We start from the raw sequence: 72,089 nt of genomic DNA, 5'->3' as shown, positions 1-72,089 counted from the left end.
GAAATAATATGTCTGTAAACAATTGTTGGAAAAATTACTTGTGTCATGCACAAAGTAGATGTCCTAACTAACTTCCCAATAGTATAGTTTGCACTACACCACTCAGGCCTTTATGGTAGAGTGACCAGACAGACACCACTCCTCCAGCCCACTTGGAGTTTGCCAAAAGGCATCAAAAGACTCTCAGACCATGATAAACAAGATAGTCTGGTCTGATGAAACCAATATTGAACTCTTTGGCCTGGCAGGATCCCTATGGTGAAGTATGGTGGTGGCAGTATCATGCTGTGGTGATGTTTTTCAGCAGACAGGGACTAGGAGACTAGTCAGGATCGAGCCAAAAATGAATGCCGCAAAGTACAGAGAGATCCTTGATGAAAACCTACTCCAGAGTGTTCAGGACCTCAGACTGGGGTGGAGGTTCATCTTCCAACAGTACAACGACCCTAACCGCATAGCAAAGACAATGCAGGAGTGTCTTCGGTACACGTCTCTGAATGATCTTGAGTGGCCTAGCCAGAGCCCGGACTTGAACTCGATCTAACATCTCTGGAGAGACCTGAAAATAGCTGTGCAGCAATGCTCCCCATCCAACTGACAGAGCTTGAGAGGATCTGCAGAGAAGAATGGGAGAAACTCTACAAATACAGGTATGCCAAGCTTGTAATGTCATACCCAAGAAGACTCAGTGCTGTAATGGCTGCTAAAGGTGCTTCAAGAAAGTATTGATTAAAGGGTCTGAATACTTATCTAAATTTGATATTTCAGTTTTATATTTTTAATAAGTTAGCAAAAATGTCTAAAAATCTGTCTTTGCTTCTTCATTATGGGTATTGCGTGTAGATTGATGATTTTTTTTTTACCATAAGGCTGTAACCTAACAAAATGTGGAAAAAGTCAAAGGGTCTGAATAGTTTTCGAAGGCAATAATGTAAGAACATGTACGCTACGGTCACAAGACGCAGGCCTCCTTAGTGTCTCTAGAATTTCTATGCGAACAGCTGGAGGCAAGGCTTTCTCCTACAGAACTCAATTTCTATTGAATGGTCTGCCTATCCAGTCTTTACTTAAGACTCATCTCTTCAGTAGGTGCTATGATTGAGTGTAGTCTGACCCAGGGGTGCGAAGGTGAACGGGAAGGCACTGGACAGATGAACCACCCTTGCCTACTCTGCCTGACCGGCTCCCCTCTCTCAACTCGAATTCTTTGCCTCTGACCCTATTACGGGGGCTGAGTCACTGGCTTACTAGTGCTCTTCCATGCAGTCACTAGGAGAGGTGTGTCATGTCTTGCCAGGTTTTTCTTGCTAGACTCAGGTTGAGTCACTGACGTGATCTTCCTGTCTGGTTTTGTGCAACACGGGCTTGTGCGGTGTTGGAGATCTGGAGAGCTATTCTCAGCCTTGTCTAAGGGTAGTACGTTGGTGGTTTGATGATATCGCACTAGTGGTGTGTGGGCTGTGCTTTGTCAAAGTGGGTATGGTTATATTCTGCCTGGTTGGCCGTGTCCGGGTGTATTGTCGGACAGGGCCACAGTGTCCCCCGAACCGCCCACTCCCATCTCAGCCTCTTAAGTTCCTATGCTGCACTAGTCTATGTGCCACAGGGCTAGGGTCAGTCTGTCTTATCTGGTGTAATTATCCTGTCTTATCTGGTGTCCTATGTGAACGTAAGTATGCTCCATCTAATTCTCCCATTTCTCTCTATCTTTCTCTCCCATCCCAGAGGACCTAAGCCCTAGGACCATGCCTCACAACTACCTGGCCCGATGACTCCTGGCTGTCCCCGTCCCCAGTCGTGCTACTGATCCAGTTTCAACTGTTCTGCCTAATGCTATAGAACCCTGAACTGCTCAACCCTGACCTGTACATGCTACCTTGTCCCGGACCTTCCGTTTTCGATTCTCTCCCTCTCTACCGCATCTGCTGCCTTGAACTCTGAATGCTCAGTTATGACTGACATTTACTCCTGAGGTGCTGACCTATTGCACTTTCTACAACAACTGTGATTATTATTTGACCCTGCTTGTCATCTATTAACGTTTGAACATCTTGAAGAATGATCTGGCCATGTACTCTTATAATCTCCACCTGGAACTGCCTGAAGATGACTGGCCACCCCTCAGCCTGGTTCCTCTCTAGGTTTCTTCATAGGTTCCCTGCCTTTCTAGGAAGTTGTTCCTAGCCACCGTGCTTCTACATCTGCATTGCTTGCTATTTGGGGTTTTAGGCTGGGTTTCTGTATCTGCTGATGTAAAAAGGGCTTTATAAATATATTTGATTTGATTAGTTCTACATAAGCCTGCATAGAATCAGTGCAATACGAAGACAGAAAATATTTTGGGGGAAAAACCCAATTGCATTTCCTTGATTCCTGGCATGCTTTCTCCTTCATTCCTTGAATCCTCCAATGGTCTTTGAGAAGAAGACGAAGAGACAGAACACAAGGAATCAAGGAAATGCAATTGAGATTCTCCCATTGACAAAGAACAGGTTATTACAAAGCAAAGAAATATCGTCCATCCTCCTCTGAATACCAAATTAACTTCTTGGTTGATTTCCTTGATTCATTGTATCCTCACTCCTCGCTCCCTCCCCTCTAACCTTCTCATCCAATGGGTTTTGAGAAAAAGACAAGGAGAGCCAAGGAACCGCAATTGAGATTCTCCCCTAGGCTCTCCCCCTAAAGTCACTCAAAAGTATAGATGTAGGCTTCATTTTCTTCAAACCAAATACTTCTAGATATACCTCAACATAACAGTTCTTACTAAATCCAACCCTTCAAAAAATCTATACAATTCCATCTTTAAGCCAAATATGTAAACAAGGACAAAGGGTGTTTTCTGTGTTTGTTACTTGGTCAATGTCTACACATGCATCAGCAAATCATTCTTCAGACCCTTCATCCTTGGCTTCAGTTTTCCATCTTCTTAAGCAAGCAGGATTTTCCGAATGAACTCGAAAGTGATCAAGAGTTCTTTGGAGAAACTGACATATAGAGTATAGATCAGACTGAACATTACCAGTTAAGCGTTCGCCAGTCTAGAGAGGTCGGCCACCATAACTTCATTCTCCAGGACAACAGAGACCTTAATTAACTGGATTGTAGTGGAATTTATTTACTGACGATTGTAAGTAGGGCGACCGGTGCATCACCAAGCTCTGGCTCATCAAAATCCTCCACCTGAAAGTGCACTTGAGATGAGAATACTACACAGACATGTTATATAGCAATATATCCACCATACTCACCCATCTAATCCTCTCAGATCACTACAGGTGTATAGGGGCTAGGGGTTGGTTAATTGGGAATGGACAAAATAATCAACAGTAACCAGAATGACAAGAAATCTACAGTAACTTGCATGTTATGAAAAATCCTAAGACTTCCTCACACAGAAACACAGAAATATCATGGGGAACTGTTGTACACCTTTTGTGGAAATCACAAGAAATACATTTTATGACATAGGCTTACGAGTCTAACCTGGTACATAAACAGTAATTCGTACATTGGTAAAAATTGACAAAATATCCAAAAGGGAAACATTTGTAAATTTAGCATAAAATCACTTTTGATAAGTGCTGGGCTTGGTTTAATTTAATTAGGGGCAAACTCTTAGCTGCTTTTCAAATACTATTATTGTACTTCAAAGGTTTAACAAGTAGTTGATCTTGGCATTAGACCCAGATCTGATTCCAGCGTTAAGTGCAGTGCCCTAAAGATGTGAGTCCTCTCTGTCATACGTTAACTGCCTAGCTCATGACACCTCAGAATATCAATCAAGTCGTCAGCAATCCTCCCAGTCTTCGATGCACTCTATCGGTACAAGGTCATCAAAAAAGGGATGTGACGGTCAAGCGCAGCTTAGGTGTTCGGCAAGTTCTGGTTTGTGATTCACCGGAACTTTGCATACACCTACATTTGGAAATGACAGACAGCATAGGACAATATTTAGCAGTATTATCACAAGTTTGGAAACACAGTATCACAATTGAATTCAGTATAACTAATAAGTTAAAGCACATCATATTTGTGTCAAAAACAGCTCCAAGCACTGACCATAATGTATAGTAAGTATCAGAGTTTGATGAGTCTGACACGGTGGCTAAGGCTGTAACTGTAGCTGTGGCTACTTTGACTTGTAAACAGTATATTTTCTGTAACACACCTGACAGTCACTATATATATATATATGTTTTTTGTTCTTCCATCCCTAAGCACATTGAGTCTCAGAACTGCCAGCACACAGCTGACATGAAGGAATCAATAAATTGTTGTGTGTACAGTACTTGTAATTTACCCCCTGAAAATCATGCCATTCCATTGTGTGGGTTGTTTTCTTACAGTTGATGTAGCTTGTGTCATTGGGCTAATCATATTTCACTTTCCACTGTTCTTTCCACTATCATCAAGATGTAATGATAGACATTTTAGAAAACTAAACATATACTCCCAGGCAACCACCCCAGCAGGAATGCTGCTTTCCCAAGGCAAAGATGGGAGGATAGGCTGTGAAGAAAGACCAAAGAAAAGGAGATAGGCTGTTTTTTTCCCAAGCATTAGAACAGGAGATGAGTGTTTCAAAATGTACAAATCAATGGAGTCCTGTAAGAGCGGCCAGGTGCCCATATTAGGCTTACGGCACAAATATATGTTTTATGTTAAATGATGCCTCACCATTATTTCTCACCTTTATTTCTCATGAGTGTTCGTGTTGATCAATATTTAGGCTATTCTGGCCTATTGTAAATGATCAAATAAATGTCTGATCAATACATTCAACTCTGAACATATTGTCATTTATAATGCTAATGCAGAGGCACCAGTAAATTGTCCAGTACCAGTGGAGGCTGCTGACGGGAGGACGGCTCATAATAATGGCTGGAACGGAGCTAATGGAATGTGTTTGATGTATGTTGGTCCCATTACTTTTCATACATACTTAATTTGACAAAATATAATTGATCATTTAAGCTTAACATTTCACACCCAAGCAAAACATCTTTATGTCCACTTCAGAAAATAAGCATATTTCATTAGACCTATATCCTTTCTGCCCTGCCTTTCTAAAATCTTCGAAAGCCAAGTTAATAAACGGATCACAGACCATTTCGAATCCCATCGTACCTTCTCCACTATGCAATCTGTTTTCCGAGCTGATCATGGGTTCACCTCAGCCACGCTCCCAAACAATATCATAACCGCCATAGATAAAAGACAGTAATGTGCAGCTGTCTTCATCGACCTAAACAAGACTTTAGACTCAATCACCGCATTCTTATCGGCAGACTCAATAGCTTTGGTTTCTCAAATGACTCCCTCGCCTGTTTCACCAACTACTTCTCAGATGGAGTTCAGTGTGTCAAATCGAAGGTCCTGTTGTCCGGACCTCTGGCAGTCTCTATGGGGGTGCCACAGGGTTCAATTCTTGGGCCGACTCTTTTCTTTGTATGTATCAATGATGTCACTCTTACTGCTGGTGAATCTCTGATCCGCCTCTGGTTAGACTGTAAACTCTACTTCCAGACTCACATAAAGCATCTCCAATCCAAAATTAAATCTAGAATTGGCTTCCTATTTTGCAACAAAGCCTCCATCACTCATGCCACCAAACATACCTCGTAAAACTGACTATCCTACTGATTCTCGACTTAAGCGATGTCATTTACAAAATAGCCCCCAACACTCTACTCAGCAAACTGGATGTAGTCTATCACAGTGCCATCCGTTTTATCACCAACGCCCCATATACTACCCACCACTGCGACATGTTTGCTCTCATTGGCTGGCCCTCACTACATATCCGTCGCCAAACCCACTGGCTCCATGACATCTATAAGTCTTAGGTAGCTAAAGCCACGCCTTATCTCAGCTCACTGGTCACCGTAGCAACACCCACACGTAGCACATACTCCAGAAGGTATATTGCACTGGTCATCCCCAAAGCCAACACTTCCTTTGCCGCCTTTTCTTCCAGTTTCTGCTGCCAATGACTGGAACAAATTGCAAAAATCTCTGAAACTGGAGTCTTATATCTCCCTCTCTAACTTTAAGCATCAGCTGTCAGATCACTGTACCTGTACACAACCAATCTGCAAATAGCAAACCAGACTACCTTATCCCCATATTATTACTTACCCTCTTGCTCTTTTGTACCCCAGTATCTCTACTTGCACATCATCATCTGCACATCTATCACTCCAGTATTAATGCTAAATTGTAATTATTTTCGCCTCTAGTGCCTATTTATTGCCTACCTCTCGGGCCTATTTATTGCCTACCTCCCTAAATTTGCACACACTGTACATCATTTTTTTTCTATTTTTGTTTTCTTTTGTGTTATTGACTGTACGTTTGTTTATGTGTAACTCTGTGTTGTTGTTTTTGTCGCACTGATTTGCTTTATCTTGGCCAGGTCACATTTGTAAATGAGAACTTGTTCTCAGCTGGCCTACCTGGTTAAATAAAGGTATGGAGCAATGAAGTAGTGACCAAGGGGACCATACTAAACCACAAATTACCTCTAAATCCCGCAGCATAATCACAACATTTTTGGTGGCGCAACCGCTGTATGTGTGCCTTAAATTCTAAATAAATCTCTGACAGTGTCACCTGCAAAGCACCCCCACACCATCACACTTCCTCCGCCATGTTTCACGGTGGGAACCACACATGCAGAGATCATCCATTCACCTACTCTGCGTCTCACAGAGACACGGCTGTTGGAACCAAAAACATAAAATTTGGACTCATCAGACCAAAGGACAGATTTCTTCTTGTCTAATGTCCATTGCTCATGTTTTTTGGCCAAAGCAAGTCTCTTATTATTTCTTGTAGCTGTCTACATACCACCACAGACTGATGCTGGCACTAAGACCACACTCAATGTCAATGAGCTGTATTCCACCATACGCATACAGGAAAACGCTCACCCAGAGACGGCACTCCTAGTGGCCGGGGACTTTAATACAGGGAAACTTAAATCAGTTTTACCAAATTTCTAAGGGCATGTTAAATGTGCAACCAGAGGGAAAAAACATACAAAGCTCTCCCTCACCCTCCATTTGGCAAATCTGGCCATAATTCTATCCTCCTGATTCCTGCGTACAAGCAAAACGTAAAGCAGGAAGAACCAGTGACTCAATCAATAAAAAAGTGGTCAGATGAAGCAGATGCTAAGCTAGAGGACTGTTTTGCTAGCACAGACTGGAATATGTTCCTGGGATTTCTCCGATTGCATTGAGGAGTACACCACATCAGTCATTGGCTTGGATCGATGACATCATCCCCACAATGACCATACGGACATGCCCCAACCAGAAGCCATGGATGACAGGCAACATCCGCAATGAGCTAAAGGCTAGAGCTGCCGCTTTCAAGAAGCGGGACTCTAACCCGGAAACTTATAAGAAATCCGGCACTGCCTTCAGATGAACCATCAAACAGGCAAAGTGTCAATACAAGATTAACAGTGAATCGTACTACACCGGCTCTAATGCTCTTCTAATGTGTCAGGGCATGCAAACCATTACAGACTACAAAGGGAAGCACAGTCGAGAGCTGCCCAGGGACACGAGCCTACCAGACGAGCTAAACTACTTCTATGCTCACTTTGAGGCAAATAACACTGAAACATGCATGGGAGCACCAGCTGTTCCGGAAGACTGTGTGAACATGCTCTCCGCAGCCGATGTGAGTAAGACCTTTACACAGGTCAACATTCACAAGGCCGCAGGGCCAGACGCATTACCAGGACGTGTACTGCGAGCATGCGCTGACTAACTGGCAATAATTTCCATTCTCAGAATGTTAATATATCCTCAGAGGAAAACTTTCAAGGAAACAGGGTAAAACTCAGAACCTTCCTGCAACCTAAGAATACATGTTCCCCTAACAGGCAACATTTTCACTTCTGTTCTCAGAACTTTTGGAAAACGTTTTGTTTTACCAGTCAGGAAATGTATGGCTTTATTCCCACAACCAAAGTGAAACCAAAAACTTCCAAGGAAGCAAATACAGTTTGTTTTGTCTGTGAAAAACAGGCCGCAGGCTACTGCATCCTTTCAAGTACAGTCAGCTTCACTTCACACGTACCTGCATTTAATTTCCAGCATTCATCAATTCAAAAAATGTATTTAACTAGATTTACTTCTTGACGCTACCTATCCGTTAGCGGGATAATTGTCATCAACAACCGCTGAATTGCAGAGCGCCACATTCAAATAATATTACTAAAAATATTTATATTCATGAAATCACAAGTGCAATATAGCAAAACACAGTTTAGCATTTTGTTAATCCACCTGTAGCGTCAGATTTAGAAAATATGCTTTACAGCGAAAGCAATCCAAGCGTTTGTGTAAGTTTATCGATCGCTCAACAAAACATTATGAACACCTAGCATCAAAGTAGTTTGGTCACGAAAATCAGAAAAGCAATCAAATTAATCGTTTACCTTTGATGATCTTTGGATGTTTTCACTCACGAAACTTCCAGTTACACAATAAATGCTCCTTTTGTTCCATAAAGACTATTTTTATATCCAAAATACCTCCATTTGTTTGGCACGTTATGTCCAGAAATCCACAGGAAAGAGCGGTCACGACAACGCAGACGAAAATTCCAAATAGTATCCGTAATGTCCACAGAAACATGTCAAAGTTTTTTATAATCAATCCTCAGGTTGTTTTTAACCTGTTGCGACGACCAAACCCGGATCCGGGATTCTATTTATAGACCTAAGCTCATTACCATAACGCAACGTTAACTATTCATGAAAATCGCAAATGAAATTAAATATGCTATCTCTCAAGCTTAGCCTTTTGTTAACAACACTGTCATCTCAGATTTTCAAAATATGCTTTTCAACCATAGGAAAACAATCATTTGTGTAACAGTAGCTAGCTAGCGTAGCATTTAGCGTTAGCATTAGCGTTAGCATTTAGCAGGCAACTATCACAAAAACAAGTAAAGCCTTCAAATAAAATAACTTACCTTTGAAGAACTTCTGATGTTTTCAATGAGGAGACTCTCAGTTAGATAGCAGATGCTCAGTTTTTCCAAAAAGATTCTTTGTGTATTAGAAATAGCTCCGTTTTGTACATCACATTTGGCTACCAAAAAAAAAAAAAAAAAAAAAAAAAAAAAGAAAATTCAGCCCTCAAAACGCGAACTTTTTTCCAAATGAACTCCATAATATCGACTGAAACATGGCAAACGTGGTTTAGAATCAATCCTCAAGGTGTTTTTCCACATATCTCTTCAATGATATATCCTTCGTGGAAGCCTGGTTTCTCCTTGCTCTCAAATGGAAAAATAATTGCACCTGGCTTTACGCTCCAATTTCGACGCAGGGACACCAGGCGGACACTTGGAAAATGTAGTCTCTTATGGTCAATCTTCCAATGATATGCCTACAAATACGTCACAATGCTGCTAACGCCTTGGGGGAACGACAGAAAGTGTAGGCTCATTCCTTGCGCAATCACAGCCATATAAGGAGACAATGGAAAACAGAGCTTCAGAAATTCAGCTAATTTCCTGGTTGACGCATCATCTTGGTTTCGCCTGTAGAATGAGTTCTGGGGCACTTACAGACAATATCTTTGCAGATTCTGAAACTTCAGAGTGTTTTCTTTCAAAAACTGTCAAGAATATGCATAGTCGAGCATCTTTTCGTGACAAAATATCGCGCTTAAAACGGGAACGTTTTTTATCCAAAAATGAAATAGCGCCCCTAGAGATCAAAGAGGTTAAAATATATAATCGATAATATGTCAACCGCAACTGTCTTTTTCAGTAGGAGAGGGAAAGGCCATGGCTGCCCAAGCTCTGTTGCGCATACAAAACACTGCTGGCACCCAGCCATACAATGACGCAATGTTAACTTTCTCACTCATTTTTCAAAAGAAAAGCCTGAAACTATGTCTGAAGGCTGTTGACACCTTGAGGAAGCGACAGGAAAAGGAATCTGGTTGATATCCCTTTAAATGGAGAAAAGACAGGCTATGGAACATGTCGTTTTCAAAATAGAAGCCACTTCCTGATTTGATTTTCCTCAGGGTTTCGCCTGCGATATCAGTTCTGTTATACTCACAGACAGTATTTTGACAATTTTGTAATCTTTAGAGTATTTTCTATCCTAACGTGTCAATTATATGCATATTCTAGCATATAGGCCTGAGAAATAGGCCATTTACATTGGGAACGTTATTTTTCCAAACATAAAAATAGTGCCCCCTAGCTGAAAGTGGTTAAAACTGTTGTCAGATAGGTAATTCCAATTTGAGGGATTGCAACATCCATGAAATCAGACATAATCAAGGTCAAACTTGAAAGAGCTTGCATCTAACTAATTTGTTCTTCCCATCACACTTAATCTAATTGAGTACAATATACAATAATTTATACTTGAGTAATAACTACTGAGTGAAAGTGAGTAAATGTAACTGAAATTGACTCTTTGCTAAGCCCTGCCCCAGAATCGCAGCTCCAAGTGATAGCAGCTGTTGTCAAGTCCGACACCTCAGATAAGCTCATGTTTAAATTGCATTAAAACCAGTGAAGGCTATGGCAAAAACTGAGTTTTCTTTAAAAAAATAAAAAATAAATATCAAAATAATTTAACAGTGTTGTACTTGCTACTGTGATTCCTGAAATGCAGAGCCTGTTTATGAAGTATTTTTAGAATCTGAAGTGGTACTTTTGTTACATTGTTTGCTAGCTCAGCTGGTTCGCCAGCTCTCAGTCTCATTGACCACCAAACATTGCTAATGTTAGCTAGCTAACCTCTTAACATACAGTCAAATCAAATCAAATCAAATGTATTTATATAGCCCTTCGTACATCAGCTGATATCTCAAAGTGCTGTACAGAAACCCAGCCTAAAACCCCAAACAGCAAGCAATGCAGGTGTAGAAGCACGGTGGCTAGGAAAAACTCCCTAGAAAGGCCAAAATCTAGGAAGAAACCTAGAGAGGAACCAGGCTATGTGGGGTGGCCAGTCCTCTTCTGGCTGTGCCGGGTGGAGATTATAACAGAACATGGCCAAGATATTCAAATGTTCATAAATGACCAGCATGGTCCAATAATAATAAGGCAGAACAGTTGAAACTGGAGCAGCAGCACGGCCAGGTGGACTGGGGACAGCAAAGAGTCATCATGTCAGGTAGTCCTGAGGCATGGTCTTAGGGCTCAGGTCCTCCGAGAGAGAGAAAGAAAGAGAGAATTAGAGAGAGCACACTTAAATTCACACAGGACACCGAATAGGACAGGAGAAGTACTCCAGATATAACAAACTGACCCTAGTCCCCCGACACATAAACTACTGCAGCATAAATACTGGAGGCTGAGACAGGAGGGGTCAGGAGACACAGTAACTTGTTTTCTCAAAATGTATGTTAGCTAGCTAAGTTAGTAAAGTTATGAATACATCTCCCATCTACTGTCGACATCACGATACGATTTGTGAGCACTTATTAACTCCAAAATAAGTTATTATAGCTTTGACTGCATGTTGACAGTAATTTCAGAGCCAATCAGTGCAGTGGTTAGCTAATCTACAAACATAAATTTAGCAGGTTCCCGTGAGGCAATTGTAATGACAGTCCTGATTAGCAAGGGATAGTCTGTGTTTAATTTCCTTGTGTATTAGAAACACCATTTCAGATCATTGTAAGTGGATTTTGCCAATGGTTGAATTGGGTTTTGGCCAGTGTTTGAAAATTGTTTGCAACAACAAGCAAGGGAGGCCGGGCTTAGCAAAGAGTCAATTGTACTTAATTTGTTTAGCAAGATATACAGTGAACACTAATTCATAGCCCATGGTCTTTGTTCTTTTCCCATGAAACCAGGGGATACTCTTCAGGCATTTGATATAGATTAAAATAGTTGCCCTGACAATCAAGACAGGTGACACTACATTGTTTGTCTGGACATACAGTTAGGTGTATGTAAATTGTGAAGACTCAACAATATACAAATATAAAACGCCATATTGTACTATGAAAGACAACGGACCATCCGCTTTCTTCTCTTCTCCTCTTCTGTACTCTCCTCTCTGAATATTTTGAGATGGGGTTTGAAATCAGGCCCTACTGGCCAGTTGGTATTCACTGGGATTACTCTGGCACGGACTAAACACTAACACTATTTGCACTGTGTTAAACACACACACACACACACACACACACACACACACACACACACACACACACTCTCTTAACTAGAAAAAGTTTATCATCATCATCATCATCATCATCCCCAGTGTCATCTAAAGTAGCTTCAATGGAACTGGACAGAAGGTTGCAAAATTATTCTGTTCTGTTTCAGCCAAGAACCTCATAATCATGTTAAATGTCTTTAATAGAATGCCTTTAATGTCTGTGATGTAATAATGACTCTTCATTAAAACACACTTTTATCATTCGTTACAATAAAAACACACTCCTCTCATAACCACATCGTTAACAATAACGCAATCTTGACCTCTTTTTCATGTGTGCTGGTGTTGCTGATTTATCCCGAGGTTGATTTTCTGTATGAATCCTAAGCCCTCAGAGAACACACAGACAGCCAGGAAGTAAGACACAGCAGTGCTGTCACTCAGTGGTAAGACACAGTACTGCATGCGCTTCTGCTCTAGGTTGAGGTAATGTCACAGCTTCTGCTCATACAGATAGTCAGAGGTGAAGTTTCGCCTACGTACAGATCTAGGTTTAGCTTCCCCTACCCCCCGATCCTAACCTTAACCATTTGTAGGGACCCAAAATCAGCCTCTAAGGGTAACTTAATAATTGGGGCAGCAGGTAGCCTAGTGGTTAGAGGATTGGGCCAGTAACTGAAAGGTTGCTTTATTGAATCCCTGAGCTGACAGGGTAGAATTCTGTCGTTTTGCCCCTGACCAAGGCAGTTAACCCACTGTTCCTAGGCCGTCATTGTAAATAAGATTTTTTTCTTAACTGACTTGCCTAGTTAAAAAAAGGTAAAATAAATAAAAAATGTGTATGTGACCAAAACAAATGATTTGACTTCACCCACCTCCGCTCATGAAGCTGTGTCGTATTCATTAGCCACCAAACGGATGAAAACCGAATGCACGAGGGAGGGACTACATATATTTTTCCTATGAGAAACATTCGTCTTTATTTTCCTTTGCAAAATGTTTTGCTCCGGTGGGCCCTAATAATTAAGACCCTGTGTTCAACCTCAATATTTTTTTTATATCTGCAACTGGTACATTCTGTTTTGTACATTATGATACTTACATCATATTCATTCTTCCCATTCATTTGGAGTTGAGGTCATCAGATATCTTCTGTGTTCTGCAAAACAGATGGTGTGGTACATGGACACACCTTCCACTGGACACAGACGACAGTTCAACGTCTAGTTTTGATTTACATTTGGTTGAGTTGTCAATTAGAGTGAATTCAACATGAAATCAACAAAACATTTTACTATGTCATTGGATTTAGGTTAAAAGTTTGGTGAAAAAAATATGAAATACCCTTGTGTTGATGATTTTTTGCAAATCCAAATAGTTTTCCACCTTTGTTTTATGTCATTGCAAAGATATTGGGGGGTTGAAAAGAAATGGAAAAAACATTGATTCAAATCATTTTTTGTCCAGTGGGTCGGGACGATAAAGTTATTGTCAATCGCTTTTACTCAATCTTCGAATGAGAATTATTCTTTTTAAAGAATAAGTTCAAATCTCAGAAAAATGTGTTTCTTGTTCACACCAGATTAGAATTTCTTATTCATTTAAGCAAATTGCATGTGTTTTGGCACGTGTGCAAAAGAGTAAGTATAATTGTCTACAATTTGCACAATAACTACATGCACATGGCTTGCTGATCAAAACTGATGAGTTGATTCCCAGTAAAATTGTCATACTCTTCACAACTTCTAAACATTCTTTCATCGTGTGAGCCATCACATGCAAAATGATCCATTAAATTATCAAAATCTGTCAGACATACATGTATGTCCATAAATATCTATGACATGGAATGTTTGTGATGTCTGATAAATTGGCAAATTGCCTGCCAGGTGACATAGTAATGAAATAGGAATCACAATCTTACCAATCAACCAATCAAGTTTGGAAGCATATATATGGAGCTTGCCCACAGCACAATCACTACCATTTTTGAACATGGAAGAACATCACAACACTGAACAGCAGCTACATGCTTGTGGAAGAGAAATAAGAAGATATGTAAGAATGCATGGTGGTGGTGCTAGGGGAAGACATAATAGAGGTAGAAGGTAAAGAATGAGAGTCCCTGATGAAACCATGTCCTCACAATGGAAGAGGCTGGTTGGAGAGTAGAGCCTAATGTAAACAGGTCCACAGTGTCAACAATTGTGCAAACATTCCATAGGGAAAACAGGTAAATATGTACTTGTTCTTTACTCTTTGTTACAGCACTTCATTCACAACAATACAGCAACTATTGTATCCAACTCTGAAAATCACAATGTATCGTAAGATATGTAGGAGGAAAATACCCTAATACAGCACAATTTGAATATAATATACTCTCTGTAACATGATCTATTTGTGAATTCTACATGTCATATATTGGACTATAACGACCTCATGCTGGTGGCAGAGCAGCAGTATTCAGCCATCAGCAAGCAAATTTGCAACATGGTCATAGCCAACAATTCCATCTGGCTAAGAGAGAGTTCCAAACTGCAATCATAAATGACGACAATATCTTCGCAAATATCAATCCTGTCAGCATTTACACTATAGACAGTGTTCTGAAAAATGACTATGAAACAACTCTACAAGGTGCCATCTGAGAGGAATAGTGACAGAGTGAAGGAGCTGCGGTACCAGTATGTCCAGATAAACCATTGGTGTGCACATGATATATTGTACAGGGAGTTTTACTGTACTTCAATGATGCCTGTATATACTTCTTGAAGTTGTAGATACCCATAAGAACAGAACATTTCTACTTTACTAAACTGTCTGATTCTAGAATAGGCTAACTTTATATTTTGTTTCTGTGTTACTATATAGAGAATTATGGAGCTGGAAGGACATGAAAAGACCAATTCTTGTTTTTGATTGAACGAGGCTGGGTTCAATCTGGCCAAAGGCAGGAGACGTGGCCGTATTCTCATTGGACACCCAGCCACAATTGGCACACCAGGCCAACATGGGGGCAATATTACAATATATGCTGCCATTTCTGAGAATGGTGTAAGCGCACATATTGCACACATTGGGCCTTATAACACCCAACTTCTCCTGGCCTTCCTAAATACACTTCACAGAGACCTAACACCAGAACACGAAAGAGGTTTAGCTAGACCACATTTGCCAAATGATGTAATTGTGTGGGACAATGTCAGCTTCCACCAAACCAACATTGAAAGGATAACAATCGAGTTCCTTCCACCATACTCCCCATGCCTGAATCCGATAGTTTTTTTCAGCATGGAGGTGGAAAGTATATGACTATTGGGCACAAGATCAGATGTCATGAATGCTGCTTGTGAGGAGATCACAGGCGATCATAGCAGGGGATGGTTGCGCCACGCAACGAGACTTTTCCCCCTGTGCATCGCAAGGGAAAACATCAGATGTGACGTTGACAAATCTCTGCCCAGGCCAACAAGAGTGACAGGATGTCTACCAAGAAGATGGGAACTTGTAGTGTTACGTTCTGTGAGGAGGTACAATGTATTGTCTTTTACAGAACTACCGCAGGTTTTTTCATTCTTGAAGAGTGTTTTTTGTTGTTGCATGGATGTAATTTTGTGGCAAATTTTCTGTTCACTAAATGTGACTTTACATGTAAGAAATATGTAGAAATGGACTAGCAAATGTGAATTTTCTGTTTACATGTAACACATTGCTACAAAAAAATTGACTGTATACTTACAAATGTACATATCCTTACAGTATTGACTTCTCCCAGTAAACTTTTACCTACTATTGAAATAAGTATCTAAAAAGCTCAGTGTGATACACAATAGCATTCAGATAGACAAAACTGACATTATTGTATAGTGCAGTCAGTGTCAACAAAGTAGAACAAAACTGAAATTTGTATATAAAACATTTCCAGGGTTGACTGCCATGGTGAAAAAACAACTAAATATTTTGACCAGTACGGCTCACACAATGACAAAAAAATGTTTAATTTTGGTGGCATTGGCCAATTTACTGACACAATAACTAGGTTTTAATAACTAGCATGAATTAAATGTTTTGGGTGCGTTACTACATTTCGCAGACATGCAATAGAGTTGTGATGTCCCATAAAACAGTTGTGACAATTGCACTTACAGTTAAGAGAATGTTAAGACTGTTTCAAAAAATGAGCCATTGAGAAACTGTAAACCAGGGCTGCCCAACCCTCTTCCTGGACATCTACCGTCCTGTGGGTTTTCAGTCCAACCCTAATTTAACACACCTGATTCTACTAATTAGCTGCTCAACAAAACTTTATCTAGCTGAATCAGAACTGCTAAATTAGGGTTGGACTGAAAACTTACAGGACAGTAGTTCTCCATGAAGAGGGTTGGGCAGCCCTGTTGTAAACCAATGCCCATTTTAAGGTGTAATGTGTCCACATACTAAAGATATCAAATAACATTAACATTACAATATTCTTCCTTCAAACACACAAGTATAAACAAACACACAAACACGCATGTGCACACGCACGCACCCACCCACACAAATGGATACTTTGTAAATGTCATGCCTAAAGAGGAAGAGAGGGAAATAGACCTGCCGCCCATCGCAGTATCGGAGCACAGATGAGATTGATGAGTAGCGTCTGTTTACGCTATCGGTTATTCAGGATGAAAGATGAGGGTTTGTAGAGGGGTTCCTCCCATCCACTGCCATTGATTTACACACACACACGCATGCATGCACGTGCACACACACACACACACACACAAGGCTGGGTGTCTTTGCAAATATGGCCAATATTATCTAATGATATTGCCAAGAATAGTATTGAGGGAATCTGCATTCTCCTGTGAGTACACTCTTAGAAAAATTATTCCAAAAGGGTTCTTCAGCTGTCCCCATAGGATAACCCTTTTTGGTTTCAGGTAGAACCCTTTTGGATTCCATGTAGAATCCTCTATGGAAAAGGTTTTATATGGAACCCATTAGGGTCTTACCTGGAACTAAATGGGTTTTAACTGAAACCAATAATGTTTTTACGCTGTTGCTACTCTCTGTTTATCATATATGCATAGTCACATTAACTATACATTCATGTACATACTACCTCAATTGGGCCGTCCAACCAGTGCTCTCGCACAGTGGCTAACCGGGCTATCTGCATTGTGTCCCAACCACCACCTGCCAACCCCTCTTTTACGCTACTGCTACTCTCTGTTCATCATATATGCATAGTCACTTTAACCATATTTTCATGTACATACTACCTCAATCAGCCTGACTAACCGGTGTCTGTATGTCGCCTCGCTACATTTATAGCCTCGCTACTGTATATAGCAACAGTCTTTTTACTGTTGTTTTATTTCTTTACCTACCTATTGTTCACCTAATAAATTTTTTGCACTATTGGTTAGAGCCTGTAAATAAACTTTGATTTGATTTGATTTATTCAAAGGATTCTCCTATGGGGACAGCCAAATAACCCCTTTAGGTTCTGGATAGCACCTTTTTTTCTTAAAAAGTACATTTAAAGTACATTTATTGTAATGAACCTAAAGTGGACTCCAACAAGCAAAGCAGTAAATACAGTATAAGGTGAGAAGAGCAAAAAGATAAGAGAGTGGTTTCAGTCTTCACAGACCAGTGGCTGTAGTAAGAGTAGGGTGATTGTGTGTCTGGCCAGACAGTCTGTGAAATAAAATCGGAAACCTTCCCCAATAGCCTGCATAGAGAGGCAAACACAGGATAAGTGACAGTTGTGTTTCTGTTAAAAGCCTGTTTTCCTCTGCCAATTAGAGTCAGTGTTAAACAAAGCCAGGTACTTTTGTCATTCTCCTGCAAATGGAGAGATTGTTTTGTTGTTTTTACTGAAAGCCTCAACTCATATTTATCCAAAAAGCCCTCTGTCATTAACGCTTCCACCAATGAAAGATTTCAATCACACACACACACACACACACACACACACACACACACACACACACACACACACACACACACACACACACACACACACACACACACACACACACACACACACACACACACCATTAAAAACCAACTACTCCATGCTTTTCACAACACAGTATTCATTATGAACTGCTAATGCACTGGCATAAAGCAGGAGAGCCTTCTAGTATCAAGTGCAGCGATTTGGCTTTTTTCCCTGGTACTGTTCCGGTGCTATAGGGAAATTTGTAGCACTCAGCAGGACAGGGTAAACTGAATCAAGATTAATTTACATGCGGTGGGGAACACTTAGGAGGGGGCACGGTAAGCAAATGCATTGTCTCCATGGCTGGGTTGAGGAGAGAAAAATGTATAGTAATTAAGGAGCATCGAATGTGATTGCAGCAGGCAGTTAAAAGGCCACGGCATGGCAAGTGGCTCTCCTCTTCTCTCAGGGAGCCTGCTTTGTGTTTAATTAACTTACAGGTCGAAAGCAGCCTCAGGTAGGAGAGCCAGTCTTAATGGCAAAAACAACAAGGCAAAGAAAATCAGATTCAGGCGCTGAAAGGAGGAGGGAGCATCCATTCTCAATTGTTTTCAGCCGCAGAAAGGTCTCAAATGTTTTGTCCTCTGCTGTTTGTAACTAGAAGTATTACATACATCAAGATTATTTTCATTGATGCCTGCTAGGATGAAGATAAACAACACGTATACTTTCATTTTCACTCTATACTGTAAAGTAATATACTACAAGACAAAATCACAACATGCTACCATATAGCAGACAAATGCAATGAACTGTGTACAAGGAGAGTTGAGAGGTCTGTAACGCCTGGATTTAAATTTAAATGCTACATCATGTTGACATGTAAACATTGCAGAACGTCCCTGAAGTCCTAAGGATGATCTGACGAAACTAACTCAGACAAACTACCACAAGAACATCAGAAATCTCCAACTTCAGTGCATTCAAGATAACTGGAAGCTCGGAAAGAAAGAATATGTTGAGCTCAGGTGCCTCTCGTCAAAGATGGCGAACATAGCAGTGCAGAATCACCTCAAGATAAACACGTAATATTCAATATCTGTAAGTTAGACTAAATATTAGCACATCACATACTGGTGGGTAATAACCTTCAATCTGGAAAACAACACAAAACAAATCATAAGGCTAGAGAAATGTATCAACAAATTTTATGAAAACAAGCAACACCCAAACATGACGGAGAGTAAACAAGGAGACGCAATCTCCAAAAGAAAATGATTGTCATCAGCAATGCTGAATAGCATAGCGCCACAGTCAAATAATATTACTAGAAAATATTAGTATTCATGAAATCACAAGTGCAATATTGCAAAACACAGCTTAGCCTTAGGTTAATCCACCTGTCGTCTCAGATTTCGAAATTATGCTTTACAGCGAAAGCAATACAAGCGTTTGTGTAAGTTTATCGATCGCTCGACAAAACAATAAGTACACTTAGCATCAGGTAACTTGGTCACGAAAATCAGAAAACCAATCAAATTAATTGTTTACCTTTGATGATATTCAGATGTTTTCACTCACAAGACTCCCAGTTAGACAACAAATGTTCCTTTTGTTCCATAAAGATATTTTTTATATACCTCCGTTAGTTTGGTGCGTTATACCCAGGAATCCACCGGAAAGAGCGGTCACGACAACGCAGACAAAAATTCCAAATTATATCCATAATGTCCACAGAAAAATGTCAAACGTTTTTTATAATCAATCCCCAGGGTGTTTTTCAAATATCTATTCGATAATATATCAACCGGGACAGTTGGCTTTTCACTAGGACCGGGAGAAACAATGGCCTCCTTTCTCTTGTGCGCACAAATCATTCTGAGCCCCCACCTTTCCACTTAAGCAGTGTGGTCGTTCACGCTCATTCTTCAAAATAAAATCCTGAAACTATGTCTAAAGGCTGTTGACACCTTAGGGAAGCCAAAGAAAAAGGAATCTGGTTGATATCCCTTTATATGGGCAATAGGGATGCTTAAGAACAGAGAGGTTTCAAAAACAGGGGCACTTCCTGATTGGATTTTCCTCAGGTTTTAGCCTGCAATATCAGTTCTGTTTAACTCACAGACAAAATTTTGACAGTTTTGGAAACTCTAGAGTGTTTTCATACCTTAAGGGAACATTTCGGCATTTCGTGTATGATCAGTGAGAAAGTCCATATTGCAAATGTACGGTCCCTTACTAGACGTCCGAAATCGTTTGTAAAATTCGCGGTCGGCGTCGGGCCGTGCGGTAGGGCCAGACCTACCGGGAAGTCATCAAATGAACTTTGTCGGACATTCGGTTTCCGTTTTATAAAATAAACAAGTTTTTGAGCGTTTTTCCGCTATCCCGGAATTTCCCACAAGAGGGCATACGGAATCATATGGCAATTTGGCAAAACATCACGAATCACGACGGGGCCTTATCTCGAAAACGGAAAATATTTCGAAGCCGAAACTTGGTGAGCGTAGGTTTGGCATAATGGGCAGTTGGCCCCGAACAAGACGGCGTCTAGGCCTCAACGGTTTTTGAGTTATGGCCGTTTTTCTGGGATTAAAGGTCCTAAATGGAAATAGAGAAATTATTTTTCCACTTCAGGTCAAAGTCAAGGAGCCTCCGGTGTCAATAAAAAAAGAACCAGCCATTTATCTATCGTCATTTAAGAGAAACGGAACAATGACAACTTGGCAATGGTCACAAATAGGCGTTTTTTTTTTTCAACGGTTACAGATCCAGTTGCAGGGTGTTCATACGAATCTTTTTAAAGTGTGCTGCGGAGCTCTGCGAGATTTCTGTGATTTTCTATGATTTTCTGAAATAACACAGACATACTAAACCCTCCGTAAATAACTCAGTTGTTAACGTAAAGACTTAAAACTCAGGATTCTGTAACAGCATACCCCAATGAGGATATGTGGTGATTTATAGCTTCCTGTGCCAACCGGAAGTGCCATAATTGGTGTCTCAGGGGCTGTTTCAAAGGGTTAAAAAAGTCTGATCTGTCCAAAACTTCATATATGTGATTAGGCAACCCCCATGAACTGTAAATCAGTCATTTTTCCCCAAAAAATTCAAAGGAAAAAAAAATCACACTAAAACACAACTTGAATGGAGGGACGTATTGGGGTGCGTAGAGACAGACAGTGGCTGCAATAGTTAGCTTTGTTCGAGCTAAAAAAGAACCGTCAGACCTAGAGTTCCGAAACTTTAGAAACCTGTTCTAGACCTCCGGTCGATGGTGCGTGGTGAGTTACGTGGCTCTAGACGGTTCTCGGACCGAGAAACGGCCTCGTACATTTGCAATACCTTCAATTCATTTTGACCATTACGAAAATGACCACGTTTAGAAAAGTCTCAGAGACGCAAGGCTAGGTGCATTGAAACCGGCTCGGCCCATAGAGACAGACCCCAACGTTTCTGTCCGATAGCTCGTTCAAGGACCCCGTAGCAAGGCATGGAAAAAAGTGGATTTTCAGCACCAATTAGGGTTTTTCTCGGACACCAAATGACCTATCGAGCCGAAACTCGGGATTCGGGGTCGCCTCACATAGGACTTCACATAATGTCCGAACTGGACCCGCAGCTAGAACGTAACTATGTGTTTTACCTTTTTATTATGTTTTAAACTAAAGGCGCTGTGAATTATGGGACTGCTCTGACATATGTGATAGTTGGCTTCTAAATGAGTAGTAAAAAGTGGGTTTGGTGTCATAATGACATCTAATTGACTGATGGACACTGACTTGCTAGTTGACTTTTGTGCATTTGCAATATGTTTAAACGGAGAGGGACCATCACCAAAATGGCATTCTGAAATCAACATAAAAAATGGCATCACCATAGTCTCCAGACTGTGCTGAGTTCAACGAGCTATCCCGCTTGACCGTAGCTCGCTCGGTCTAAGCGCAACGACCATTAGAAAAGTAGGCCCAAAATGAAGCCTGCCCCACAATGTCATTTGCTTTTGAGTGACAGTGAGAGAACCGTTAGGGTGAGAAGAAAAATTCCACCACATGAATGTTCCTAAGGTCCTCCCGATCTGTACAAGCCTAACCTTGACCGTGTGGCATTAACCCTTAAGAGTAAAACAGTGTTTTTTGATCTCACAGATTACAGTGTCATCTCTCCCCATAGGAATAATTGCCTGCACCCCTAATTTCAACCTGAAGTCTATATGGGTTATGAATGCCGTATGAACCTGTCTTCGGTACCAGTCCATCAGGCCACTATGAGGTCTACCTGTGTTGATTCTGAGCTTCCTGGACCAACCGGAAGTGGTTAAAATGCCCCTAAAAGTGTTTACCCATACCCTGCCTGCAGTTTGACAGACATAGTGCATTCAACCCTGTGTAAATCAGTCAGTTCTTAACGTAAGGACTTAAAACTCAGGATTCTGTAACAGCATACCCCAATGGGGATATGTGTTGATTTATAGCTTCCTGTGCCAACCGGAAGTGCCATAACTGGTGTCTCAGGGGCTGTTTCGAGGGGTTAAAAAAGTCTGATCTTTCCAAAACTTCATATGTGTGATTAGGCAACCCCCATGAACTGTAAATCAGTCATTGTCCCCAAAAAAAATCAAAGGAAAAAAAAATCACACTAAAACACACCTTGGATGGAGGGACGTATTGGGGTGCGTAGAGACAGACAGTGGCTGCAATAGTTAGCTTTGTTGGAGCTAAAAAAGAACCGTCAGACCTAGAGTTCCGAAACTTTAGAAACCTGTTCTAGACCTCCGGTTGATGGTGCGTGGTGAGTTACGTGGCTCTAGACGGTTCTCGGACCGAGAAACAGCCTCGTACATTTGCAATACCTTCAATTCATTTTGACCATTACGAAAATGACGACGTTTAGAAAAGTCTCAGAGACGCAAGGCTAGGTGCATTGAAACCGGCTCGGCCCATAGAGACGGACCCCGACGTGCCTGTCCGATAGCTCGTTCAAGGACCCCGTAGCAAGGCATGGAAAAAAGTGGATTTTCAGCACCAATTAGGGTTTTTCTCGGACACCAAATGACCTATCGAGCCGAAACTCGGGATTCGGGGTCGCCTCACATAGGCCTTCACATAATGTCCGAACTGGACCCGCAGCTAGAACGTAACTATGTGTTTTACCTTTTTATTATGTTTTAAACCGAAGGCGCTGTGAATTATGGGACTGCTCTGACATATGTGATAGTTGGCTACTAAATGAGTAGGAAAAAGTGGGTTTGGTGTCAATTGATATCCATTTGGTGTCATAATGACATCTAATTGACTGATGGACACTGACTTGCTAGTTGACTTTTGTACATTTGCAATATGTTTAAACGGAGAGGGACCATCACCAAAATGGCATTCTGAAATCAACACAAAAAATGGCATCACCATAGTCTCCAGACTGTGCCGAGTTCAAGGAGACGCCCCGCTTGACCGTAGCTCGTTCTGAGTGCAGCAAACTTGAAAAAAAGAAGGCCCAAAATGAAGCCTGCACCACAATGTCATTTGATTTTGGGTGGCAGTGAGAGAACCGTTAGGGTGAGAAGCACAATTCCACCACATGAATGTTCCTAAGGTCCTCCCGATCTGAACAAGCCTAACCTTGACCGTGTAGCATTAACCCTTCACAGTAAAACAGGGTTTTTTGATCTCACAGATTACAGTGACATCTCTCCCCATAGGAATACATAGCCTGCACCACAAAATTCAACCTGAAGCCTATATGGGTTATGAATGCCGTATGAACCTGTCTTCGGTACCAGTCCATCAGGCCACTATGAGATCTACCTGTGTCGAATCTAAGCTTCCTGGAGCAACCGGAAGTGGTTAAAATGCCCCTAAAAGTGTTTACCCATACACTGCCTGCAGTTTGATAGACATAGTGCATTCAACCCTGTGTAGATCAGTCAATTCTTAACGTAAAGACTTAAAACTCGGGATTCTGTAAGTGGCTATGTAAATCAAGACATGTGTTTACTTATAGCTTCCTGTGCCAACCGGAAGTGCCTTTAATTGGGTCACACTCTCTGTTTCGAAGGGTTAAAAAAGTCACATCTCTCCAAAACTTCATATGTGTGACTAGGTAACCCTTCTGAACTGTAAATCAGTCATTAATCCCAACAGATGTCAAAGAAAAGCTCCCTCACACACACACAGGAAGGATGGAGTGATAAAGTGCGGTGCTTAAAGACACAGAGAGCAGGAAATGGCATTACCATAATCCCTAGGCCGTACCGAGTTCAGCGAGATATCCCGCTTGACCGTAGCTCGCTCGGTCTAGGCGCAGCGAGCATTAGAATAGTAGGCCCAAAATGAAGCCTGCACCACAATGTCATTTGCTTTTGGGTGACAGTGAGAGAACCGTTAGAGTGAGAAGAAAAATTGCACCACATGAATGTTCCTAAGGTCCTCCCGATCTGAACAAGCCTAACCTTGACCGTGTGGCATTAACCCTTAACAGTAAAACAGTGTTTTTTGATCTCACAGATTACAGTGTCATCTCTCCCCATAGGAATACATTGCCTGCACCCCTAATTTCAACCTGAGGCCTATGTGGGTTATGAATGCCGTATGAACCTGTCTTCGGTACCAGTCCATCAGGCCACTATGAGGTCTACCTGTGTTGATTCTAAGCTTCCTGGACCAACCGGAAGTGGTTAAAATGCCCCTAAAAGTGTTTACCCATACACTGCATGCAGTTTGATAGACATAGTGCATTCAACCCTGTGTAGATCAGTCAATTCTTAACGTAAGGACTTAAAACTCAGGATTCTGTAACAGCATACCCCAATGAGGATATGTGTTGATTTATAACTTCCTGTGCCAACCGGAAGTGCCATAATTGGTGTCTCAGGGGCTGTTTCGAAGGGTTAAAAAAAGTCTGATCTTTCCAAAACTTCATATGTGTGATTAGGCAACCCCCATGAACTGTAAATCAGTCATTTTTCCCAAAAAAATTCAAAGGAAAAAAAAATCACACTAAAACACAACTTGGAAGGAGGGACGTATTGGGGTGCGTAGAGACAGACAGTGGCTCCAATACTTAGCTTTGTTGGAGCTAAAAAAGAACCGTCGGACCTAGAGTTCCGAAACTTTAGAAACCTGTTCTAGACCTCCCGTAGATGGTGCGTGGTGAGTTACGTGGCTCTAGACGGTTCTCGGACCGAGAAACAGCCTCGTACATTTGAAATAACTTCAATTCATTTTTGCATCACGAAAATGACGACATTTAGAAATGTCCCAGAGTCGCAAGACTAGGTGCATTGCAAACGTCTCGGCCCATATAGACAGACCCCAACGTTTCTGTCCAATAGCTCATTCAAGGACCCCGTAGCAAGTCATGGAAAATAGTGGATTTTCAGCACCAATTAGGGTTTTTCTCGGACACCAAATGACCTATCGAGCCGAAACTTGGGATTCGGGGTCGCCTCAGCTAGGCCAACACATAACATAAGAAATGGACCCGCAGCTAGAACGTAACTACGTGTTTTATGGTTTTTTTATGGTTTGAACCGAAGGGGTTGTGAATTTTGGGCCAGCTCTGAAGTATGTAATAGTTGGCTACTAAACGAGTTGGAAAAAGTGGGTTTGGTGTCAGTTTGTATCAGTTTGGTGGTCAGAATGATATCTAATTGACTGATGGACTCTTGTCCACTTGACTCTTGTACATTTGCAATATGATCCTATAGTGAAAAAACATCACCAAAAGCAACATTCTGAAATCAACCCAAACGAGCGATTGAGATGACCCAGAATCACTGCAAAGCCATCCCGAGTTCATCGGGCCAGTCAATTTCACATTCCTGCAAGATTTTTATAGCATGACAAATTCGTGATGGTACCTGCCCTTTAAAACATATTGCAAATGCACAGTGACTTTGAAAAAGTAAGAAACAAAAAAAAATACATCTAAAAAATTTTGAGCATGACAAATTCGTGATGGTACCTGCCCATTGAAACATATTGCAAATGCACAGTGACTTTGAAAAAGTAAGGAAACATAAACAAAAAAAATCCAAAATTTTTATTTTTGGGTGACCAGTTGCACGTGCATTTGCAATATGATTCTATAGTGAAAAAACATATTGCAAATGCACAGTGACTTTGAAAAAGTAAGGAAACATAAACAAAAAAAATCTAAAAATTTTTGGGGGGGATGACCAGTTGCATGTGCATTTGCAATATGATTCTATAGTGAAAAAACATATTGCAAATGCACAGTGACTTTGAAAAAGTAAGGAAAAATAAACAAAAAAAATCGAATTTTTTTGGGGGGGGATGATGCACAGTGACTTTGAAAAAGTAAGGAAAAATAAACAAAAAAAATCGTGCATTTGCAATATGATTCTATAGTGAAAAAACATATTGCAAATGCACAGTGACTTTGAAAAAGTAAGGAAACATAAACAAAAAAAATCTAAATTTTTTGGGGGGGGATGACCAGTTGCATGTGCATTTGCAATATGATTCTATAGTGAAAAAACATATTGCAAATGCACAGTGACTTTGAAAAAGTAAGGAAACATAAAAAAAATCTAAAATTTTTTTTTGGGGATGACCAGTTGCATGTGCATTTGCAATATGATTCTATAGTGAAAAAACATATTGCAAATGCACAGTGACTTTGAAAAAGTAAGGAAACATAAACAAAAAAAATCTAAATTTTTTGGGGGGGGATGACCAGTTGCATGTGCATTTGCAATATGATTCTATAGTGAAAAAACATATTGCAAATGCACAGTGACTTTGAAAAAGTAAGGAAACATAAAAAAAATCTAAATTTTTTTGGGGGGGATGACCAGTTGCATGTGCATTTGCAATATGATTCTATAGTGAAAAAACATATTGCAAATGCACAGTGACTTTGAAAAAGTAAGGAAAAATAAACAAAAAAAATCTAAAATTTTTTTGGGGGGATGACCAGTTGCACGTGCATTTGCAATATGATTCTATAGTGAAAAAACATATTGCAAATGCACAGTGACTTTGAAAAAGTAAGGAAACATAAACAAAAAAAATCTAAATTTTTTTGGGGGGGATGACCAGTTGCATGTGCATTTGCAATATGATTCTATAGTGAAAAAACATATTGCAAATGCACAGTGACTTTGAAAAAGTAAGGAAACATAAACAAAAAAAATCCAAATTTTTTTTTTTGGGTGACCAGTTGCACGTGCATTTGCAATATGATTCTATAGTGAAAAAACATATTGCAAATGCACAGTGACTTTGAAAAAGTAAGGAAACATAAACAAAAAAAATCTAATTTTTTTTGGGGGGGATGACCAGTTGCATGTGCATTTGCAATATGATTCTATAGTGAAAAAACATATTGCAAATGCACAGTGACTTTGAAAAAGTAAGGAAACATAAACAAAAAAAATCCAAATTTTTTTTTTTTTGGGTGACCAGTTGCACGTGCATTTGCAATATGATTCTATAGTGAAAAAACATATTGCAAATGCACAGTGACTTTGAAAAAGTAAGGAAACATAAACAAAAAAAATCTAAAATTTTTTGGGGGGGATGACCAGTTGCATGTGCATTTGCAATATGATTCTATAGTGAAAAAACATATTGCAAATGCACAGTGACTTTGAAAAAGTAAGGAAAAATAAACAAAAAAAATCTAAAATTTTTTGGGGGGGATGACCAGTTGCACGTGCATTTGCAATATGATTCTATAGTGAAAAAACATATTGCAAATGCACAGTGACTTTGAAAAAGTAAGGAAACATAAACAAAAAAAATCTAAATTTTTTTGGGGGGGATGACCAGTTGCATGTGCATTTGCAATATGATTCTATAGTGAAAAAACATATTGCAAATGCACAGTGACTTTGAAAAAGTAAGGAAACATAAACAAAAAAATCTAAACATTTTTTTTTTGGGTGAGCAGTTGCACGTGCATTTGCAATATGATTCTATAGTGAAAAAACATCACCAAAAGCGACATTCTGAAATCAACCCAAACGAGCGATTGAGATGACCCAGAATCACTGCAAAGCCATCCCGAGTTCATCGGGCCAGTCAATTTCACATTCCTGCAGGATTTTTATAGCATGACAAATTCGTGATGGTACCTGCCCATTAAAACATATTGCAAATGCACAGTGACTTTGAAAAAGTAAGGAAACATAGAATCAAATTATTTTTTTTTGGGTTACCAGTTGCACATTTCAGATCACCAGTTGCACATTTCAGATCACCAGTTGCACATTTCAGATCACCAGTTGCACGGAGGAAAATCGTTACTTTTGACTTTGACTTTTGACTTCCTATGAAATCATATTCCAAATGGAGAAAACATATGCCTTATGCACTAGTAAAAAAAAAAAAAAAATGATAATAAAGTATGACTAAAGTATGTTGATAAAGTTCTTATACATGTGTAATTGACATAAAAATTGAAAGAATTTTGAAAAACGGTCCAGAAAGCACTTTTTTAAGGATGTGTGAAGTTTTTTACCAAATTTTGACATTTTTGACTTTTGACTTTTGACTTCCTATGAAATCATATTGCAAATGGACAAAACATATGCCTTATGCGCATGTAATTAAAAAAAAAAAAAATTGATATCAAAATTGGACAAAAGTATATTCATACAGTTCTTACACATGTGTAATTGACAAAAAAAGCGAAAGAAATTCGAAAAAAGGCCCAGAAAGCACTTTTTTAAGGGGTAAAAAGTTTTTGAAAAAAATATCATTTTTTCAAAATTTTTCTTTTGGATGTTGACTTGGGTTGCATTTCCAATATGAAAAACCCAGGTGGAGCGCACTCGCCCCCTGTTGGATTTTTGAGGTGTTACAATTGGCAATTGCCATATGGCATTTGCCATATACTTTGCACGAATCAACGCCGCTTTGGGTGGTATTGGACATCGTGTACATGGTTTGTCCAATGCCAATATTTTGACATTCATTTTTGTACAAATCAGGGGGGTATTCCCTTACTATCCTAATCTGTCAATGAAATGCATATTCTAGCATCTGGTCCTGAGAAATAGGCCGTTTACTTTTGGAACGTTATTTTTCGAAACATAAATAGAGTGCCCCCTAGCTTCAAGAGGTTAGAACATCTTTCTGAGAGAAGCCTTATTTGACTTACAGACTAGATCTATGAGAGAAAATCTGGTACTTACTGGTATGCAAGAGAAAGAAGGAGAAGTTCCTGAGGGTGTAGTGAGGGATTTCCTCCTTACAGCGCTTCAAATCCATCGCGAAGCTGTCGACAAAATCCAGCTCGAATGTGTACACCGTTTCGGACAGAGGGAATAGAGATATGAGCACCCAATTATTGCAAAATTTGCTTTCTTTAAAGATAAATAATGGTTAACAGCCTCGGTAAAGGACTTGCTGGCACAAAAATAGACATGAATGATCGGTTTCCAAAGGAAATTGCAGAACGGCGCAAAGTTCAGTACCCAATCTTCAAGGAGAATAGATTAAAACGGAAACATGTAGCTCTTGTAGTCGATAAACTGTATATTGATAATGTTCCGAGACACAAAGACTACTCTATGGCTATTCTAAATATTACAAAGTTCCCATAGAGGAGTCGAATGATGGAACACCCAAAACTAGCCATTTTAAGGGTTGTACTAAAAAAATATATAGAAAAGCAATAAAATGCAACAATTGTTAAATAAATAAACTACAACTAGACTATACCATTCTACATAGGGAATGTTGGAAAATAATTAGTTTTAGACTTTCCATTTATAGTATTTCATAAATTGATAAGACAGCATTAGAAGAAAGGATAATTAGCGAAATAATAATTTTTCAAATATAAGAAACTGGAAGACAAAAGTACTAAATCAACATCCTAGACATGAAACAGCAAACAGAGGACATAGATAGAGAGAAAGAGCGAACAGACACAAAGAGCATGGGCTACTGAGTTCTTCTGCAAATATATAGGATTAAGAGTTGGATAAATTTAAATTAACTTGTTTTTTTTTCACAAGGGCTTACACAGGATACTAACTTCAACATCAAAACCTTCTTTGCAAATAACAATACCATACCTAAAACCTTGATTTTGGACATATTTACCTGAATGGACTATTACCACCAAGGTTTATCAAGAAAAAAAATCTTCTAACATACCAAAACCTGCAGAAGACACAGCGGAACATGGAAATACCATCCAACACATAACTGAGTACTGTTCAGTCTGAACTTACTTCTGAAGAAAAATTAAAAGACAATAATCTCAAGGAAAATGTGTTCTATAAAACCTCTTGTGAATAGGGGGCAGTATTTTCATTTTTGGAAAAATAACATTCCCAAAGTAAACGGGATATTTTGTCAGGACAAGATGCTAGAATATGCATACAATTGACAGCTTAGGATAGAACACACTCTAAAGTTTCCAAAACTGTAAAAATATTGTCTGTGAGTATAAAAGAACTGATATTGCATGCGAAAGCCTGAGAAAAATCCAATCCGGAAGTGCCTCATGTTTTGAAAGCTCTGCGTCCCAATGCGTCCCTATTGAGCAGTGAATGGGCTATCAACCAGATTACTTTTTCTACGTATTCCCCAAGGTGTCTACAGCATTGTGACGTAGTTTTACGCCTTTATGTTGAAGAATACCCGTAAGCGGCTACATTGTGTAAGTGGTCACCTGATGCTCCCAGAGTGATTCTCGCGTAAAATACAGAGGTAGCCATTTTTCCAATCGGTCCTACTGAAAAACCAATTGTCCCGGTTGATATATTATCGAATAGATATTTGAAAAACACCTTGAGGATTGATTATAAACAACGTTTGCCATGTTTCTGTCGATATTATGGAGCTAATTTAGAATATTTTTCGCCGTTGTCGTGATTTCTCAGCCAAACGTGAAGAACAAACGGAGCTATTTCGCCTACAAAAATAATATTTTTTGAAAAAAGGAACATTGGCTATCTAACTGGGAGTCTCGTGACTGAAAACATCCGAAGCTCATCAAAGGTAAATTATTTAATTTGATTGCTTTTCTGATTTTCGTGACCAAGTTAACTGCTGTTTGCTGGACATAATGCTATACTAGGCTATCAATAAACTTACACAAATGCTTGTCTTGCTTTGGCTGTAAAGCATATTTTGAAAATCTGAGATGACAGGGTGCTTAACAAAAGGCTAAGCTGTGTCTCAATATATTTAACTTGTGATTTTCATGAATAGGAATATTTTCTAGTAATATTTATGTCCGTTGCGTTATGCTAATTAGTGTCAGTCGATGATTACGCTCCCGGATCCGGGATGGGGTGTCACTAGAGGTTAATAAATAAGGCTACTAAGCTACCAAGCTGCTCGGAAAGAAACTGATGGTAATTAGCACTGAAGTGTGAAGTGAGAGGTGTGAACTCTTGAGCCTAACAATGGCAGGAGAATTTCACAGTACAGGAGGGGGCTGAGCGCACACCCTTGTGGGGCCCCAGTGTTGAGGATCAGTGAAGTGGAGGTGTTGTTTCCTACCTTCACCCTCTGGGGCGGCCCATCAGGATGTTCAGGACCCAGTTGCATAGGGCGGGGTTCAGACCCAGGGCCTCAAACTTAATGATGAGCTTGTACCGTACTATGGTGTTGAATGCTGAGCTATAGTCAATGGCCAGAATTTTTGCATAGGTATCCCTCTTGTCCAGATGGGATAGGGCAGTGTGCAGTGTGATGGCGATTGCATCGTCTGTGGATCTATTGGGGCGGTAAGCAAATTGAAGTGGGTCTGGGGTGTCAGGTAAGTTAGAGGTGATATGATCCTTGACTAGTCTCTCAAAGCACTTCATGATGACAGAAGTGAGTGATAGTCATTTAGTTCAGTTACCTTTGCTTTCTTGGGTACAGGAACAATGGTTGCCATCTTGAAGCATGTGGGGACAGCAGACTGGGATAGTGAGAGATTGAATATGTCCGTAAACACACCAGCCAGCTGGTCTGCGCATGCTCAGAGGATGCGGATAGGGATGCCATCTGGGCCATCAGCCTGGCAAGGGTTAACACACGTAAATGTCTTACTCATGTCGGCCACGGAGATGGAGAGCCCACAGTCCTTGATAGCGAGCCGCATCGGTGCCACTGTGTTTTCCTCAAAAAGGGGCGAAGAACATGTTTAGAAGTCAGCGTGATCAAAACAATCTTGAAGCTTGGATTCTGATAGTTCAGACCAGCATTGAATAGTCCTTAGTACGGGTACTTCCTGTTTGAGTTTCTGCCTATAGGTAGGGTGGATTTGCCGAAAGGAGGGCGGGGGAGGGCCTTGTAGGCATCCCGGAAGTTGTAGTAACAGTGGTCGAGTGTTTTAGCAGCGCGAGTACTACAGTCGATATGTTCCTAGAACTTCGGCAGCCTTTTCCTCAAATTTGCTTTGTTAAAATCCCCAGCTACAATAAGTGCAGCCTCAGGATATGTGATTTCCAGTTTACATAAAGTGGACTAGAAGACAACTCCGTGTACCTCTCCTCCACTGGCCTTGTTTTGGGTTGGCCTCTGAAATCAGTGCAATTGCCCTGGGGGGGTGCGAACAAAGGATCCGCTTTGGGAAAGTCTAATTCCTGGTCATAATGCTGGCAGTGCTGGTGAGTTACCGCAACTCTGATATCCAATAGTTCTTCCCGGCTGTATGTAATAACACACATTTTCTGGGCTAACAATGTAAGAAAAATATATAAAAAAACTAAATACTGTAAAGTTTCTTAAAACCTCTTGGAAATGCAAATGCGCTACGCTAAATGCTAAATGTACTCGTTAAAACTCAAACGTTCATTAAAATACACATGCAGGGTATTGAATTAAAGCTACACTCGTTGTGAATCTAGCCAACAAGTCAGATTTTTAAAATGCTTTTCGGCGAAAGCATGAGAAGCTATTATCTGATAGCATGCAACACCCCAATATACCTGAAGGGGACGTAAACAAAATAATTAGCGTAGCCGGCGCTACACAAAAACGCAAATATAAAACATTCATTACCTTTGATGATATTCTTTGTTGGCACTCCTATATGTCCCATAAACATCACAAATTGGTCTTTTTCCCGATTAAATCCGTCCATGTATGCCCAAAATATCCATTTGTATAGCCTATCTAGTTCAGGAAAAAAGCTCTCTTCCAACACGCAACGTCATTTTTAAAAATTATATAAGTTGCCTATATTCTTTGACAAAACACTTCAACCTACTTTTGTAACCCAACTTTAGGTATTTGTAAACGTTAATAAGCGATCAAATTGATCACTGGGCGATCTGTATTCAATAGCAGCTACTCAAGAAAACAATGTCCATTTTTCAATCTTCCAAAATCGATTGTTGTAGGCTGGATGGAATGACGGATCTATTGGTCATGTCTCAAAGGATTTTTGTCAATGAAAATGACGTTCTTGGCGACATGGTGTGGAAGCTGTAGAAATTGCATTCGTGTCCATATTAAATTTGGTGTCCTTTAAACAATACATGAAAGTGACGCATGGATACTTTTTTCAGCTTTCAGTGACCAGTTTTTCTTGCGCTTTTCGATGAAACACACGCTCTGTTATAGTCACAGCCGTGATTTAACCAGTTTTAGAAACTTCAGAGTGTTTTCTATCCACACATACTAATCATAAGCATATACTATATTCCTGGCATGAGTAGCAGGACGCTGAAATGTTGCGCGATTTTTAACAGAATGTTCGAAAAAGGAGGGGGTAGAATGAAGAGGATTTATTAAGAGCTGGAAGTGAGGCAGCCCTCTCTGTCGGTGCCATTTTTACAATCTACTCACTTTGCCTGCTGCATTGCTGCTTGGATTCCACCAGGCGATCTGTTCACTGTCTGTCCTGGCCTGTCTCCCCATGTCTGGAACAGGTACCCCCGCAACACTCCCCGTTCTCTCCTGGCTTTCGCTCACCTCCAGCACACATGTACTGTAGGGGCAAGTGACTCTGAACTTACAAAGGCTAGCCTCAAGTCAAGTTTTTCTCTTGTGCTTTATGCTATTTTCCTCATGACTCCTGCGTGCTTTGTTCATTATGATCTTGCTTGTTTACCAGACCATTGGACAGACTATGTTGTTCCCACACTCGGGACTCTGACTCTCTATTGGTTATACAGACTCTTGGCCTCCCATCGTATTCTAACCACCTCTCACCGGCTTTGTATTCATGTTACCTGATGGAATTGCTGTACAATATGATCTTGTTGCCATCTAATGCACATTCAAATGTTATACATCAACACTGAACAGCTCTCCCAAAGCTCTCCTGTGCCCTGATTGTATTACCGCTGGTTATAAATGAAAATGTGCATGTACACCCTGGCCCATCTACTGTTGCTAGCCCAAATTCTGATTTGTGCTCTGATATCTGCTTTACTAATTTTTGCTCTCATAAAAGCCCAGGTTTTCTGCACATTAACACTGGAAACGTATTACCTAAAATTGACCAATTGAAATTGTGGGTTCACAGCTCCAATCCAGATGTGTTGTTACTGAGACGTGGTTAAGAAAGAGTGTTTTGAACACTGATGTTAACCTTTCAGGTTATAGCCTTTTTCGGCAAGACAGATCTTAAAAAGAAGGTGGAGTGGCAATCTTTACCAAGGAACACCTTCAGTGCTCGGGTTGTCTCCACCAAGTCTGCCCCCAAATAATTTGATTTGCTGGTTTTACACATTCAACTTTCAAATAACTCTTTGTTGACTGTTCCTAGGTTTTATCGGCTACCATCAGCACCGGCCTGTACCCTGTCTGATTTTGTCCTGCTAGGTGACATAAACTGGGACATGCTTAGTTAGGGATATGGGTCCCGCTAGCGGGACAACTTCCGGTGAAACTGGAGGGTGCGCAATTCAAATAAATAATCATAAATAATATGGATTTTAAACATTTATTTACATGTAAGTGTCTTATATTGGCCAAAAGCTTCAATTCTTGTTTAACTAACGGCATTGTCGGATTTAAAGTAGCTATTACAGCGAAAACATGCCATGCAATTGTTTGAGGACGCCTCCCCACATCAAAATATTTTTCCACTGGCACAGGTTTCATACATTCACAAATAACCATTACATATTCACTTACTTTTTGAAAATCTTCCTCTGATTTGTTATCCAAAGGGTCCCAGCTATAACATATAGTGTCATTTTGTTAAATAAAATCCTCCATTATATCCCAAAAAGTCTGTTTAGTTGGCGCCATCGATTTGAGTAATCCACTCGTTCAACATGCAGAGAAAGGAATCCGCAAATCTACCCCTAAACTTTGTTTCAACAAGTCAAAATACTATTTACTCCTCAGATACCATAAAATGTAATCAAACTATAATATATATTACGGAAAGAAGTATGTTCAATAGGAAAGTAATGTCTTCAGGTGAGTAATGTCTTCATAGCACAGGCACACAAACACAAATTTCCAAGACTGTGTCCTTCTACTAAAACTGACATTTCTTATTGGTTTTTGAAGTGACAAGCCTGAAACCTTGAACATCGACTGCTGACACCCTGTGGAAGCCATAGGAATTGCATCCAGGGAGCTACTTTTCAAAATTACCATTATTTTGATTTTCTAGAAGGATGGTCTCTCAAAGAAAAAATTCTGGTTGGTTTTTCTTTGGATTTTCTCCTATCATATCTATTGTGTTATATTATCCTACATTATTTTAACATTTCTACAAACTTCAAAGTGTTTTCTTTCCAATGGTACCAATTATATGCATATCCTGGCTTCAGGGCCTGAGCGACAGGCAGTTTACTTTGGGCACGTCATTCAGACAGGAAGTGGATAAAAAAGGGGCCTAACTGTTAAAGGGCAATTTATATTTTTGCCTGTTTATCAAATGTGACGTTTATAATATTCTCTCGGTTACGCAATCTGGTTTCCGCTCAGGTTATGGATGTGTCAGTGCAACCATAAAGGTCCTAAATGATGTCACCATAGCCCTTGATTCTAAGCAATGTTGTGCTGACATTTTTATTGACTTGGCCAAAGCTTTTGATGTAGTAGACCATTCCATTCTTGTGGGCCAGCTATGGAGTATTGCTGTCTCTGAGGGGTCTTTGGCCTGGTTTGCTAACTACCTCTAAGAGTGCAGTGTATAAGGTCAGAACATATGCTGTCTTAGCCAACACCTGTCACCAAGGGAGTACCCCAGGGCTCGATTCTCGGTGCCACACTCTTCTCAATTTACATCAACAACATAGCTCAAGCAGTAGGAAGCTTTCCAATCCATTTACTTTTTGCAGATGATACAGGCTTATACTTAGCTGGCCCCTAACCCGGATTTTGTGTTAAACACTCTACAACAAAGCTTTCTTAGTGTCCAACAAGCTTTCTCTGCCCTTAACCTTTTTCTGAACACCTCCAAAACAAGGTCATGTGGTTTGGTAAGAAGAATGCCCCTCTCCCCACTGATGTGATGACTACATCTAAGGGTTTAGAGCTTGAGGTAGTCACCTCATACAAGTAGTTGGGAGTATGGCTAGATAGTGCACTGTCCTTCTCTCAGCACATATCAAAGCTGCAGGCTAAGGTTAAATCTAGACTTGGTTTCCTCTAACGTAATCGCTCCTCTTTCACCCCAGCTGCCAAGTTAACCCTGATTCAGATAACCATCCTACACATGCTAGACATCCTGGTGACATAATTTATAGATCGGCAGGTAAGGGTGCTCTCGAGCGGCTAGATATCAGATTTAAACCAATGCTCCTTATAGGACACATCACTGCACTGTATACTACTCTGTAAACTGGCCATCTCTATGTACCCATCGCAAGACCCACTGGTTGATGCCTATTTATAAAACCCTAGGCCTGAGATGCCTACTGCAGCCCTCATCCTCCACATACAACACCCGTTCTGCCCGTCACATTATGTTAAAGGTCCCCACAGCACACACATCCCTGGGTTGCTCCTCTTTTCAGTTCGCTGCAGCTTGCGACTGGAATGAGCTGCAAAAATCACTCAAACTGGACTGTTTTATCTCCATCTCTTCATTCAAAGACTCAATCATGGACATTCACTGACAGTTGTGGCTGCTTCGCATGATGTATTGTTCTCTCTACCTTCTTGCCCTTTGTGCTGTTGTCTGTGCCAAATAATGTTTGTACCATGTTTTGTGCCTCTACCATGTTGTGCTGCTGCAATGTTGTGTTGCTACCATGTTGTTGTCATGTTGTGTTGCTACCATGCTGTGTTTTCATGTGTTGCTGCCATATTATGTTGTTGTCTTCTCTATATAGTGTTGTAGTGTCTCTCTTGTCGTGATGTGTGTTTTATCATATATATATATATATATAATTTGGCAAAATGCCTCCTGCGGAGATGGGGGCTGGGATAAAACAAAAATAATGTATGTGCATAGATATATATATATACAGTGCCTTGCGAAAGTATTCGGCCCCCTTGAACTTTGCGACCTTTTGCCACATTTCAGGCTTCAAACATAAAGAAATAAAACTGTATTTTTTTGTGAAGAATCAACAACAAGTGGGACACAATCATGAAGTGGAACGACATTTATTGGATATATTAAACTTTTTTAACAAATCAAAAACTGAAAAATTGGGCGTGCAAAATTATTCAGCCCCTTTACTTTTAGTGCAGCAAACTCTCTCCAGAAGTTCAGTGAGGATCTCTGAATGATCCAATGTTGACCTAAATGACTAATGATGATAAATACAATCCACCTGTGTGTAATCAAGTCTCCGTATAAATGCACCTGCACTGTGATAGTCTCAGAGGTCCGTTAAAAGCGCAGAGAGCATCATGAAGAACAAGGAACACACCAGGCAGGTCCGAGATACTGTTGTGAAGAAGTTTAAAGCCGGATTTGAATACAAAAATATTTCCCAAGCTTTAAACATCCCAAGGAGCACTGTGCAAGCGATAATATTGAAATGGAAGGAGTATCAGACCACTGCAAATCTACCAAGACCTGGCCGTCCCTCTAAACGTTCAGCTCATACAAGGAGAAGACTGATCAGAGATGCAGCCAAGAGGCCCATGATCACTCTGGATGAACTGCAGAGATCTACAGCTGAGGTGGGAGACTCTGTCCATAGGACAACAATCAGTCGTATATTGCACAAATCTGGCCTTTATGGAAGAGTGGCAAGAAGAAAGGCTTTTCTTAAAGATATCCATAAAAAGTGTTGTTTAAAGTTTGCCACAAGCCACCTGGGAGACACACCAAACATGTGGAAGAAGGTGCTCTGGTCAGATGAAACCAAAATTGAACTTTTTGGCAACAATGCAAAACGTTATGTTTGGCGTAAAAGCAACACAGCTGAACACACCATCCCCACTGTCAAACATGGTGGTGGCAGCATCATGGTTTGGGCCTGCTTTTCTTCAGCAGGGACAGGGAAGATGGTTAAAATTGATGGGAAGATGGATGGAGCCAAATACAGGACCATTCTGGAAGAAAACCTGATGGAGTCTGCAAAAGACCTGAGACTGGGACGGAGATTTGTCTTCCAACAAGACAATGATCCAAAACATAAAGCAAAATCTACAATGGAATGGTTCAATAATAAACATATCCAGGTGTTAGAATGGCCAAGTCAAAGTCCAGACCTGAATCCAATCGAGAATCTGTGGAATGAACTGAAAACTGCTGTTCACAAATGCTCTCCATCCAACCTCACTGAGCTCGAGCTGTTTTGCAAGGAGGAATGGGAAAAAATGTCAGTCTCTCGATGTGCAAAACTGATAGAGACATACCCCAAGCGACTTACAGCTGTAATCGCAGCAAAAGGTGGCGCTACAAAGTATTAACTTAAGGGGGCTGAATAATGCCCAATTTTTCAGTTTTTGATTTGTTAAAAAAGTTTGAAATATCCAATAAATGTCGTTCCACTTCATGATTGTGTCCCACTTGTTGATTTTTCACAAAAAAATACAGTTTTATATCTTTATGTTTGAAGCCTGAAATGTGGCAAAAGGTCGCAAAGTTCAAGGGGGCCGAATACTTTCGCAAGGCACTGTACACATACATTTTTAGTTTCTCATCAGGAGGCATTTTGCCTTTTGGTAGGCCGTCATTATCAATAAGAATTTGTTCTTAAGTGACTTGCCTAGTTAAATAAAGGTTAAATAAAAGTTTCAAAAAGAAGGCACAGTATGTGATGATGGAAGGTGGAGTGTATGTTTTTGGAAAAGCTTGGAGTTGAGTGAGTGAAAAAGGATAATTGTTGCAAATCCCAGAGCCCATGTGAGTTTGTGAGCATGGATTGTGAGAGAGAGCTTTCAATTTTGTGCAGATATGGGATATACATTTTAAAATAAATTATAAATTAGTTGACTTATTTATTGTCCTATCATGATGGAATTTTGCCCAACCCTATACCTTAGACACACACCTGTGGGACCCATACACTAAGGAGAAGTCCTTATCTGTTTTATGGTCCTACTGTAAGTAGCCTATACACAGCCAAATCAGAAAGATGAATGCAGTCAGATACCTACTAAAGCAGCACCGCCCCCTCGATATTCTGAGCCTGCCTGGCAGGGTTGGTCCTAGAAAGCTAAAGCCCCATGATGGGAGACCATATTACACAAGGAAATTCTCAAAGCTGCTAATGAGAACCTTGACGACCTTGTACCTAGCCGGTTGGGATTCCGGTGGGGTGCCCCCACCCAGGTAGTGGCAGTGCTGGCAACATCTGCTGCAGTAACCCATGGGGACAGGGTCAAACTCTGACACTCAGAGAGAAGGGGCATATTATTGTGGCCCTGGTGGCTCAAAATAATCAAAGATCTGACTGCATATAGATGGTTGGAAAATGGTCACAACGGGGGACCAGCGTGTGTGTGTTTCAGGGAAGGTGGTATATCTGATCTCCATCACCTAGGACTTAACAATGGTTAATCAAATGACCCCATTTTTGCCCGTTTTTGCTCAATTTTACATGCCTTCTCAAACAGCTGCAACTATACAGCATTCGTAAATCAAGTCCTTTCTTGAGTTGGGCTCTGGGATGGAACAACTGTTGAACATCTGAGTTTATGGTTTGTGGGGGAAAAGGGTTAAGTGTATATGAGTGTTTTTGTGTGTGTGTGTGTGTGTGTGTGTGTGTGTGTGTGTGTGTGTGTGTGTGTGTGTGTGTGTGTGTGTGTGTGTGTTTGTGTGTGTGTGTATGTTTCCCACAACTGTTGCTAGGGAGTAAAGATGTTTGGGATGACAGGATTAATCACAATAATTGTTTGGTAAAATAATAGTTGCTTGCCAAATATATCATTTTCGTAATGGAAATCCTGATTAGAGGTAACAATCCTTTGCATGAACTCCCTACATTAAGAACATTATTTGTTTTTTATTTTTAATATATAAAGTGTATACAGTACCAGTCAAAAGTTTGGACACCTACACATTCAAGGGTTTTTCTAGATTTTTACTATTTTTACTATTAATCTACATTGTAGATTGACATGAAGACATCAGAACTATGAAATAACACATTGATTAATGTAGTAACCATGTAGTAACAAATTAAAATATATTTTAGATTCTTCAAAGTAGCCACCCTTTGCCTGGATGACAGCTTTGCACACTCTTGGTATTCTCTCAACCAGCTTCATGAGGTAGTCACCTGGAATGCATTTCAATTAACATGTGTAACTTGTTAAAGTTAGTTTGTGGAATGTCTTTCCTTCTTAATGCGTTTGAGCCAATCAGTTTTGTTGTTACAAAGTAGGGGTGGTATACAGAATATATAGCCCTATTTGGTAAAAGACCAAGTCCATATTATGTCAAGTACATCAATGTACAAAGCTGTCATCAAGGCAAAGGATGGCTACTTTGAAGAATCTAAAATATATTTTAATTTGTTACTACATGGTTACTACATTAATCAATGTGTTATTTCATAGTTCTTATGTCTTCATTATTAATCTACAACACTTTTTTTGTTACTACATGTTTCCATGTGGTATTTCATAGTTGAAATGTCTTCACTATTATTGTACAATGTAGAAAATAGTAAAAATAAAGAAAAACCCTGAAATGAGTAGGTGTGTCCTACTCATTCCACCAATCTTTTGAATGGTACTGTATGTAAATATATGTCTAATAAAAAAATATATGGGGAATTGGAAATGATGCAGACAATTACGTTGATGGAAGCTACAATCTATCTGATTTACCCCCCCACCCCCAACAAAAATAAATAAATAAAGCATATCAGACATGCACACACAAACAGGGCTACTTCAACAGGGTTGGTGAGGCAGACATTTCTCTCATTTTTCAGTATCAATGGACCCTGGACCAGGCTGATACCAGGGTGGGTTCTGATCACACACACGGAGAGGACATCCCATCACTCTATGCTCCCTCTCATCTTGTAAACACATGTACACACTCGCACACAAACACATTTACGGATGCATGCACGCACACACACACACACACACACACACACAGTATTTTTCTTTCGTTCACTTTCAGTCTGCCATTTCTAAATAAACGTAAACACACTTCAGACGTGGAGGTGTTTAGGGATTTGGGAAGAGCGTGTGATGTATTTGCTTGCATCAGATCCCCTGTCAGGTGATGAATGCAGGGTAAATGCAGGGTGACAGCCAGACAGGAACCACAGTGCCTAGAGGCCTGCCTCCATATCTCCCATAAACAAATCCTCCCTGCGCTGTATTCAGACCAGCCTCTATGCTCTATTATCCACAACACACTACTGCCACAAACACTCAGAACTCCAATCAACAACCATACAGGGGGAGGCAGGGAGAGAAGGATGGAAAGAGAGAGGGATGGATGGATAGAAGAGGTGGCTGGCAGGAGCAGTGTTAAGGGAAAACTTTGAGACGAGTGCTATGCTCCGGAACTGTGTTCAGTGTTCTGTTTGGACAGGCAGGGTAGACAGTTTGGGAGAGAGGGACAGGTGAGAAAGAGAGGAGGGGAGAAAGGGATTGAGGAGAAAGCGTTCTTCTGTGTCTCAATTTGTCTTTCCTCTCTCGCCTCTCCTCCTTTATGCTTCTGTCTGTCTCTGTTCACTCTTTTTTTGCGTAAGTACGTGTATGCATGCCTGTGTCCTGGCAGGTCAAGGATATGAGGCAGAGGTGGGCAGATAGAAGGCATCATCTGACAAAAGCAATAGACAGAGAACAACACAGCCAGTGACTGGTGTGTGACTCTGATTGATCCCACATTAGACGTTCTCTCTTCCCCCTCTGATCAGGATATTGATCCGTGGCCAGCCGATCGGTTCCTCTCCAACATCTCATCCAGGCCAATTACAGCTGAGAGAATTAGTGATTAGATTGAGACTGGATCAATCCCTTCTGTTACAGGGACACACACACACATAGACACACACAAGTGTGCACAAACACACAGGCAAGCCCACGCACGCACCACGTACTCACCCAGACACTTACTTGTGTTAGTTCAAATATAAAAAATTATACAGATTAAGGACTGTGCTGGAGTCTAAGCTACCGACTCTGGACCACATGTGCCCTCTGGGGATGGGTTTTCAAGCCCGGTCTCGGCCATCCTCGGTCTATGTCTCCCTCTCTACATTTCCCGCTGTACAAATAATACTTTCAATAAAAGGGAAAAAAGGATTAAGAACTGATTCAATTCCACAGCTCATTGAATTTAGGCCTAAATTCAATCAGATCTAGTGTTAATTGGTAATAGACGACACCCGCATAGCTGATGTTTTGGTGGTGTCGGAGGTCTAACTGTCAAATCGGTGAGCAGCTGCTCTTGATCATTGTCAAGAAGCCACACCGTCCCATTTGTGCTAGAAGTTCAGAACGAGAAAGTGTGGGCTATATACAAATAATTACGCTCAAATTGAAAATCATTAAACTAAATAATGATGATTTCTATCAGCCTAACCGAAATGTAAATTACATCTCACATTCCAGTGTTCGAGCTTGTAAACAAGCCTGCATGCGATTTCTCTTAATGTGACTCCATGCAGCCAATGGCAATGTCCACTTTAGATATAAAAATATGTATACCAAAGTGTTTCCTGGTGTGTGTATGTATGTATGGTTTTGCATGCATGCATGCATGTGTGTGAGTGAAAGTGTGCCTTTGTGTACTGTAACAAACAGACAGGGACCAGGCCTCTCAGATAAAGGTAATGTGAGGGAGGAGAAGAACATAGGAGGAGGAGATGGACAGAATGAGAGAAATAAGGAGAAACACACTCTCTTAATGAGGAGTAAACACACACACGTACGTACGCACACTCAGACAACCTATCACATATGCCCAATGCTGGACCTAGCCCCTGCCTATATGGCATTGGCCCGACATTGCAAAGCTCATTAAAAGTAATCTAGTTCTAATGTCAGAGGCAAATCTATGTATGTTGATGGTATTCACGGGCCACCTTTCCATAACATTGATCAGCACTGTTTGTTTAATAGGAAAATAATAAACAATTACTCCACCAGGTGAAGGCAGCAATTGTTTTTCTTCTGTAAATTACTACCACCATCAGCCCTGCCTAAACAGAAAGGTGATCATCTGCATAAAATCAATGGGATATGATCTTCTCTGTAAGATAATCATGGACTCCATTTACCACGGGGCTTTCACTGACCAGCTGAGAAAGAGAGAGAGGCCGTGTCCAAAACCTGCCTTCCCTACATCTAACTTAAACTGCATAGTGTGTACTAATCATACTACATACTATTTAGAACATACGGTATAGTGAAATTGAAAGCATTAAGCAACAAATATCAGCATACTAGGCTCATCCTACACTCAGAGAAAAGGGTTCCAAAAGGGTTCTTCGACTGTTTTCATAGTAGAACCCTTTTTGGTCCCAGGTAAAATATTTTTGATTACATGCAGAACGTTCCACATGGAATCCAAAAGGGTTCTACCTGGAAACGAAAAGCATTATTCTCCTGGATAGCCAAAGAACCCTTTAAGGTTCTAGATAGAATACTGAGAATGTGTCATCTAACTCAAAATTGCTTTTTGGTTACTTTCAGTACGCATCTCCTGTTTTGTATTATGTTCATGTTTATTATTAAACTCACCTTCTGCATGTGTTTCCAGACTCCCTGTGTATACGCAACATCCTCTCACATGGGAAAACGTCATACTTCCACATTATCGTGCTGTTGTTTATTGCGACTTGGCTACCTGCCAAACATTTCGTTGTTTACTTTTGATAACTGTTCAATCAAAACTCTGCATTTAACACATTTACCAACGTCTTAGTTTTTTCCTCGCTGAACTTTTTAATTAAAATGTTTCACCCCGGACGCTTCAGTACCTGGATACCAACAACCAAGCCAGGCTACCAATAAAAAATTATTTTTCAACAATACACTACCATTCAAAAGTTTATGGTCACTTAGATATATCCTTGTTTTTGAAAGAAAAGCACATTTTTTGTCCATTTAAATAACATTGAATTGATCAGAAATACAGTTTAGACATTGTTAATGTTGTAAATTACTATTGTAGCTGGAAACGGCAGATTTTTTTATGGAATATCTACATAGGCGTACAGAGGCCCATTATCAGCAACCATCACTCCTGTGTTCCAATGACACGTTGTGCTAGCTAATCCAAGACTCAATCAGATTCAAGTCCGGACTTTGACGAGGCCACTCCAGAACCTTCATTTTGTTTTTTATAAGCCATTCAGAGGTGGACCTACTGGTGTGTTTGGATCATTGTCCTGCTGCAGAACCCAAGTGCGCTTCAGGTTGAGGTCACGAACTGATGGCCGGACATTCTCCTTCAGGAATTTTTGGTAGAGAGCAGAATGCATGGTTCCATCAATCACAGCAAGTCGTCTAGGTCCTGAAGCAGCAAAGCAGCCCCAGACCATCACACTACCACCACCATATTTGACTGTTGGTTTGCTAATTGATCATTTGAAAACCCTTTTGCAACTATGTTAGCACAGCTGAAAACTGTTGTCCTGATTAAAGAAGCAATAAAACTGTCCTTCTTTTGGCTAGTTGAGTATCTGGAGCATCAGCATTTGTGGGTTCGATTACAGGCTCAAAATCTATGTTCTGAGAAATGAAGGCTATTCCATGTGAGAAATTGTCAAGAAACTGAAGATCTCGTACAACACTGTGTACTACTCCCTTCACAGAACAGCGCAAACTGGCTCCAACCAGAATAGAAAGAGGAGTGGGAGGCCCAGGTGCACAACTGAGCTAGATGACAACTACATTAGAGTGTCTAGTTTGAGAAACAGATGCCTCATAAGTCCTCAACTGGCAGCTTCGTTAAATAGTACCCACCAAACACCAGTCTCAAAGTCAACAGTAAAGAGGCGACTCCGGGATGCTGGCCTTCTAGGCAGAGTTCCTCTGTCCAGTGTCTGTGTTCTTTTGCCAGTCTGAGATATGGCTTTTTCTTTGCAACTCTGCCGAGAATGCCAGCATCCCAGAGTCGCCTCTTTACTGTTGACGTTGAGACTGGTGTTTTGCGGGTACTATTTAATGAAGCTGCCAGTTGAGGACTTGTCAATCAACGGCAGAGGCCAGATCATTTTGGCTATTGTCATAGGGAGTTTGATGGTGAGGCATATATCTGTACCTGGGCAAAGACTGGGCTTTCCTGGGGCAAAATTTCAGGATATCACCAGGTTGCTTCTTGAGGCTGTGCGTCAGTTACCGGGGGCTGATACTGTCATGGGGTCAAATTATACTATGAAGGGCAGAATAGATGAAGATTAATTTTAAAGAACTGATTGGGCCATTGGAACACAGGAGTTGCTGACAATGGGCCTCTGTACGCCTATGTAAATATTCTATTAAAAATCAGCCGTTTCCAGCTACAATAGTCCTTTACAACATTAACATTTTCTACACTGTATTTCTGGCAGTAGAGTCCTGCATCAGGCAAAAACATTTTTTGCAGGCGGTGGTCCTGGAGTTGAGGGAGAACTTGGGTAAATACAATGGCTCAATGACACTTGACATGTGGACTGACAATTCTCAAAAAATAGTCTCCGTGGGCTTTTGGTTTCTCTCCCTTTAAAAACAGAAACAAATCATTCAAAATAACAAACTTGCTTTATTTACCACAGTGTGAAAGAATGATAGCCCCTCTATATAAACTGAGACACAGAGTCCTTATTTGCTGATGTGAAGAACAAACTAAATGAAAGAGAGTACAGCGAGGATTTGTCAGCATTAATTAAGTGACTCACTCATGCGTGGCTTTGAATCAAAATAAATGAGTACCAACATTCTTTCTGATAGTCTTTAATAAAGTTATGTTTAGATTTTTTTGACCAGGTCAATCTGCCTATGTGTGTGTTCAATTATTTGTGACATTGTGGTTACATTGAAGAATATAAACAAAATCAATAAAATCAGTCCTATTCATAATGTATAATCAGGTGCATGTTGCAAGCTTTTAATTTTTCCTTATTTATTTACTACAAATTGATTTGATATTTTTAGACAATACAAAACATGCAGTACATACAGTACCTGCCCAGACCCACCTGTTCACACCCCCATCTCCAGTGCCCGCATCACTCTCTGCCACATTGTTTCAAACTGAACCATTTTGTTTCTCACACACTTTAAGCATTTAAATAATAGAGCATTTAAAGCTATCATTGGTTGATTTTAATACTTCTGACAGCCACATTTCTAACTCCACCTTTGGACCTTATAAAATGTACATGGTAATATCATTTCATTTACTGCATGAGTTTAGCCTTCTGAATGAATGATTATATTGAAGATAGAAGCCACCTCTTAATGAATTCCGAGAGCCAATCCGTTACCCAACAAAATAATACATGTATTTAGCCTAATTGTTTTTATGACTACATACAGTAGGCTATTATTCCTTAACAAGAGACAGATATTTACTACAATGTAAATCTAAGTACTCTAAGGTATTTTATTTACAACTCAATATCACAGACCATATCAACCCCTACAAATATATGAATTTATTATTAACCCTGCATTTTAATTGTATAAAAGCTCCATATACAGTGGGGCAAAAAAAGTATTTAGTCAGCCACCAATTGCGCAAGTTCTCCCACTTAAAAAGATGAGAGAGGCCTGTAATGGTCATCATAGGTACACTTCAACTATGAAAGACAAAATGAGAAAAATCCAGAAAATCGCATTGTAGGATTTTTAATGAATTTATTTGCAAATTACGGTGGAAAATAAGTATTTAGTCAATAACAAAAGTTTATCTCAATACTTTGTTATATACCCTTTGTTGGCAATGACAGAGGTCAAACGTTTTCTGTAAGTCTTCACAAGGTTTTCACACACTGTTGCTGGTATTTTGGCCCATTCCTCCATGCAGATCTCCTCTAGAGCAGTGATGTTTTGGGGCTGTTGCTGGGCAACACAGACTTTCAACTCCCTCCAAAGATTTTCTATGGGGTTGAGAACTGGAGACTAGCTAGGCCACTCCAGGACCTTGAAATGCTTCTTACGAAGCCACTCCTTCATTGCCCGGGCGGTGTGTTTGGGATAATTGTCATGCTGAAAGACCCAGCCACGTTTCATCTTCAATGCCCTTGCTGATGGTAGGCTTTGTTACTTTGGTCCCAGCTCTCTGCAGGTCATTCACTAGGCCCCCCCGTGTGGTTCTGGGATTTTTGCTCACCGTTCTTGTGATCATTTTGACCCCACGGGGTGAGATCTTGTGTGGAGCCCCAGATTGAGGGAGATTATTAGTGGTCTTCCATTTCCTAATAATTGCTCCCACAGTTGATTTCTTCAAACCAATCTGCTTACCTATTGCAGATTCAGTCTTCCCAGCCTGGTGCAGGTCTACAATTTTGTTTCTGGTGTCCTTTGACAGCTCTTTGGTCTTGGCCATAGTGGAGTTTGGAGTGTGACTGTTTGAGGTTGTGGACAGGTGTATTTTATACTGATAACCAGTTCAAACAGGTGCCATTAATACAGGTAACGAGTGGAGGACAGAGGAGCCTCTTAAAGAAGAAGTCACAGGTCTGTGAGAGATAGAAATCTTGCTTGTTTGTAGGTGACCAAATACTTATTTTCCACCATAATTTACAAATAAATTCATTAAATATCCTACAATGTGATTTTCTGGATTTTTTGTTGTTTGTTGTTGAAGTGTACCTATGATGAAAATTACAGGCCTCTCTCATCTTTTTAAGTGGGAGAAGTTGCACAATTGGTGGCTGACTAAATACTTTTTTGCCCCACTGTATATTCATTTAGAATCCTCAATATTAATTTAGAATCCTCTAATACTCTAATTTAATTAGATCTACAAGTACATTTTATTGATCTGCTAGTATTTTCATTTAGAGATTCCGGTAAACTCTTTGACGTGTCCTTTTATGTGTCCTACCAATTATTATTGGATTATTCAACATAGCAACCACTTGTTAGTATAAAACTAAACTTATTTCACAGTTCGGTTGGCTTTCATGGAGATTAGACCATTTGATTTGCAGGGATATTTGTACATGTTTGACCAAATGTAAGTCAGAACTGTCAGGGCTTTGTGATGGCCACTCCAATACCTTGACTTTGTTGTCCTTAAGCATTTTGCCACAACTTTAGAAGTATGCTTGGGGTAATTGTCAATTTGGAAAACCCATTTGCAACCAAGCTTTAACTTCCTGACTGATGTCTTGAGATGTTGCTTCAATATATCCACATAATTTTCCATCCTGATGATGCCATCTGTTTTGTGAAGTGCACCAGTCCCTACTGCAGCAAATCACCCCCACAATATGATGCTGCCACCCCCGTGCTTCACGGTTGGGATGGTGTTCGTCGGCTTGCAAGCGTAACCCTTTTTCCTCCATACATAATGATGGTCAGTATGGCCAAACAGTTTTATTTTTGTTTCATCAGACAAGGGGACATTTCTCCAAAAAGTATGATCTTTGTCCCCATGTACAGTTGCAAACCGTCATCTGGCTTTTTTATAGCGATTTTGGAGCTGTGGCTTCTTCCTTGCTTAGCGGCCTTTCAGGTTATGTCAATATAGGACTCGTTTTACTGTGGATATATAGATACGTTTGTACCTGTTTCCTCCATCATCTTCAGCAAGTCCTATGCTGTTGTTCTCGGATTGAGATGCACTTTTCGCACCAAAGTACGTTCATCTCTAGGAGACAGCACGTGTCTCCTTCCTGAGCGGTATGACGGCTGCGTGGTCCCATGGTGTTAATACTTGTGTACTATTGTTTGTACAGATGAACATGGTACCTTCAGACTTGTGGAGGTCTACAATGTTTTTTCTGAGATCTTGGCTCATTTCTTTTGATTTTCCCATGATGTCAAGCAAAGAGGCACTGAGTTTGAAGGTAGGCCTTGAAATACATCCACAGGTACACCTCCAATTGACTCAAATGATATCAATTAGCCTAACAGAAGCTTCTAAACCATGACATCATTTTCTGGAATTTTCCAAACTGTTTAAAGGCACAGTCAACTGTCACGACTCCTACCGAAAGTGGCTACCTTTCCCGTTCGGGTGGCGCTCGGCGGTCATCGTCGCCGACCTACTAGCTGCCACTGATTCTTTCCTCCCCCTCCTTGTCTGTTTATTGGTTACACCTTTTATGTATTGTGTTGAATAGTTGGGCTTTATTAGCCAGCCGGCCCGCCTGTTCTTTGTGCGTGATTGTTTGTGTGACATTTGTGCATGTTTGAGACAAACTTGTTTTTTCCTGTTTTTGGGGTTTTGTTGGACTGCCCAGTGTTTCGTGGGGCGGCCTATGTTCGCCATGTGTGCATTAAAGAGCACTACCTTGAACTCTCTGTTTCCTGCACCTGACTTCGGACCCACTACACCCAGATCGTTACATCAATTTAGTGTATGTAAACTTCTGACCCACTGGAATTGTGATATAGTGAATTATAAGTTAAATAATCCGTCTGTAAACAATTGTTGGAAAAATGACTTAGATAGTAGATGTCCTAAACGACTTGCCAAAACTATAGTTTATTAACAAGAAATTTGTGGAGTGTTTTAAGGACTCTAACCCAAGTGTATGTAAACTTTTGACTTCAACTGTATATAAAATGTCTTGCAGAGCCTTTCTATAAGTCCACGCAAGTTTCTTCAACTGTCTTCTGACTGTGATTACAGTAATGCTGATGTTATGCCGTGATGCCAGCAGATTCCAGATGGCCTTTGCCGATCTCTCATCTTCTTCATCTATCAGTGAGTTGATAGACTATTCAAGCTATCTGGAAATGGAATAAAATGTTGAAATGTACAGCAGACAGTAAAGACCAGCAGTAGATTTATTCAATCCTAATTATTAGCATTATTAGGCCTACTGTACAGTTTTGTATTCTACTGTACCTGTTCATTTTCCTGTTATTTTGCGTTCGACGTAAAAGGCATCTATTGATAGTGTTTGCGAATTGCACTGTCTGTGACCGTAATCTCTAAGTCTAACAGTATTTTACTGGCATGTTGCGGTTTATATTGTTTCCTTTTGTAAACAAATTCCAATCAATCCCATATAGCCTCTTCTAACAAATAAATGTAAGTCTCTAGTACAGCCAATATTAAAAACAGTCAAATGCATTCGTGAATTCAATCGCTTTAGCCTACACTTTGCAGTTTATAAAGTAGGCTAATCAAATTATTGCTTACTGAAACACACAAAGTCATCTAATTGTTATAATAGGATTTGAAGCAATAGACTACCCGCGTGTGATCAACTATTTCAGCACCGTTTTGCGCTGCTCTGAGACAAGCATGGGGACAAGTCTTGATAAATCAATCAGATTTTTATGTTAGGATTCTTTTTTCTCTTCACTCGCAGTCACTAAGTAGCCCAGGCCTACTCCCGACCGGTAAAGTTGAACAGCACCATATTTTCCTAACGGAAACCCATAGGCAACTGTTAAATGAAACACCATAATATTAATAATAATAATTAATAAATCCCATATGGTCTGTTCTTACAAAACATTTGTTTAAGTCTCTAGTACAGCCATTATTCAAAACAGTTAAATGCATTTGTGAATTATTTTGTTTTAGCCGACATGTTGCGGTGTAATCATTGTTTAATTATTCAAGGCTTCCTTTGTTATTTCATTTTATAACTAAAATCGTTGACTGTATTTAAAGACATGGATGACTTGTACTGTGTGCTTTGCCAATAGGTAAGATACGCTAAATTACGCTAAAAAAGCTACAGTAAACATGGAGCTGTAAGCCTAAGAGTCATGTCATTTCAATAACTCATCTTCCCAAAGATGCCTTCTGGTGGCCAAACCAGAACTAACTGGCATTAATGGCAACAATGCTTGACACTTAAATAAAATGTCATAGAATTCTGCGGCAGCCTGCAATCTGTGCTGCAGTACAACAACTTTTAAAGGAAGAACCAGATAAAATCAAATTGTATTGGTCACATTCATGTGTTTAGCAAATGTTATTGCGAGTGTAGCAAAATGCTTGTGCTTCTAGTTCCGATAGTGCAGCCATATCTAACAAGTAATATCTAACAATTTCACAAGAAATACCGAATACACATAAATCTAAGTAAAAAAAGTGGAATAAATAACAATATATAAATATACGGATGAGCAATTTCAGAGCGGCATAGGCTAAGATGCGATAGATAGTATAGAACAGAATACAGTATATACATATGAGATGAGTAATGCAAGATATGTAAACATTATATTAAAGTGATGAGTGTTCCATTTATTAAAGTGGCCAATGATTTAAAGTTGTATGTAGGCAGCAGCCTCTCTGTGCTATTGATGGCTATTTAACAGTCTGATGGCCTTGCGATAAAAGCTGTTTTTCAGTCTCTCGGTCCCAGCTTCGATGCACCTGTACTGACCTCGTCTTCTGGATGATAGCATGGTGAACAGACAGTGGCTCGGGTGGTTGTTGTCCTTGATTATCTTTTTGGCCATCCTGTGACATTGGGTGCTGTAGGTGTCCTGGAGGACAGGTAGTTTGCCACCGGTGATGCGTTGTGCAGACCACATCACCCTCTAGAGAGCCCTACGGTTGTGGGCGGTGCAATTCCTGTACCAGGCGGATATACAACCTGACAGGATGCCCTCAATTGTGCATCTGTAAAAATGTGTGAGGGTTTTATGTGACAAGCCACATTTCTTCAGTCTCCTGAGGTTGACATCAGTGTTGCGCCTTCTTCACCACACTGTCTGAGTGGGTGGACCATTTCAGTTTGTCAGTGATATGTACACAGAGGAACTTAAAACCACCATCTCCACTGCTGTCCTGTCGGGGTGCCCTCTGCTGTTTTCTGAAGTCCATGATCATCTCCTTTGTTTTGATGACTGATAGGTTATTTTCCACAACAGCCTACTACTGTTGTGTCATCTGCAAAGTTGAAGATTGAGTTGGATGCGTGCATGGCCACGCAGTCATGGGTGAACAGGGAGTACAGGAGGGGGCTGACCACCCACCCTTGTGGAGCCCCATTGTTGAGGATCAGTGAAGTAGACATGTTGTTTCCTACCTTCACCACCTGACTTCAGCCCGTCAGGAAGTCCAGGACCCAATTGCACAGGGTGGGGTTCAGACCCAGGGCCTCGAGCTTAATGATGAGCTTGGAGTGTACTATGGTGTTGAATGCTGAGCTATAGTCAATAAACAGCATTCTTACATCCAGTAGGTATTCCTCTTGTCCAGATGGGATAGAGCAGTGTGAGAGCAATTGCATTGTCTGTGGACCTATTGGGGCGGTAAGCAAATGAAAGTGGTCTAGGGTGACAGGTATGGTGGAGGTGATATGATCCTTGACTAGTCGCTCATAGCACTTCGTCATGACAGAAGTGAGTGCTACGGGGTGATATTCATTTAGTTCAGTTACCTTCACTTTCTTGGGTACAGGAACAATGGTTGCCATCTTGAAGCATGTGGGGACAGCAGACTGGGATAGTGAGAGATTGAATATGTCCGTAAACACACCATTCAGCTGGTTTGCACATGCTCTAAGGAAGCACCTAGGGATGCCGTTTGGCCCTGCAGCCTTGAAAGGGTTAACACGTTTACATCTCTTACACACAGTCCTTGGTGGCTGGCCGTGCCGGTGGCACTGTGTTATCCATAAAGCGGGCCAAGAATGTGTTTAGCTTGTCTGGAAGCAAGACGTTGGTGTCCGCGACATGGCTGGTTTTCCTTTTGTAGTCTGTGATTGTCTGTAGACCCTACCACATACATCTCGTGTCTTAACTGTTGAATTGCGCCGCCACTTTGTCTGGATACTGATGTTTTGCCTTTTTGATTGCCTTGCGGAGGGAATGACTACTCTGTTTGTATTCTGCCATATTCCCTGTGACCTTGCCATAGTTAAATGCAGCTGTTCGTGCTTTCAGTTTTGCTCGAATGCTGCCATCTATCCACAGTTTCTGGTTAGGGTAGGTTTTAATAGTCACAGTGGTTACAACATATCCTATATACTCCTTGATAAACTCAGTAACCGTATCAGTGTACACATCCATATTATTCTCAGAAGCTACCAGGAACACATCCGAGGCCGCGTGATCAAAACAATCTTGAAACGTGGATTCCGATTGGTCAGACCAGCGTTGAATAGTCCTTAGAACGGGTACATCCTGTTTGAGTTTCCGCCTATAGGAAGGGAGGAGCAAAATGTAGTCATGGTCAGATTTGCCAAGAGAAGGGTGGGGGAGGGCCTTGTATGCACCCGGAAGTTAGCGTAACAATGGTGCAGTGGTTTTCCAGCGCGAGGGCTACAGTCAATATGTTGATATAATTTAGTTAGCCTTTTTCTCAACTATGCTTTGTTATGGTTTCCAGTTTGGGTAAAGTCGAGTGAAGTTCCTTGAGGGCCGTCATGGTATCGGCTTGAGGGGGGATATACACGGCTGTGACACTAACCGAGGAGAATTCCCTTAGGAGATAATACGGTCCTCATTTGATTGTGAGGTATTCTCGTTCTGGTGAACAAAAGGACTTGAGTTGCTGTATGTTATTACAATTACACCATGAATAGTTAGTCATGAAACATACACCCCTGCCCTTCTTCCCGGAGAGATGTTTATTCCTGTCAGGGGCGATGCACTGAGAATCCAGATGGCTGGACCAACTCCGTCAGTTTATCCCGAGAAACCATGAAACAGAGTGTGTTACAATCCCTGATGTCTCTCTGGAAAGCAACCCTTGCCCTGATCTCGTCAACTTGGCTATCTAGGGACTGAAAATTAGCAAGTAATATACTCAGAAGCAGTGGGTGGTGTGCGTGTCTCCTACGTCTGACTGGAAGACTGCTCCGAATTCCTTTTTTCCAGCTGTGTTATTTTGGGTTGGCCTCTGGAATCAGTTCAAATGCCCTGGGTGGTGCGAACAAAGTATTCTCTTCGTGAATGTCGCATTCCTGGTCATAATGCTGGTGAGTTACCGGCTGTTACCGGCTGTATGTAATAACACATAACATTTTCTGGGCTAACAATATACAAAATAATACATAAAAAAGCAAAATACTGCAAAGTTTCCTGTCGGGCGCCATTTTTAAAATTAAAAACACAATAACATATAATGGACGTATAATGGATTTTGTGTTGTGGAAATGTGATAGTAGAGTAGGGGCCTGAGGGTACACACTTAATATGTTGTGAAATCTGTTGTGAGTGTATTTTAATGTTTTAAAAATTGTATAGCTGCCTTAATGTAGCTGGACCCCAGGAAGAGTAGCTGCTTCCTTTGATGAAAATCCAAAATGAGTATTACGTCCTGGCATTTCACATACAATAAAACTAGATTTCTTTCACAAACACAAAATGCCTAATATTTAGAACATAAGTACGGGTAATCGATATGGCCTGACACTTCTTAAAGCTGCTCCAAAAAAATGTATACATTCGTAAGAAATATAATGTCCTATGTTAAATGTTCATGCATAGCTCATAAGGTATTAAATGTGGTTATAATGCATTATTCATAGGAAGTGTTACTGCAGGGTCCTTATGAAATCGTTTGATAGTTTGGTTGTGGCCCTCCTGTCATAAAACCCTCTCCATCAGAAGGACAAACGCGTGAGAGACAGCACCCCTGGTGTTCCCATATGACCAGTGTGTGTGTTCACACACACTGAGTAATGGTGATTGGCCAACCCACCATGCAGGTTTGCATTTTTCATCATGAATCTTGTTCTGGAGGCAGCTCTGCAATGATCACTAGCTGGCACAGCCACAAAGTCATAAAATCTGATTTTAAACCTAACCATAACCTTAACCCTAACCACATGCTAACCCTAATACCTAACCTTAAATTAAGACCAAACATATCTTTTTAGTTCATACATTTTTTACAATATAGCCAATTTTGACTGGCCTGTGAGGGGAAGTCGCTCAGTTCTGCCTCCAGTACAAGATTCATGACAATAAATGTCAACCTGCACCCACCACACATGTTTCTGTCTGTTTGTGCGTGTGTGTGCCTGCTCTCACTTCCAAATCAATATTGACTGTCAACAAAATGAATATCATCAATCACTAATAGGCCAAAACTATTGATAAAAGGAGAGGAATTCCACACATTCAAATGTGATACAGGAGATACAATTACATATTATAGCAGTGAAAATACAAGGCAATGGCCATTTACTGTTTCCTGTCAAAGCTTGGGATGAAACAAACTTTCAATCACAATGGTGTTTCTCAGGTTAGAGAAACCACAGTACCCTAGAACCCTACACCTAACAGCACCATGGACAGCTCCTAACAAGCTATAGGCCGTAATTCAATTCAAGGTGTGTAATAGCGAGAAAGGAAGTGAGGAAAAGATGGAGAGAAGGGAGAGAGCAGGTAACAAGAGAGAGAGGTAACAAGGGAGAGAGGTAACAGGCAACAAGGGAGAGAGGTAACAGAAAACAAGGGAGAGAGGTAACAGGTAGAGCTGGGAAGACTTTCCAGATGTTGGAATATTGCTGCAGGGATTTGCTTACTTTCAGCCACAAGACCTTTAGTGAGGTCTGGCACTGATGCTGGGCGATTAGGCCTGGCCCGCAGTCGGTGTTCCAATTCATCCCAAAGCTGTTTGATAGTGTTGAAGTCAGGGTTCTGTGCAGGCCAGTCAAGTTCTTTCACACCAATCTCGACAAACCATTTATGTATGGCCCTCGCTTTGTGCACGGGAGCAGTGTGATGCTGAAACAGGAAAGGGCCTTCCATAAACTGTTGCCACAAAGTTGGAAGCACAGAATAGTCTAGAATGTCATTGTATGTTGTAGTGTTAAGATTTCACTTCACTGGAACTAAGAGGCCTAGCCCGAACCATGAAAACAGCCCCACACAGTATTTTTCCTCAACCAAAATTTACAGTTGGCACTATGCATTCGGGCAGGTAGAATTCTCCTGGAATCTGCCAAACCCAGATTCGTCCGTTGGACTGCCAGATGGTGAAGTCACTTTTCAGAGAACACATTTCCACTGCTCTAGAGTCCAATGGCGTCGAGCTTTGTACCACTCCAGCCGACGCTTGGTATTGCGCATGGTGATGTTAGGCTTGTGTGCGGCTGCTCGGTCATGGAAACCCATTTCATGAAGCTCCCAACGAACAGCTCTTGTTGCTTCCAGAGGCAGTTTGGAACTTGGTAGCGTGGGTTGCAACCGATGACAGACGATTTGTATGCGCTACGTGCTTCAGCACTTGGCGGTCCTATTCTGTAAGCTTGTGTGAGCCTACCACTTCGCGGCTAAGTCATTGTTGCTCCTAGATGTCTCCACTTCACAATAACAGGACTTACAGTAGCAGTGCAGAAATTTGACAAACTGACTTGTTGGAAAAGTGACATCCTGTGACAGTGCCATGTTAAAAGTTACTGAGCTCTTCAGTAAGGGCATTCTACTGCCCATGTTTGTCTATGGAGATTGCACGGCTGTGTGCGTGATTTTATACACCTGCCAGCAGCGGGTATGGCTGAAATAGTACCTCCGGTACCTCACTGTCCTGCAGGGGACCAGCTACCACCGGCCTGAGGAGAGACACATGACACTTTAGCAGGATCGAATTGACAACATCCGGTAAAATGGCAGAGCGCCAAATTCAAATTAAATTACTATAAATATTAAACTTTCATAATATCACACATGCAATACACCAAATTAAAGCTACACTTGTTGGTAATCCAGCCAACGTGTCAGATTTCAAAAAGGCTTTACGGCGAAAGCAAACCATGCTATTATCTGAGGACAGCACCCTATCAAACAAAGACAGACAATCATAATTCAACCCTCCAGGCGTGACACGAAACTTGATACATGCCTAACCTTTGAGAAGTACTTCAGGCGCCGACAGAGATGGCCGCCTCGCTTCGTACAAGCATTTCGCTACACTCACATTAACATCTGCTAACCATGTGTATGTGACAAATTTAAAAAAAATGATTTGATTTCTGTTGGCACTCCAATATGTCCCATAGACATCACAAATGGTCATTTTGTTCCATTAAGTCCATCGTTATATATCCAAAATGATCATTTATTTGGCACGTTTGATCCAGAAAAACACCAGTTCTAACTTGCACAACATGACTACAAAATATCTCATACGTTACCTGTAATCTTTGTCCAAACATATCAAACAACTTTCCTAATACAACTTTAGGTATTTTTTAACGTAAATAATCAATAAAATTTAAGACGGGATAAACTGCGTTCAATACCGGAGGAAACAAAGTGGAGCGTGCTTTTCAGGTCATGCGCCTCTATCAAAAAATACACTTCACTCGACCCTCGTACTGAACAGGGCTACTTCTTCATTACACAAAGGAAAAACATCAACCAATTTCTAAAGACTGTTGACATCCAGTGGAAGCGATAGGACTTAGAATTCTAGATTCCCAATGAAAAACCATTGAAAAGAGAGTGACCTCAAAATAAAATATCCCTGGATGGTTTGTCCTCGGGGTATAGCCTGCCATATAAGTTATGTTATACTCACAGACATCATTCAAACAGTTTTAGAAACTTCAGTGTTTACTATCCAAATAACATACATATCCTAGCTTCTGGCCCTGAGTAGAAGGCAATTTACTTTGGGCACACTTTTCATCCGGATGTGAAAATACCGCCCCCTAGCCTTAAGAAGTTTTAAGCCAGATATGATGTGCGATAGGCCTGTTGAACATTTTGCAGCCACGACACAGAAACAGTATGGGACCAGAGATAATTGGCTGCTTTTCAAAGCCTTTTAGGGTGTCTAAGAGATCAACAAAATGTTGTTATATCTTAGTTACCCTTTTTGATATTATTTGATCCCACATGCACTAAGAGTACAGCAGCCCTTGCAGGACGGATGTAAGAAATATTTTGGAGGATGAAGGGGCAGGAATCTCAGGAAGCAGGTGAGCGAGTCTGTTGGTCAGCAAGATGGGCCATTTCAGCCAAATTCACCAAAGATCGCTGCATTGTTCTGTGCTTACGGTGCATGACGTGCCTCCGCTGGGATGCAGGTTCGAAAACTGCGGCATCCGCCAGCTCTTCATAAGGTGTTGTTGCTCCTTTATTCTCCAAGGGGGTGGGAGGGAGGCTAGGATGGGCGGGTGTGATATGAGGGGCGAGATAACTTCACTAAGGAGGGGTCTCTGCAGGGGTGCCCTCGCCAGACAGTCAGAAAGTGGCGACATGCTGGCAAGGCAGTGACATGATGACCAGGCTGAGGAGTAAAAAGGCAAAGCTCTTAGAGTGGGACTTATCCAGGATACGCTGCAATGTCTTTTGGAAGAATCAGCTAAAAGTCAATCCACACAGTGTGATAGATAGTTAGATTAAATCACACAGTTTGTAGGATCACCACAGTCATAGGCAGTAAGCTAGAACCCAACCACAGACTAGAAACCAACCAGCACTAGGACCCACAATAAACAAAACCAAGGCACAAAACTCCCCAGCATAACTACAGCATTGGAATGACTGTTCATTTTATGCAATGTTAGTTTCTATCTGAAATTTTATAGCAGGTTTGGGTCTAGCTAGTTTCAATATACACTGCTCAAAAAAATAAAGGGAACACTAAAATAACACATCCTAGATCTGAATGAATGAAACATTCTTATTAAATACTTTTTTCTTTACATAGTTAAATGTGCTGACAACAAAATCACACAAAAATTATCAATGGAAATCAAATTTATCAACCCATGGAGGTCTGGATTTGGAGTCACACTCAAAATTAAAGTGGAAAACCACACTACAGGCTGATCCAACTTTGATGTAATGTCCTTAAAACAAGTCAAAATGAGGCTCAGTAGTGTGTGTGGCCTCCACGTGCCTGTATGACCTCCCTACAACACCTGGGCATGCTCCTGGTGAGGCGGCGGACGGTCTCCTGAGGGATCTCCTCCCAGACCTGGACTAAAGCATCCGCCAACTCCTAGACAGTCTGTGGTGCAACGTGGCGTTAGTGGATGGAGCGAGACATGATGTTCCAGATGTGCTCAATTGGATTCAGGTCTGGGGAACGGGCGGGCCAGTCCATAGCATCAATGCCTTCCTCTTGCAGGAACTGCTGACACACTTCAGCCACATGAGGTCTAGCATTGTCTTGCATTAGGAGGAACCCAGGGCCAACCGCACCAGCATATGGTCTCACAAGGGGTCTGAGGATCTCATCTCGGTACCTAATGGCAGTCAGGCTACCTCTGGCGAGCACATGGAGAAAGAAATGCCACCCCACACCATGACTGACCCACCGCCAAACCGGTCATGCTGGAGGATGTTGCAGGCAGCAGAACGTTCTCCACGGTGTCTCGAGACTCTGTCACGTCTGTCACATGTGCTCAGTGTGAACCTGCTTTCAGCTGTGAAGAGCACAGGGTGCCAGTGGCGAATTTACCAATCTTGGTGTTCTCTGGCAAATGCCAAACGTCCTGCACGGTATTGGGCTGTAAGCACAACCAACCCCTGTGGACATCGGGCCCTCAAACCACCCTCATGGAGTCTGTTTCTGAATGTTTGAGCAGACACGTGCACATTTGTGGCCTTTTGGAGGTCATTTTGCAGAGCTCTGGCAGTGCTCCTCCTTGCACAAAGGCGGAGGCAGCGGTCCTGCTGCTGGGTTGTTGCCCTGCTACGGCCTCCTCCACGTTTCCTGATGTACTGGCCTTTCTCCTGGTAGCGTCTCCATGCTCTGGACACTACGCTGACAGACACAGCAAACCTTCTTGCCACAGCTCGCATTGATGTGCCATCCTGGATGAGCTGCACTACCTGAGCCACTTGTGTGGGTTGTAGACTCCGTCTCATTCTACCACTAGAGTGAAAGCACCACCAGCATTCAAAAGTGACCAAAACATCAGCCAGGAAGCATAGGAACTGAGAAGTGGTCTGTGGTACCACCTGCAGAACCACTCCTTTATTGGGGGTGTCTTGCTAATTGCCTATAATTTCCACCTGTTGTCTATTCCATTTGCACAACAGCATGTGAAATTTATTGTCAATCAGTGTTGCTTCCTAAGTGGACAGTTTGATTTCACAGAAGTGTGATTGACTTGGAGTTACATTGTGTTGTTTAAGTGTTCCCTTAATTTTTTTGAGCAGTGTATATAACCAGTTATGTTGAAAGTAGACTAATGGTAAGCTACACTTGATAAAGTATGTGACAGAAAGGTCACACAGAGCAGCTTCATGAGGTAGTCATCTGGAATGCATTTCAATTAACAGGTGTGTCTTGTTAAGAGTTAATTTGTGGAATTTCTTTCCTTCTTAATTAAAGTGTTTGAGCCAATCAGTTTTGATGTGACAAGGTAGGGGTGGTATACAGAAGATAGCCCTATTTGGTAATAGACCAAGTCCATATTATGGCAAGAACAGCTCAGATAAGCTAAGAGAAATTACCGTCCATCATGACTTTAAGACATGAAGGTCAGTCAATCCAGAAAATGTTCAAGTGCAGTCGCAAAAACCATTAAGCTCTATGATAAAACTGTCTCTCATGAAGACCGCCCACAGGAAAGGAAGACAAAGGATAAATTAGAGTTAACTGCGCCTCAGATTGCAGCCCAAATAAATCCTTCACAAAGTTCAAGTAACAGACATCTGTAATACGCCATCCCATCTGGTTTGGACTTCGTGGGACTATAATGAGTTTTTTTCAACAGGACAATGACTCAACACACCTCCAGGCTGTGTAACACGGAACCCAAACCGGCTGCGTGCGTGCGCCATTGTGCGCTATCTTGCATAAATGTATTTTGTCCCCATACACCATACGCATCATGACACACAGGTTAAAATATCAAAACAAACTCTGAACCAATTACATTAATTTGGGGACAGGTCGAAAAGCATTAAACATGTATGGCAAGTTAGCTAGTTAGCTTGAACTTGCTAGCTAATTTGTCCTATTTAGCTAGCTTGCTGTTGCTAGCTAATTTGTCCTGGGATATAAACATTGAGTTGTTATTTTACCTGAACTGCACAAGGTTCTCTACTCCGACAATTAATCCACACATAAAACGGCCAACCGAATTGTTTCTAGTCATCTCTCCTCCTTCCAGGCTTTTTCATCTTTGAACTTATATGGTGATCGCATCTAAACTTTCATAGTTTTCCCACGACAACCGGCACAACAGTTTGTCTTTCAATCACCCACGTGGGTATAACCAATGAGGAGATGGCACGTGTGTATCTGCTTCTATAAACCAATGAGTAGATGGGGGAGGCAGGACTTTCAGTGCGATCTGCGTCAGAAATAGAAAGGAGTTTTATTTTAGCCCTTGGCGTTGCAGACGCTCTTTGGCGCACGCGAGGAGTGTGGGTGCAGTAATTGAATAACAATTATCTCTAAATGTATTTTGCGACGCTCGCGCACGTGACGTGTCCGGTCTGGTCAGCATTTAAGGGCTATTTGACCAAGAAGGAGAGTGATGGAGTGCTGCATCAGATGACCTGGCCTCCACAATCACCCGACTTCAAACCAATTGAGATGGTTTGGGATGATTTGGACCGTAAAGTGAAGGAAAAGCAGCCAACAATTGCTCAGCATATGTGGGAACTCCTTCAAGACTGTTGGAAAAGCATTCCAGCTGAAGCTGGTTGAGAGAATGCCAAGAGTGTTCAAAGCTGTCATCAAGGCAAAGGGTGGTTGCTTTGAAGACACTCAAATATATTAACCCATTTTTGGTTACTACATGATTCCCTATGTGCTATTTCATAGTTTGGATGCCTTCACTATTAATATACAATGTAGAAAATAGTAAAAAAAAAAAAAAGAAATACCCTTGAATGAGTAGGTGTGTCCAAACTTTTGTCTGGTACTGTAGATGTATAGTGAGTATGCATAGATAATAAACAGAGAGCAGCAGAAATGGGTGGGGTGTGAATGCAAATAGTCTGGGTACCCATTTGGTTAGCTTTTCAGCAGTCTTATGGCTTAGGGTTAGAAGCTGTTAAGAAGCCTACTGGACCTAGACTTGGCGCTCCTGTACCACAAACCGTGCGGTAGCAGAGCGAACAGTCTATGGCTAGGGTGGCTAGAGTCTTTGGCAATATTTAGGGCCTTCCTCTAACACCGCCTGGTATAGATGTCCTGGATGGCAGGAAGATTGGCCCCAGTGATGTACTGGGCCATACATACTACCCTCTGTAGTGCCTTAAGGTCTGAGGCCGAGCAGATGCCATACCAGGTGGTGATACATACCAGGCAGTGATGCAATTAGTCAGGATGCTCTCGATGGTGCAGCTGTATAACTTTTTTGAGGATCATGTCACATCTTTTCAGTCTCCTTAGATAATACCTTTACATGATACAGTGAAAGCAATACATGGTTTCAATATCTTCAGAAGAGACAGGAATGCCAATGGTGGAGGTGTTGCCGTGTACGCTCAAAGTCATATTTCTGTAAAGTTTCGAGAGCATCTCATGTCAAATGTTGTTGAAGTAATATGGCTACAGGTTCACCTGACTCACCTAAATACGTTCCTCTGGGAAGCTGCTATAGACCACCAAGTGCTATCAGTCAGTATCTGGATAATACGTGATATCAACAGAGATGTATACAGTTCCTTGCGAAAGTTTTCGGCCCCCTTGAACTTTGCGACCTTTTGCCACATTTCAGGCTTCAAACATAAAGATATAAAACTGTATTTTTTTGTGAAAAATCAACAACAAGTGGGACACAATCATGAAGTGGAACGACATTTATTGGATATTTCAAACATTTTTTAACAAATCAATAACTGAAAAATTGGGCGTGCAAAATTATTCAGCCCCTTTACTTTCAGTGCAGCAAACTCTCTCCAGAAGTTCAGTGAGGATCTCTGAATGATCCAATGTTGACCTAAATGACTAATGATGATAAATACAATCCACCTGTGTGTAATCAAGTCTCTGTATAAATGCACCTGCACTGTGATAGTCTCAGAGGTCCGTTAAAAGCGCAGAGAGCATCACGAAGAACAAGGAACACACCAGGCAGGTCCGAGATACTGTTGTGAAGAAGTTTAAAGCCGGATTTGGATACAAAAAGCTTTCCCAAGCTTTAAACATCCCAAGGAGCACTGTGCAAGCGATAATATTGAAATGGAAGGAGTATCAGACCACTGCAAATCTACCAAGACCTGGCCGTCCCTCTAAACTTTCAGCTCATACAAGGAGAAGACTGATCAGAGATGCAGCCAAGAGGCCCATGATCACTCTGGATGAACTGCAGAGATCTACAGCTGAGGTGGGAGACTCTGTCCATAGGACAACAATCAGTCGTATATTGCACAAATCTGGCCTTTATGGAAGAGTGGCAAGAAGAAAGCCATTTCTTAAAGATATCCATAAAAAGTGTCGTTTAAAGGGCCTCCCGGGTGGTGCAGTGGTTAAGGGCGCTGTACTGCAGCGCCAGCTGTGCCATCAGAGTCCTGGGTTCGCGCCCAGGCTCTGTCGTAACCGGCCGCGACCGGGAGGTCCGTGTTGCGACGCACAATTGGCCTAGCGTCGCCCGGGTTAGGGAGGGCTTGGTCGGTAGGGGTGTCCTTGTCTCATCGCGCACCAGCGACTCCTGTGGCGGGCTGGGCGCAGTGTACGCTAGCCAAGGTGGCCAGGTGCACGGTGTTTCCTCCGGCGCATTGGTGCGGCTGGCTTCCGGGTTGGATGTGCGCTGTGTTAAAGAAGTTGCGGCTTGGTTGGTTGTGTATCGGAGGACGCATGACTTTCAACCTTCGTCTCTCCCGAGCCCGTACGGGAGTTGTAGCGATGAGACAAGATAGTAGCTACTACAACAATTGGATACTACGAAATTGGGGAGAAAAAGGGGTAAAATTCAAAAAATAAAAAAATAAAAATAAATAAAAATAAAAAAAAACATGTGGAAGAAGGTGCTCTGGTCAGATGAAACCAAAATTGAACTTTTTGGCAACAATGCAAAACGTTATGTTTGGCGTAAAAGCAACACAGCTGAACACACCATCCTCACTGTCAAACATGGTGGTGGCAGCATCATGGTTTGGGCCTGCTTTTCTTCAGCAAGGACAGGGAAGATGGTTAAAATTGATGGGAAGATGGATGGAGCCAAATACAGGACCATTCTGGAAGAAAACCTGATGGAGTCTGCAAAAGACCTGAGACTGGGACTGAGATTTGTCTTCCAACAAGACAATGATCCAAAACGTAAAGCAAAATCTACAATGGAATGGTTCAAAAATAAACATATCCAGGTGTTAGAATGGCCAAGTCAAAGTCCAGACCTGAATCCAATCGAGAATCTGTGGAAAGAACTGAAAACTGCTGTTCACAAATGCTCTCCATCCAACCTCACTGAGCTCGAGCTGTTTTGCAAGGAGGAATGGGAAAAAATGTCAGTCTCTCGATGTGCAAAACTGATAGAGACATACCCCAAGCGACTTACAGCTGTAATCGCAGCAAAATGTGGCGCTGCAAAGTATTAACTTAAGGGGGCTGAATAATTTTGCACGCCCAATTTTTCAGTTTTTGATTTGTTAAAAAAGTTTGAAACATCCAATAAATGTCGTTCCACTTCATGATTGTGTCCCACTTGTTGTTGATTCTTCACAAAAAAATACAGTTTTATATCTTTATGTTTGAAGCCTGAAATGTGGCAAAAGGTCGCAAAGTTCAAGGGGGCCGAATACTTTCGCAAGGCACTGTATATTCTTGATGACCTAAATATTGACTGGTTTTCATCAAGCTGGCCACTTAAGAAAAAGCTTCAAACTGTAAGCATTGCCTGCAATCTGGTTCACGTTATCAGTCAAACTACCAGAACATTTACAGACAGTACAGGAGTGAAATAATCCACATGTATTCATCACATCTTTACTAATGCTGAACAATTCTGCTCTAAAGCAGTATCTAAATCAATCATTGTATAGTAGCCATATCTAGGAAAACCAAAATTCCAAAGGCCTAATATGTTGTATAAGAGGTCATAAAATAAGGGTTGTAGTGATTCTTATGTTGTAGATGTAAATAATATCTGCTGGTCTGTAATGAGGAGCAACCAGACGCTGCACTTGACAAATGTATGAAATTGCTTATTCCATTTACTAATAAGAATTAAGAAAATGACTGCTCTGCTCTGACGTCAAGCTCATGTCTGAAGGAGACGACACCTGCGAGGGTAAAAAAAAACACACCCTGTGAACTCTTTTTTTTATATTGACTTTCAATGTTCAATGTAAAAACTGTTAAATCCCTGTGGAATGATGAGGATTTGAAAAATTGTATGGTTGAGATTGATGACTGAATCAGATTGCTAACTACTTTATTGTTTTTTTCATAGGCAAGGTTAGCAAATGTAGGCATCTCTTCAATCTAACCCTACAGGAAAGTGTGTGCCCTCCGGCCTGGAGGGAAGAAAAAGTCATTCCGCTACCCAAAAATAGCAAAGCACCCTTTACTAGCTCAAATAGCCTATTTTCCAGTAAACAAATTAAAAACAGATGTATTTTTTACATGTACGGCACTTACACAAATGACTGATGATTGGCGGAGAGAAAATGATAATAAAAAGATTGTGAGAGATTATTAGACTTCAGTGCAGCTTTTGACATTATCGTTCATAATCTGCTGATAGAAAAACGTATGTGTTAAGGCTTTACACCCCCTGCTATATAATGGATAAAGAGTTACCTGTCTAACAGAACACAGAGGGTGTTCTTTAATGGAAGGGCAGCAGTCTAGACCCCTTGATTTTGTATATCTTTACTAATGACATGCCACTGGCTTTGAGTAAAGCCTTCTTCAACTGTGGATATAGATACGTTTGTACCTGTTTCCTCCAGCATCTTCACAAGGTCCTTTGCTGTTGTTCTGCGATTGATTTGCACTTTTCGCGCCAAAGTATGTTCATCTCTAGGAGACAGAACGCATCTCCTTTCTGAGCGGTATGACGGCTGCGTGGTCCCATGGTGTTTATACTTGCGTACAAATGTTTCTACAGATGAACGTGGTACCTTTAGGTGTTTGAAAATTGCTCCCAATGACGAACCAGACTTGTGGAGGTCTACAATTCTTTTTCTGAGGTCTTGGCTGATTTCTTTTGATTTTCCCATGATGTCAAGCAAAGTGGCACTGAGTGTGAAGGTTGGCCTTGAAATACATCCACAGGTACACCTCCAATTGACTCAAATTATGTCAATTAGCCTATCAGAAGCTTATAAAGCTGTGACAATTTTCTGGAATTTTCCAAGCTGTTTAAAGGCACAGTCAACTTAGTGTATGTAAACTTCTGACCCATTGGAATTGTGATACAGTGAATTATAAGTGAAATAATCTGTCTGTAAACAATTATTGGACAAATGACTTGGGTCATGCACAAAGTAGATGTCCTAACCGACATGCCAAAACTATAGTTTGATAACAAGAAATGTGTGGAGTGGTTGCATTTTTCATTCTGACATCACGTGCATGAAAACAACTCACACTGGGGCGACCGTTAGAGATATTTGGAACTCACATGTGAAAAGGTTAACAGACTCCTTTCAAGACATTTAAGGACACCTTACGTTAGCAGTACCTAAAATCAATTGCAGGTTAAAACCTCTTTGGGCAAGGTGGAGCGCAAGTGACCCACTTCGTCAACATCCAGTGAAATTGCAGAGCGCGAAATTCAAAATACAAACATTTTAATATTAAACATTCATGAAAATACAGGTGTCTTACATAATTTAAAAGTGTAACTTAATCCAACCTCTGTCAGATTTCAAAAAGGCTTTACGGCGAAAGCATACCATGCAATTATCTGAGGACAGCCCCCCGCATACACCAGTATTAAAAACATTTTCCAAACCAGCAGAGGCGTCACACAAATCAGAAATAGAGATAAAATAAATCACTTACCTTTGAGGATCTTCCTCTGTTTGCAATCCCAAGGGTCCCAGCTACACAACAAATGGTTGTTTTGTATGATAAAGTCCTTTTTTACATCCCAAAAAAGTCAGTTTATTTGGCACATTTAATTCAGTAATCCACCCGTTCCACTCGTTCAACATGCAGACAAAGGAATCCGAAAAGTTACCAATAAACTTCGTCCAAACAAGTCAAACAATATTTCTAATCAATCCTCAGGTACCCTAATATGTAAATAAATGATACAATTTAAGGCAGAATGTAGTATGTTCAATACCGGAGATAAATAATGTGGTGTGCGCTCTCATCCATGCGCGCCACAAGACTCCAGTCAAAATGAGAGCCACCTTGAAAAACTACAACTACTAATTCATTTTTCAACCCTTTCTAAAGACTGTTGACATCTAGTGGAAGCTATAGGAACTGCAATCTAGGAGTAATTCCTTTGAATATCCCATAGACAAGCATTTGAATGGACTGTGACCTCAGAAAAAAATATTCTGGATGGATTCTCCTCGGGTTTTCACCTGCCATATCAGTTCTGTTATACTCACAAACATCATTCTAACAGTTTTAGAAACTTCCTAGCATTTTATATCCAAAGCTACCAATTATATGCATATCCCAGCTTCTGGGCCTGAGTAACAGGCAGTTTACTTTGGGCACATCAGTCATCCGAACTTCCGAATACTGCCCCCTAACCTTAAGAAGTTTTAAAAATGATCAAAGAGGAATGAAATCAATCAATTGGTAGTGCAATTTAAAATCAAAGGATCAGACAAAATAGGACAGATAACATGGATACTGGGATAGGTGGGGTTATTGGACAGAGTCAATCAGAGTCTGTAAGCTAGAGGTCTGTTTTGTGGTGTTTTATATGTGTTGATTGTGTCTCCATTTCGTATGTGTGGGGGGAGTGTATTTCAAAGCCTGGGTGCTGAGCAGCTGAAAAGCTGGGCATCCATGGTGGAGAGGAAGAATGTGGGGGGGGGGGGGTGACAAAAGGAGACGGGAGGGGGCATAGGCTGGGAGAAGGTCAGAGAGATTGGTGGGAGCCAGGTTGTGGATGACTTTGTAGGTGAGGAGGAGTGTCTTGAAGTCAAAACTGAATTTGACCGGGAGCCATTGTAGTTTGATGTGGAGTTGATCTGGTGAGGATTCCGGCAGTGGAGATCAGAACAAGTTGGAGTCTAATGATGAGTTTGGTGGGGATACCAGCCAATAGGGTGTTGCAATAGTCCAGTCGGGTGGTGACAAAGGCATGGATGAGGGTTTTGGTGCTGCAGTGTGACAGTTAGGGGTGAAGACTGGAGATGTTTCGGTGATGGAAGAATGCAGACCAGATAATGTTTTTTTTGTGTTCTGTCCAGGGAGACATTGAGAGTGGATTTGGAACCGATGAGCATGACTTCCATCTTGTTGCTGTTGAGTTTGAGGAGTAAATTAGTTCAGTTACCTTTGCCTTCTTGGTTACAAGAACAATGGTGGCCATCATGAAGCATGTGGGGACAGCAGACTGGGATAGGGAGAGATTGAATATATCCGTAAACACACCAGCCAGCTGGTCTGGGCATCTCTGGTCCGTCTGGGCCGGCAGCCTTGCGAGGGTTAACATATTTAAATGTCTTACTCACGTCGGCCACGGAGAAGGAGAGCCCACAGTCCCTGGTAGCAGGCCGCATCGGTGGCACTGTATCATCCTCAAAGCGGAAAAAGGTGTTTAGTTTGTCTGGAAGCAAGCCGTCAGTGTCCATGACTTGGCTGGTTTTCTTTTTGTCTTCCGTGATTGAGGGGGAGTCCACTTTGTCTCTATACTGACATTTCGCTTGTTTGATTGCCTTGCGGACGGAATAACTACAGTACACTGTTTGTATTCGGCCATATTCCCAGTCACCTTTCCATGGTTAAATGCGGTGATTCGCGCTTTCAGTTTTATGCGAAGTTTATTGCCACAGTTTCTGGTTAGGGTAGGTTTAAATAGTCACAGTGGGTAAAACATCTCCTAGCACTTCCTTATAAACTCAGTCACCGAATCAGCGTGCAAATTAGTATTATTCTCTGAGGCTACCCGGAACATGTCCCAGTCCGTGTGATCAAAACAATCTTTCAGCGTGGATTCCAATTGGTCAGACCAGCATTGAATGGTCCTTATCGCGGGTACATCTGGTTTGAGTTTCTGCCTATAGGAAGGGAGGTCAGATTTTTTGAGGGCGGGGGAGGGCCTTGTATGCATTGTGGAAGTTAGAGTAGCAGTGGTCCAGTGTTTTGCCAGTGTGAGTGCTACAATCAATATGCTGATGGAATTTAGGTAGCCTTGTTCTCAAATTTGCTTTGTTAAAATACCCAGCTACAATAAATGCAGCCTTAGGATATATGGTTTCAAGTTTGCATAAAGTCCAGGGAAGTTCCTTGAGGGCCATCGTGGTATCGGCTTGAGGGGGGATATACACTGCTGTGACGATAACCAACGAGAATTCTCTTGGGAGATAATATGGTCGGCATTTACTTGTGAGGAATTCTAGGTCATGTGAACAAAAGGATTTGAGTTCCTGTATGTTGTTATAATTACACCATGAGTCGTTAATCACCGTCCTTCTTCTTCCCGGAGAGATGTTTATTTCTTTCAGCGTGACGTAGAAAGAATCCCGGTGGCTGTACCGACTACGACAGCATATCCCGAGAAAGCTATGTTTCCATGAAACAGAGTATGTTACAATCCCTGATGTCTCTCTGGAAAACAACCCTTGCCATAATTTCGTCAACCTTTTTTATCTAGAAACTGACATTGGCGAGTAATATACTCGGAAGTGGTGGGTGTTGTGCGCGCCTCCAAAGTCTGACCAGAAGACCGCTCCGTCTGCCTCTTCTCTGACGGCGTTATTTTCAGCCTTCGGAATCATTTCAATTGCCCCAGGTGGTTTGGACAAAGGATCCAATTCGGGAAAGTCGTATTCCTGGTCATAGTGCTGGTAAGTTGACATTGCTCTGATATCCAATAGTTATTCTGTATGTAATAACCCTTAAGAATTTTTGGGCTAACAATGAAAGAAATAATACATAAAAAAACAAAATACTGCAAAGTTTCCTAAGCACTAGAATTGAGGCGGCCCTCTCTGTCGGCGCCATCTTGCTATGTAAAAATTGCTTGAAATGTATAATTTACTTATGAAGCTTGCATTTGGAATTTGTTTAAAATGTATTATTACTGTGGCAAAGACGCACCACATGCACGGCTCTTCACTTGCGCTTTCCAAACTTCCGCCAGTGGTTTGCTTTTTTTTCACACGTTTAAATGCATAGGCCCTATAGTGTGTGGTAAATCTACGTTATATCTAATACTGCAATCATTTCTAGCGTTTTATCATTCCATCCCCATACCGTTTATTGCAACACATAGACATTTCTGTTACATGTTTGATAAGCCTACGATACATTTTAATTTAGCCAACCATTTCTTACCCTCTGAGTGGGCGCGGTGTTCACAAGCACATTAACTTTCACAAGACTCATGAGGTAGAAGTGTTATGTCGGAGTTCCATGTGTCTGTGTCAAATGTCTGTCATTCTGGATGTGCGTCTGGTTGTGCGTAATAGAAGAGCGCACGCCTCAGTGGACATAGAAATAGGCTACAGGTTCTGTACTCCATGCTTTGGAGACAGAAAGTTGAATAAGAGAAAATTATTGTTACATTTATTGGGGCCCTTCTTGAGACTAGGAAATTGTTACTTGAGACTTGCTTGTGACTCAAATAATAGTGAATTGGTCCTACCTCTGGTGAAAGGTGAGGGGGTGGGGCTACAGATGATCCTTTACTGTTTATATACTCAAAGCCGTAGCAAAGTAATATGTTACGACCGTGGCGATGAGTACATACTATGAGTACATACTATACAGTTAAGTGTGTAGCACGCTAGTATGGGTATTCGGACTTGTGTGTTTGAGAGATAGGGTGTCATTTGATAAATTCTCCTATTCTGGCTAGATTACTGTATACTATATTATTGAATGACTGTGATTTATTGTATGATGGTTTGTCCAGTGCTCGTTCATTTTGACACTATTGCCATGTCACCACCAATCGGAGGGCTCAGAATTCACATCAAGTCCACTGATCAACAGTCTGGATCCTGTTTGAGAGCCCAGGTCTAACCTCAGCAGTACTGCTAGTTGTCTGATCTTCCATTGTGTTTTCCTGCGACTGACAGTGAGTGAGTCTGATTGAGGGTCTCCATTAGGCTTTAGCCTGTGTGATGGATGAGGCCAGCAGTCACCTGCAGCACTCGCTAACAACACCTGTATCCTCTCTGTCATGGAGACACACAAACCACTGACTTATCACAACTCTACAGTATAGAGAGAGAGAGAGAGAGAGAGAGGAAGCACTTAAACCTGTGTTTCACTGCGTAAATGTAATATTCAGATTGTCCGTTATTAAAGTATTCCCCTAATTGGGGTACTCTAGGTTTGTGTGTGTGTGCTCTGCAGCAGCATTACCTCATTCGAGTCCATCAGTGAGTGACATTTAAATAGAGAGAGAGAATACGGCAATGAAGCACTTTAAACCTGTCTTTCCTTGGGTAAATGTAATATTCAGTTTGTCCGTTATTAAAGTATTTACCTAATTGGGGTACTCTCTGTGTATATGTGTGTGTGTGCTCTGCAGCAGCATTACCTCATTAGAGTCCATCAGTGAGTGACATTTAAATACAGACCTTAATTATAGACCTGCTAAAAAGCCTGTCTGCTTATTTAACATCA

This window comes from Oncorhynchus clarkii, chromosome 6 (genome assembly GCF_045791955.1).
Source record: "Oncorhynchus clarkii lewisi isolate Uvic-CL-2024 chromosome 6, UVic_Ocla_1.0, whole genome shotgun sequence".
Taxonomy (NCBI): Eukaryota; Metazoa; Chordata; class Actinopteri; order Salmoniformes; family Salmonidae; genus Oncorhynchus; species Oncorhynchus clarkii.
This window is presented reverse-complemented; position numbering follows the sequence as displayed.